We start from the raw sequence: 63,361 nt of genomic DNA, 5'->3' as shown, positions 1-63,361 counted from the left end.
TACGTAGAAATGTAATATTGTTTAATATGGGCATGCATGCAAAATATTTATAGACACGTAGGTCTTTAGTTAGATAGTTTGAAATTAGCTAATTAAATGTTTTTACATTGTGTATGTTTTACAAACCTATATATTATATAAATGATCACTTATATGTGACATAAAATATAGATAATAGATTATATAAATCATTTATATAAATGATTACAAAAATACATAATAAAAAATACATAATTCTATCAAATAATTTTTTTTTTTTTTTTAAAAAAAAACTACCTCGGCAACTAGTTACATGAATTTTATTTAGGGTCCCCATATGAAATTAAAATTACGTAACTTTATTTTTTTCAATAAAGTGAGACAAAAACATAACTTAAATTTGTTTTATTTAGGGCCTCGTAACAAATTACAATCTTTTATTGAGTTGTTTAATATAAGTTGGTTTAGGTTTTGCAACTTTATATTAGAGTACATGTTATTAAATAAACAACGAACGTATAAATTCTTTTCCAGTACGGTACCCATGACAATGGTATATAATTTTGTATTATAATGTGGTTTAGGGTTTGAAATACCGCATTACTTCAAGTCATGTAAACTTTTAGTAGAAAAAACAACAAATCAGAATGAAATAAAAGAATAACAATAAAGTAGTTAACAACAATTTACTTATTCACTGTTAGGGTTCCAATGGGCCATAGTTATGCATTTATGTTTACGTTTAGCTTAATTCTTATATATTTATGTGGTAATTCATGTGCCACTTACTATTTTTACCACTAAAATTAAATTTGATTATTATTAATGTAACAGTGTTACTTAAATTATCATCTCTTTATAAGTTTACACAGTATTTATCGGGTCGGTCATTAAACAATTTAATTTGATTACCGTTTAGATAATAATCAATTTGTAAGAAAGCTGTGTGCATGAATTAATTTGCCTAAATATTTTCACTTTTGTAGGCAATTCAATCTTTCATTCCCAAAGTGGTGAAACAACTTGCGGTGAACTTGAAACGCATTCATGGGCTGGGAGTAAAAAAAGTAGCAGTGACAGCTTTACAGCCTTTAGGATGTCTCCCTAGGAGCACGGCCATGGCCTCATTCCGACAATGCAATGGAACCATAAACTTGCTCGTGAATTACCACAACCTCTTGTTGGAAAAAGCCGTGGCTACGTTGAATAACGAAACCAACGACTCTCCTTTCCTCATTCTTGATCTCTATGCCTCCTTCATGTTCGTAATCGAGAACAAAGGTAAAAGCCCAGGTGATTATACAATTGCTTTCATTTGTAAGTCTTAAATATATTGGAGAGAGAAGAGAGAGAGAATAAGCATATAATGGACTACATTGTTAGAGAACTGATATTGATGTGATTACATAGACCTCTATTTATAGAAAGGTTATGAGTGATAGACAAATAACCTAGTAGACCTAGAATACATATAATAAAGTAAATAATCCTAGAATAATATTCTTAACAATAATAATTACTCAAAAGATTTTAGTGTATGGGCTTGATGAAAACAGTGTGTAGGCTGGGTTGGTGTTATAGGTTTGGGCCTTTGTCGTAGGTTACCCCATGATCAGTGTGGCCGTTGAGAGCCATTTTGAATTAAATTATTTTGGTTGGCTTTCAGGAATCAAAAACAAAGTGATTTCAATTTGTATCTTCATTTTGTGCAGGAAGTAGAAAGTTTGAGAACCCATTGAAGCCATGTTGCTTTGGCATAAGCAGCGATTATAACTGTGGGAATGTGGATGAGAGTGGGGCCAAAAAATATACTCTTTGTAAGGACCCCAAAGCATCATTCTTTTGGGACGGTGCGCACCCTACGCAGGAGGGATGGAATGCTGTGTATTCAGCTCTGCAACCCACTCTTGAACACCTTTACTAGGGTTACCAAAAACAAATGGAGTGGACTTAGTTGTTTGTTGACCATTTCTGCTTCATGCATGGTTTAGGGCTGTGTATTTAAAGCAATTTCTATCTGAATTAATGCTAATCATTCGGGTACGTAGGAAAATTGCTAATATATATATATATAAAATAATAATAATAAAAGTTGTTTTCCTTTTTCTTTTTTAAATACCACGACTCTTCTAGTTCTGGGTATGGTTTTTCATCTCCCATGGTTTTAGAATGCTAGCTATTAGGGCAGCTAGTGTCTACAATCTAAAATATTTTCACCAGAATAGGAATTTTCCATTGACTTAACATGTTCCTTGTCGATTTTCCTTTTCCACGGATCCACTGCTAGCCAATGATCGAGTTTTTCCTTTATCATCTCCTGATGCTCAGATTCTCCCTATAAAACTGGCTGAGATAACTCACCAATTATTTCAAAAGATAAAACTGATAAAGAAATAACTTATTAAACAATTTAATTACTATTCTGACAAAATTACAAGCAGAAACTGGATAAATATTGAATTTGTTTAATAAATTAATATAGAGACTGCCAATGAACTTGTCTCATAGTGACGGGTGATGCAAGTTGCAAATTTGAAAGGCATGAGTGTTTGGTTTGAAGGGACGTACAACAAAGATTGCACTGGTAATAATGTACGGCGGCTCTGAGAGGATCTGAGATAATGGTCTTCCAAAAATAGGAAATTAAATCAAACTCCTGGAAGAGTCTTCAGTACTCTCCACTTTCAAAGTTATTGTACATGTTTCCTTGGAACATTCTTTAGTGGTTCCATTTTTGCCAGAGATAGTGCTCCATTAAACATACTTTCCTAGTGTGACACTTGCATATATGGTGATTTAGTCATGTCACCTGGGAACGATCACAGGCTTTATTAACACATAAAAGGGGCCAAGTTGTTTTGACAAGACAATAGGATTATGGAGTCAATTATCCTAATTAAACTTTAAAGCATCAATTATACTTATCAGACGCCAGTATGAGATATTTTAAGATTCGGAGTCTTCAGAATCTTATTGTTCCCTCCTTAATTAAAGAGAAAATATAAATAATAACAAAAAATTATGAAAGTGGTCTGGAATGAGCATTCACACCTGGCTAATCAAATCCAGCTAGCTACTCGATCTAGCAATAAAATTTGGTGAATATTCCATCCCAAAAATAACATTTTTTTTAAAAAAAAAAAATTATCACTCTCACTTCTCTCAATTTTTTATTTTTTACAAAGAATAAAGAAATTCTTGAAAAATAATATTTAAATAAAAAAAAATTGATAGTTAAAATAGAGAATAAAATGCAGATGCTTTTAATTAAAAAGTACTTGTAGCTAAAAGAAGAAACAAGAATTTTTTTTCTATAACTAAAATAAAGAGAACATTTACTGGTCCGGATATAAATGCAAAGAGAAAGGATTTCCAAGAACAAGAATCTGTGTCTGATATTTCATATATATGGTTCAATGGCTACCATTAAAAGTGGCCGACATTATATATGGCTTCGCAGAATCGCAGTGGCTAGCTACACGACCACTTGTATGGAGTTTCTCCATTTGTGTTTTTTTTTTAAATACCCAAACAGTCAGCAAAACCAAACTAATTAAGCTTAATTTATACATGCATGTATTATGTATGTCAGTATGTATATGTAATCATTTGAAATTTTGTCGCAATATATATGGTGCATGAGTTACTTCTAGAAACGGAGGTAGAGAAGAAATTAAACACGGCATATGAAGATGATTTAATCATTGAAACTTTGTGTTTCTGGTATTTTTCAACGCATTCAATTATAAGCCCGCCCATCCATTAGGTTATATATCTTCATCCACAAAATTTTCTAAATGTGGATAATATTTTAAATGACGCATGCATGTGATTTTCATATATATATATATATATAATAGACTAGATTAAAAAAAAAAATGGTTTAATTCAATTTAAAAGAAGACTTTATCCATCTTCATATGAGAATGGAGATCTTATCCAATTTGAGTTACTTTTCAAGCCCCCAAGCTAGCTTTCTTGGTTGATTATGACACCATTTTTTTCAGCTGTCTCGTTTTCTTTAGTTTCAGTAATGGGTAGTTCAAAATTAATGGGGGTGACCACGTGGATTTGGATACGGTGTAATACATTTTTTTCAACACGCGCGCATTCATTTAAAATTATTTTTTTTAATAAAAAATAAATAAATCATAAGTGACTTTTAGATATTGTTGAAATTATCGAACCATCCTTTTTAAGCAATCAAATTATTATTATTATTCCTTTTTTTTTTTTCTAAAGTCACCCCCAAATTAAGTTTAAGAGTACGTAGCCTAACCACCCTTTGGGTGGCTAACGAGACGACCCAAACAAATATCTAAAAGCTACCTTACACTATTTTTTTTTCTTTTTCTTTTTTTTTGACATCGTCTATATATATAGATAGACACAAAATACCCGCCAAGTATTTTGCCGGATTCAATCCTGACCACATATCTATTAGCAGCGTTTGGCCATGTACTATCATCCCTATCCCTAACCCTATGGTTCTCATATATGAAACGATATCATAATATATAGATTTGATGCAGGCAATTGGGCCACCTTTTTGACTGTTGTGGCAACCCCCTATTCCCCACCAAGGCCAAGTTGATGATCAGCATCAATCGATGAGGGAGAACCAGGCACACATGCACGCACAGCCGTGTTGATATTTGTTTCCTGTGCTACAATATATACCTAGCTAGTCATATTACTATTATCTAAAATCCGCAGCTTTTTTCTTCTTCTTGTCTCTGTATGTGTTTGTGTGTTCTTTGTTTTTCCCACATGTTCCTCTGCATAATACCATATGGTCCGCAGTCACGTCACTTCAGTTTCGTCCATCGATCCATGCATCCCAGCTCCCCAACGCATTCAGTGTTTTTGGACTCTTTTTATTTTGGGAAAGAGCCCTTTTTTTGCAAGCTTTTTTTTTTCCCGAATTTGTCTTTTGATCAGGAGCCCTGTCTAGTGTCTATCTCATCCCAACTTGCTTTTTTCTTTTTCTTTTTTTCTCTGCCAATTGGGTCAACCAATCGAGCCACAGCCATGCAATTGTAGGATGGAGGGAACACAAAAGAACAATACACCTGGCCTGTGTTCATCAAAAGACACAAACGCACTGGGTCACGACATTCTCATTCCGCTGCCTGGTCCAATAATATTATTTTGGTTAATTAATTAGAATTTTAAAATAGAAACAAATTAAATCAATTTTTTTTTAGATAAAACTTACTGAACGGATGTGAATGTTATGCTAGGAGGAGTGAGAGTGAGAGTGAGAGTGAGAATTAATGAGAGAACTAAAGTAATGCCTACCCAACAAAAAAAAAAATGAATAATAATTATGTGGAATAAATATCAAAATTCTGACTTTAATTTATAGGAATTTAAATTATATTAACGTTCAATATTTTTAAATTGTTAAATAGACCTCTTAAGGAGTTTCTACTAGCTTGTTAACAAATAATGAAAACTCAAGCTCGGAAAAAGAAAAGAAAAGAAAAAAAAACCCTCAAGTACTGAGCTATATTTACTTGAAATTTATTTAGACACAAAATATTCATATAAGCAATATTATTTTGACTCTGCCAATGCTTTTCTTCTTGTTGTTTTGATGGGTTCAGGAAAGGTTGAGAAATCTTTCGGCCATTTTGGTGAAGGTGGGCAGTAGCTCCATTTTGGGAGAAAATGCAAGGTTTATGCCCCTTTTCGTGTTGTCTTTGCTATGCTACAAACCGTCTTAACTAGCAGCCATTTCATAGGGTTGTTTCATTCAGTTGGCACATTTATTTTATTTTCTGTATACCCGCATTAATCCGGTTTTATTGAGGCTTATTGTTGGGTTGTTCAAACATTTGTTGTCTGTATTTTATGTTCATGTAACCGTCCCCCCTTTCATGTTTTTCAGAGATATTGACATTTTTTTTATAGTTTAGAATGGACATTAATTGACACAATTGGTAATTTGCAAAGACATTAAGGGTTTGTTTGGATTTTTCAAATCACCTTATCCGTGATTTGAAAAATCAAATTTTCTATATTTTTAACTCACAATTTTTTAAAAACCCAATCCCAAACAATCCATTTTATGTGATTTAGTTCCAAATTGTATTTTCACCTATGAAATCACAATCACAAACACACAACTAATGAGATGGTAATTTAAAAGGTAAGTGTAATTTTCTCTCAAATTAAATATAAATAGTTAAAAACACTACAAACAAAAATCTCGGTAATTTTTTTTTTTTAACAGTAACTAAGCCAAATCCTTCGTCAGCTTCCATTAGGTGCATGCCCTCTGTCTTCCCGTTTCCCAAGAACAAAAAGAATGTATTATACATTACAACTTTTATTAGCTTCATAATCGAGCAACCTAAGCTGCACCCTTGCCGACAAGTAAATAGGCATCTTATGATGTTTATGCCTAGAATTGCCTGTTTTAGTTGGTTAATTACTTTACTTCAGACGTTAAAAGGTGTCCCAGTCCTTTCGTCAATCCCCCATATAAAGCAAGTAATACCTAATTAGCTCACACCTATATCAAGCGCATATATATATATATATAGGCACCTAATTGCCCCTAGGCCCCTAGGAAAAGGATTGTAAAGTAAAGCAAGATTTCCAACAAAGGACCACCAACATACACTCTATTCATTCCACAATCTTCCTAATCAATCTCATCTTATTTTTGATTAATTACTCGACTCTCGTCTTATTAAATTAATATAGCAATGTTCATCTATTTTTAAATTCTATTATCTTTTAGTAAAAGTTGTTTGACATTGCTAAATCAGCTTAATAAAATAAGAGTTGAATATGTAGTATTGCCTAAAAATTAAGTTTTGTCTCTATCGAAATTAGACTTAGCAGTTTATTAATGTTTTGACCTCTTTTAAATAAATAGTGATTTAACAAAATGCAATTGAAACATATCTCTTGCGATTAACTCTTGACCGGAGAAGAAATTAGGGGGGGCGTTTTGGAGTCATGACTTTTGGTATAATAATGTGCTTCAAGAAATTAACACATTAAATTTTATTAAAAATTAATTTTCACCTTCATATAATATTACACCAGATTACTTTTAAAAATTATATCTTTCAAGACACATTACCAAATCAAGTTTATATTTTTAAATTTGTGATTTGAAAATGAGCTCAATTAGGTGGTAGGCTGGTAGGCTGGTAGCTAGTAAAAACATCTTTTCCCATTCAGATAAAAAAAAGTTTTTGTGGTTCAATTCAGATTTCCTTTCTGGTTTTGTTTATTATATATAGTCAATATTTTAATTGTCTCCGTCACCATCCATCGGAAGAGACTGCGGGTTAATGCCAATGAAACGCTGGTTACACTTACACCAATGGACTTGTGATTCGGAGATCAAACTTTAGATCGATGGAAAATTGTAAAATTGGTCTCTAATTTGAGGTATTGACAAATAAGTTTATCAAAATAATTATCTCTGATATGCCTTTGTAGTAAATAATTTATTTTGTACAAGATTTGACCATTTTTCAGTTGAGTCATTATGAAATTATACATTCATTATAAAAATTGTTTAAAAAATAAAAAAGTCAGTGCTAGGCTTTGGGTTGGGGACCTTGGAGGTGGTTCGGACACCATTGAATCGCCTAGAGGAGATGGTTGAACCACTCTTACTCTACCTAATGCCTATTTTTATTGTTTCCTTTTTCTTTATTACAAGTCTTTTAGAATAAATATATAATTTCATGACAATTTGGAGAAAAGATGTACACAATAAATTATTTGTAATTTTTAAAACCTTAGGTACTGATTTGTGGGATCTTAAAACTCTATGGACCAACATTACAATTTTCCCTTGCAATTATATAACCGCCCAAATAAAGTGCAAAGAGGACGATTTGAGCATTTTTTATTTTGGCCTTGTTTGTTAAACAACAAGGGAATTCTAACACGCTGTTCATAATTAAAAAAGAAAATAATGATTGGTATAAGAAAGTGAAAAAATGGTATTAAAAAGTGAAAAAAAAAAAAAAAAATTATTTTGTAGTGATTTTTTTAAATAATAATAAAAAGTAAATTATATAATATAAAAGTGATAATATTTTGATGTTGATTTTTTTTTTAAAAAAAAATGAAGTGATGTTCGCCAAAGGCCTGAACAGGAACGAATTGAACCTAAAAACCCAAAAATTTTATCTTAAAATTAACTATAACATTTTACATTTTACATTACACCAATCACTTTTTATTATTATTTAAATAAAAAATTACTACAATTTTATTTTTACATACAAAATATTTCATCAATCAAATCTAGTAATAAAAAGTGAAGATGTTAATTAACAACCGCTATCTTCTTAGTTTTGTTAAATCAAGATTCACGACCTCATCATTTCTCCCAAAGACAGCTGCTTGATTAGTGCTGTCACTGCCACTTGCATGTACGTATGGCCCTCGACGTCACAAGTGCTGTCACTGCACAATAATTTGATCATCCTTTTACAGCACGTGTACGTTAAACAAAGGCTTGGAGGTTTGATTTTAAAAAAAAGTATTCAATTTGAAATTTCTGAAAGGGAAATGCTTAACTTTGGGTCAATTTTTACTTTATTTTATTTTATTTTATTTTTTAAAATTAAAGCAATAATTTTTATTTTGGTTATTTTTTTGGCGTTTTTTAAAAAATAAAAACTGTATTTTGTTTAAGAATTTTTTACCTTATTTTTTAATTTAAAAAATAACAAAATTAAGAATTAAAAAAGTTTATGAAACAATCATTTTTATTTTGATCCTTCTTTTATTTGGTATTTTTCAAAAAAATAAAAATTATACTTTTATTCATAATAATGACCAATTTTTTAAATTATTGTTTCATAAACTTTTTTAATTTTTTATTTCATTATTTTTTTAAATTAAAAAAATAAGAAAAGAGTTGGCTCAATTTGGGGTTGTATCATTCCTCTTTCTGAAAATTGGTATTTATTCAATAAAATATTTTTTAGGATTAACCCTTCACTTGAGTTGATGGGTCTTACCCAAAATTATTATTATTTAAAATTAAAAATAAAAAATCAAATACCTACCTAGCATGATAGTTCCTGAGATCTCAAGTACGGAGACAAATTTTAATATGGGCAAAGGCTGAAGATCAATAAATTGTATTGCAAAAAATATAAAAATTATCTTAAAAATTATTTTTTTACTTTCAATTATTTATTTATTTTTTTATTTTTTGGCCTTATGAGTTGAAGGGTGGCCATTGCCTCCCCTTCCTCCGTCCGAAGGTAACATTGACACTTTAAAATGCACTAAAAATTCCTTACAATTTGGCTGTTCAAATTTTATGTAATTTGGACAATCCCACCTACCCTGTGCAGCCCAAAGTCACATGTTTTCACATTTTCTATATTTGGGGTATCAAATAATGTGTTTTGTTTCTTTTATTTGGGGAGAACTGCACTTCAGACTATACATGTTATAGATATGTGTTTTTTTCCTTTGGGTGTCAAACAAATTTTTTTTTTTTTTTTCCCATATAATCAATATTTTATCCTCCACATTGAATGCTCAAATTAGTTGCGTTGATAATTCAAATCATGAGTTTTTAACATTTAGACTCGTTTGGTTTGCGAAATATACTCTTAAAATAAAATGGTTATTTAATAATTCTTTTGTTTGGTAGAGATTTATTTGTAAGAATAGTTATTCCTCCCTCACAAAGAGGAAAAGCTATTCCTAAAAAAATAGAAAAGGTTTTTCAAAAAACCTTTTTTTTTTTTTTTAATTTTTCATTATTATTATTTTCTCTCAAACTTATAAATTAAAAAAATAAAATAGAAGAAAAAGAAAAAATGGTTGAACTTGTGGGTAGCTGGCCACCTTCGATAAGAATCCAAGGGGACCACAGCTTTAGGTGTGGTCGTAGCCACCCCCAACTGAGCCACCCCTACGTGTTTGGGGATGGCCAAGCCACCCCCATACTCTTAGGGTGGTCCAACCACCACGCATAATTAAATTTTGTTGTAATTTTATTAAATTTGTTTGATTTTTATTAATGACTCTTATTAGAGCATTATTAGCAACCTCACCAAAAATTATTTTTTAGTTATTTTGGTGGAGCAATTTGGTGAAAGTAGCTAAAAACTCTCATTTTCAACCTTACAATTTTAATGAGAAAAAAATGGTGAGTAAACAGTACTCACGATTAATAGTTAGTAATGTTCACTCACCTATTGAATAAAAAAATAATTTCTCTCTCTCTCCCTTTTGGTTTTTCATTTCTTTCTCATCATTTAATAGTATTTAAATAATATAGTAAAAGTTGATTGCTAAAGTAGTGAGACTGCTGGGGTGCTCTAAAAAAGTGAGTAATTAAAATAGAAAAAATATATATATTTAAAAAATAATATTTAAATAGAATAGTAAAAGTTGATTGGTAAAATAGTGAGGCTGCTAGGGTGATATAAAAAAATGAGCAATTAAATAAATAAATAAATAAAAGAATTTTTAATTATTTTAATGAGTAAAATTTGGTGAGTTAATTAATAATACTCTTAGTTGGATTGAAAAGTTATGAGTTAAGTGAAAGTGTGTCAAATCAACCAAAAAAAGTTGAGTCAAGACTTTTTCTCAAAAATCGGTTCCAAATGATTTATTATTTTAGTAAGTAAAGACATAAGATGATGACACATCGGCTTGAAAAAAATATTTAGAAAAATTCTACGATGATGATTATTTTAAAATAAATTTAAGATTATTTAAAAAAAAAAAAAAAAAAAAAAAAGTATGTAAGAATTTTCATATGATTTTCTAAAAGTTAGAGACAATGTCAATCGAAATGTGATGAATGTACTAAAAGAGACGGGGAATGTGAAGTGTCGCATTTTTTTTTTTTTTTTTAATCAAATGCGGGAAAAGAAGTGTCGCGTTAATTAGTTGATAAAGAAGAGGGTAGTTGGTACGGATAGGAACATAAGCACGTGGGTGGAACTTCACAGGTTTACATTAGCTGACGCAGAAGATGCCTCCTGTAATTTATATTGGCTTCTTTTAGCGCACGGGTTTTACGTGCTCTTATTTTTGTTTGCTTTTTTTTTTTTTGTTTTTTTTTTAATTTTCTTTGTCAGTGGAATCAGAGAATACCACTGAACTCAATCAACACACTCTACATAGAAAATATAAAACTCGAGCATCCAATCCCTCTTTTGTCTCTCTATCTTTCATTGGTTCTCACTCTTTCTTTCCCTCTCTTCTATCTTTTTTTCCCATCATCAATGGAGCTCCAGCTCCACGCTTCCTGGTTCTTGCATTTTCTTCAAGACCCTTGTTTTTCCCTTCTTTTATTCTCTTCTTCCCTTGTCTTTTCTCTGCTCCTGCTCTACTTACTCAAACTAAACAAGCCTTGGTGCAACTGTGAAATCTGTCACGCTTATCTCACGTCCAGCTGGACCAACGAATTTGAAAATCTTTGTGATTGGTATGCTCATCTTCTGAAAAACTCTCCGGGTCGGACCATCCACATACATGTTCTTGGAAACACCATCACCGCCAACCCGGATAACGTGGAGTACATGCTCAAAACAAGATTTGAGAACTTCCCTAAAGGCAAATCCTTCTCCGTCATCTTGGGTGATTTTCTGGGTCGGGGCATATTCAACGTGGACGGGGATTTATGGAGATTCCAGAAAAAGATGGCGAGTCTAGAGCTCAACAGGTACTCCATGAGATCGTATGCTTTGGAGATTGTCAATGACGAGATTAAAACCCGGCTTCTCCCGCTTTTATCCAAAAAAAAAGATGGGGTTCTGGATTTACAAGACTTGTTTCGGAGATTTTCGTTCGATTGCATCTGCAGATTCTCGTTCGGGCTGGACCCCAGATGCTTGGAGTTGTCACTGCCCATGTCGGAATTCGCTGTTTCCTTTGACCTTGCTTCGAAATTGTCTGCCGAGAGAGCCATGACTGTCTCCCCGCTTGTTTGGAAAATCAAACGGATGCTCAATCTAGGAAGTGAGAGGAAATTACGAAAAGCTATTAGCATGATCAACATTTTGGCAGAAGAAGTCATTAGGCAGAAGCGCAAAATGGGATTTTCCACTCACAAAGATCTTTTGTCGCGGTTCATGAGCTTCGTGAATGACGAAATATATTTGAGAGACATCATCATAAGCTTCCTCTTAGCGGGCCGCGACACGGTTGCATCAGCCTTGACTAGCTTCTTCTGGCTGTTGGCAAACCACCCGGACGTCGAGTCAGCACTCCGGCAAGAAGCCGACCGGGTCGTCGGAGCAGACCGGGAGCTGACAAGCTTCGAACAACTCCGGGAGCTCCATTACTTTCAAGCTGCAGTGTATGAAAGCATGAGACTCTATCCGCCTATACAATTCGATTCCAAGTTTTGTCAAGAAGATGATGTTCTGCCAGACGGGACTTTTGTGAGGAGAGGCACTAGGGTTACTTACCATCCATACGCAATGGGTCGGGTCGAAGAAATATGGGGTTCGGATTGCTTGGAATTCAAGCCAGAAAGGTGGTTGAAGGATGGTGTATTTTTCCCGGAAAACCCTTTCAAGTACCCAGTTTTCCAAGCTGGGCTTAGGGTCTGTTTGGGGAAAGACATGGCTCTAGTGGAGCTCAAAACGGTGGCGTTTTCATTGCTTCGTCGGTTCCACATCGACTTGGCGAAACCGAGCCGCACGCCGCGGTTCTCCCCCGGTCTCACCGCCTCTTTCAGCGGCGGGATACCGGTTTTGGTACGAGAAAGATGAGAAAACTGCTGTATAATTCGTATCAGTCATAAAGTTTGATCGGATTCTTCAAACACTTGCAACTATTATGATGCATATTAGCATATCATGCCTACCTAGCCCGTACGTGCACCAATGAGATTGCCGCTTGTACTGATCTAGAGGAGTGTGACGTGCGATGTGATGCCCACAGAGGGCTTGCACATACCAGAATGTCTGCTTGGTGTCGGTAGCTTTCGTTTTTTTCTTTTTAATCTCGGTGTACAATATGATTTATGTAGCTGGTGTTTTTTGACTGTGCAGATAGACATTCCTTCGTGGAATATTAATCCTTCTGCCTGTTTTGTGTACTCCATTATAAGCTTTTCAAAATTTGACTTATATATACAAGATTGTGAGGAGCACGAGCGTGATGTATCATTAATATTAAAGCTTATATATGTACTTCTATGATTCTTGTGTTGTTTTCAGCTTTATTCTAAGTACGTGTTTATCTCTTTTACAAACCAATTATTGAATTTGTATAACGAGTTTCACAAATTCAACAATTAATCTGTAAAATAAGTTTCTCTTAGGTTATATATATTCACAATTCACCCAAAATGACTTAAAGCTCTAATAAAGTGGGTTTGAGTTTGTTTGTTTATTTGTTTTTTTTTTTTTTTTCTCCTGTTAGGGGTGGTTTTAATTTACTGCAAGTTTCTTTATAAATTGGCATGGAAGTTTCTATATTCTTAATCATTTTACTAATTATTATGAATTAGTATAACAATTTACAAAAAAGAACAAAAAATTGTAATAAAAATTATAGTACCTAGAACATTTTCTTTTATGTAAAAGGTTCAACCTCTCGATAAGATCAGAACATGTAGGTTTACAACCTAACTTAAACAGCGGTTTATCTCAAAGCACTCAATCTAGGGTATGTAATTGGCTTTGTTTAATAATACTTTCTCCTTCTCTATCTCTTGTTTTATCTTTTACATTTATATCCCATCAATATATATATAGAGAGAGAGACACACACACACACCATTTTCAAACGAAAAAAAAAAAAAAAAGAGTTGGGGTGTACTTAGAAAGTTGGTTGGAATGCCTAAATGGGAAGGTAAAGGTGGTAAAATTTTATTGTCAGGATTTCTTCACGTGTAGTACTACCATGTAACCATGGCTCACCCGTGTGTCTGTGAAATGTACTGGAACTTTGCAAGGACTACAGTTCTATGTCGCCCCAAAGATATGCAAAACTGCAAAGTGGCTGTCATGCTTTGGTATTTGCATGTGGTCTTTTGATTTTTTTTTTTTTTTCAGAAAAAAAAATCAGCAAAAACTTCAATTTAGTAGTGGGCAATGTTGATGATGCCTCCATACAATTGCATCATAGTGGCCATTAATTTAGTAGCCTTCGATTGTGGTCTACTAGACTTGATTGTATTGACACTTAGATAAAGTCTGAATATTATTTAAATGTTTAACTCAATTTCACTTAACATGGAGAGATCCTATTCCAGAGAGATATTGGGATCAATTTAAAATGATTTATGAATAATTTATAAAACAATTTGACTGCTGTATTGAAATTAGCAGAGTATTTCTACGATTAAAATGATTTTTAATTAGACTCAAGATATGCGACTGTGATATGTGTTTGGAATTAATGATTTATGTGTCATTTATAAAACGAGTTGACAAATTAATGTAATTAAATTATCAAGAGATGGAAGCATCAATTGAGCTGAGTAGTTGAGCTGCTATAATTAGTTTATAGCGACTCATGCATGCTGCCATTCAAAGCTATTAGCAATTTAGCAGCTAGTACTCATGCTAAACAATATCTATAACCCTAGCTTGCTAGCTAGCTAGCCCTTGAGTCTCCAAGATTTATCATGAAAATTAGGTTATTTTTCTAATCCTTCGATTTCGTTGGGCTTCTTCAAGTTATTTAATCTTTAAGCTTTGTGATAGTTTTGTTGTAATGCTTCTCTTAATTAGATGCTAGAAGCCTAAAATTAGGTGTCACCCACCAAATTAAAAAGTCTGCCCCATTTGATAAATGTTTGGAGTAATTATTTTTTGCCCTCATAAACTACAGTGTCTTGACACTTTTTCCTTATGAACTACCAACTATGACACCTGACCCTATCAAACTACCCTCTTATGACAAAAAACCTCATTCCGTTAGTCAAAGGGGTTAAAATTGACGGTCAACGGTCATGTGCAAGTCATGTGTCATTTAATTTTTTTTTTTTTTTTTTTTTTTTTTTCACTTTTACCCTCACTTCAAACCAAGAAAATGTCGCTTATACCCTCTAAACATATTAACTTTATTTGTTTGAAGTGAAGACAAAAGTGGAAGAAAAAAATTTAAAATGACACATGACTTGTACATGGCCGTTGACCGTCAATTTTAACCCTTTGACTGACGGAATGAGGTTTTTTGTCGTAAGATGGTAGTTTGATGATGTCAGGTATTAGTAGTTCATGGAAGAAAAATGTCAATGCGCTGTAATTCATGGAGGCAAAAGGTAATTACCCCTAAATGTTTTTCTTTCAATACTATTCATCTTACTTTTTTTATTTTTTCAACATTCTTTTACTTTTTACATCCATTATTTTTTATTACTATTCAAATAAAAAAATCACTAATATATATATATATATATATATATATATATTCATTTTTCTATACCAAACATTATTACTTTATTTATTTTTTTATTTTTTTACATCAATCAATTTTTGCTAGGACCAAAATCCTTTAACAAACACATCCTAATTTGGGTAATCGGTCAGACAATCTTTTTTGGAACCAGTTTCGAGAAATTTAACTGGAATCGTAAACACAATTTAAATCTTTTCAGACCCTAAAATTATATTTTTTATAGAAAATACGGAGAAATCATGAGTATTTTCAGTTTTTCCTCAGCAGTTATCAGACACAATATTGTTTTTCATCAAAACCAGAGGCTGGTGTTTTTTTAAGTGGTCTATATAATAGCCGTCAGCAATGTTTGGTAGGTTCAAGCTTGAGGCATGAGCTTCTGTGGGTGGATTGCGGCCGCAGCAATTCTATCCATACCCGGTGATGTTCTACCAACATTGTTTTGGCTTCATTCGTGGCGGCCGAGTAGTCTCTCTCCTCGTTTGGGTGGGGGGAGCTGCTGCGGAGTTGTCTGTTACCATAAATGGTATTCAATTGCTAGGGGACCGATGGACCATAGAATGAGAAAGAACACCTAGTGTGCCCTGTCCCATGGGGATAGAGATTTTTTTTTAGCAATATGAGAGTTTGTTTGAAGCTCACTTCTCATAATAGGTCTTAAATAACCCGTCATTCTTATTTAGGATATGTTTGGACGTGCGTTTAATGAGCCTAAAAATGCGTTTAAGACTCAAAAAGTTCGTTTGAAGAAAAAAAAAAAATTTTGTTTAGTAAAAATAATTGAAAAGGCTTTTAAGAATTCGAAAAACTTAAAAATGACTCAAACGCACTTTTGGCAGTTTTTGCCAAAATACACATTTTTTATTTAAAATCTCTATTTCTCAAACTCTAAACTCGTGGAGTTGAGTCCCAATTCATCAATTTGTTGTAGATCGACACGTTTGCTCATATCTAACACCCCCTACCCAATCTCACCTAAATAGGAATTAGGGAAAAATATAAAAAAGCCCCCTAAACTACCAGCTGTTTTCGATTTAGCCCCCTAATGTTCCAAAAGTGATAAAGTAGCCCCCTAAACTACCAAACTATTGCATTTTGGCCACTCCGTTAGTCAAAACCGTCAGTTTGGACGGAAACTGCAAAACGACGTCGTTTGTTACAGGTAAGTTACTACAATGCCCTTTTGGGAAAAATATAAAAAAGCCCCCCAAACTACCAGCCGTTTTCATTTTAGCCCCCTAATATTCAGAAAGTGATAAACTAGCCCCCAAACTACCAAACAATTGCAATTTGGCCACTCCGTTATTCATTACCGTCAAATATGATGAAAAATTTAAAACTACATCGTTTTGGCAATGGTAAGTTACCAAAATGCCATTTTTGGAAAAAAAAATATCATATTAAAACAAGCAAGCAAAACGGCGCCGTTTTGCTTGAAATTAGGGTTTCCTTACACTTACCAAAATGATGCCACTTTGGTAAGTGTTAGGAATTAAAAGAAAAAACCCTAGACCCCACGCAGGTGACCCACGAAAAAACCCCAACCCCAGTTTATCTTTCTCCCCAAAACCGCCGGCCACCACGTCGTCTATCTCCGACAGCCTGTAAATCTTACCCATAACTCAATCTTTTTATTGTATTTCATGGTATAGCTGTCGGATCGGTGTTGTTTATCTACGAACGTGATTTTTTTGTTTGATTTCTACAATGGGTAAGAATTTTTCGGTGGCGCTTCGTAGCTAGTGGATGGTGTGGCCGGCGGTGATGGATGGTGGTGGCAGGGGCAGTCGTTTTGAGAGAAAGAGAGAGAGGGGCGTTGCGTTTTTTTCACTTGAGGGAGAAGGTTGCCGGAGATAGAACGATGTGGTGGTCGGCGGTTTGGGGGAGAGAGATAAACTGGGGTTGGGGGTTTTTTCTGCGTGGTGTCTAAGGTTTTTTCTTTTTATTCCTAACACTTATCAAAACGGCGCCGTTTTGGTAAGTGTAAGGAAACCCTAATTTCAAGCAAAACGGCGCCATTTAGCGTGCTTGTTTTAATATGATTTTTTTTTTCTAAAAGGGCATTTTAGTAACTTACCATTGTCAAAACGACGTAGTTTTGAATTTTCCATCATATTTGACAGTAATGACTAACGGAGTAGCCAAATTGCAACTGTTTGGTAGTTAGGGGGCTACTTTATCACTTTCTGAACATTAGGGGGCTAAAATGAAAACGGCTGGTAGTTTGGGGGGCTTTTTTATATTTTTCTCAAAAGGGCATTGTAGTAACTTACCCATAACAAACGACGTCGTTTTGCAGTTTCCGTCCAAACTGACGGTTTTGACTAACGGAGTGGCCAAAATGCAATAATTTGGTAGTTTGGGGGGCTACTTTATCACTTTTGGAACATTAGGGGGCTAAATCGAAAACGGCTGGTAGTTTGTGGGGCTTTTTTATATTTTTCCCTAGGAATTAAGTATATATGCATCATTCATTTCATTAATTAGTCCCACTCCTTTCCAGATTCATATCCTCTGATCATTTCCTTAAAATGCTAGTTATTTCATCGAAAATATTAAATTTTACCGTAAATATGAGAATAAGATTATTTTTATTTTATTAAAGTTAATACATTTAATAGAGTAATGGTATATATATATGAAGTCGTTTTTTTAAAAAAAGGAGTTAAATAATGTAAAACCATGTGTATATATTTACCATGAAATAGATAGCATTAATATTAATAAATTATATAATTAATAATATGTTTACTGTTACAAGAAATAAAATATAATATTAACTATAAAATTATTCTATCTGGGTCGTATTCCGTCGTTTTCGAATAGTAGGGGGTCTTGATCACGCTTAAGCTTTATTGAAACGGGTTGGACAAGGGCCCGTTTGGTGTCCACCTTGCTAGAGTACTCGCGACATTCTTCTTTCAATCTTTCTACTGAAAGTAGCCGCTCGGCGCGTGAATTCTTTTTTATAAATATTGAATAGAAAAACAGATAAGCTATGATAAAAGAAAGAAAGAAAGAATAATGATTATAATAAAATAGATTGAAAAGCAAACCACGAAATAAATTAAAATAGGACTAATAATCGCTGACCTGGATCCATGTGTATTTTGAACATAAAGAGCATTTTGTTTTGTTTTTTTTGAAATATTAGGAGTTAATATATATATATATATATATTTGGCAAATTTCATTTTACAAATCAATTATTAAATTCGTAGACTTATGTGGACCCTACATAAGTCAATGATGAACCCTACAAATCTAATAGTTGATCTAATAATTTTGTAGGAGAATATGTGTCAAATATGAAAAATTTATTGATCGGTAGCATTTCTCTTTTCTTAATGTTTTTCATGAGCCACTACTCCTCCTGCACCAAAATAAATAGAGAAATGCTTGATGTTAATAATTTGCTCATATATATTATATTATTTTGTAAATTTAATAAATCAATAATTAGATTTGTAAGGTTTACTATTGATTATAAGTTCACAAATCTAATAAGATGATTTGAAAAAAAAAATATAAACAAAATATTGACACCAAACATTTCTCAAATAAATAATAAATGTATTTTTATATAAATGGAAAAAGGGAAGATTAGGTGGAGACTGACAAGCTCAGATTTCTTTCATGTTAGTACAATTTTTGTTCTCAAAAACCGATGCCAACACGCATTGCATTTCTAGCGAAGCTCAAATTTGTTTGTGAGAAATGCTAAAGGCCCAACTTTTTTGCCCAACAAAAGTCCAACTTTTACCTTTTATTTTTTTTCTAAAAAAAACAAAATGAAAAATGGAAAAAATGTCTGAAGCAACCCTATCTATTTTTGGCCTTTATTTTATTTAGTATTTTTTTAAAAATGAAAAATAGTATTTTTCTTCATAATAATGACATTTTCTTAAAAAAAAATGACATTATTATGAAAAAAAATACCATTGTTCATTTTTTAAAAAATACCAAATAAAAGAAAGACAAAAAATAGATAGGGTTGCTTTACACATTTTTTTCATATTTTATTTTATTTTATTTTTTAAAAATAAATAAGGCAAAAGTTAGACTTTTGTTGAGCAAAAAAGTTGGGTCCCTATCATTCCTCTTTGTTTGTTTACTGTGCCACATCAATTCCACGACCCTTCGGAGCCAAAAAAGTTTGAAGTATGATACAACCGCAATAATGAGCCAACAAAAACCCAACTTTTCTCTTACGTGTCACCTTTTTTTATTAAAAAAAAAAAATTGAAACAATTGAAACCTATAAACATCGTGTTTTCTGAAAATCAAAAACAAAAACTACAAGAATCCTCTCCCATCCCTCGCTCACCCTCTCTATCTCTCACTCCAGCCACCAGCGAGTGAGGGAAAGGGAGGGTAAGCGATGGAGGTCATCGGTGGTAGGATTGAGAGAGAGGGAGAGGGTTATTGTGGTTTTCGATTTCTCAGAAAACACGATGCTTCTAGGTTTCAATTGTCTTAATTTTTTTTTTTTTTAGGTGGGGGGGAGGGGGAGAGCGGGAGAGGGAGAGGGTTCTTGTGGTTTTTGATTTTTCAGAAAAGACGATGCTTCTAAGTTTCAATTGTTTCAATTTTTTTTTTTTTTTTTTTTTCAAGTAACACGTAAGAGTGAAGTTGGGTCATTATTCCGAGTTTATCATTATTCAAAAAGTTTTGGGGTTATTTTATCGGTAAATGCTAAAGGCCCAACTATTTTGTCCAAACTTTGAACCAACTTTTGCCTTGTTTTTAAATTTTAAAAATAACAAAATTAAAAATTAAAAAAGTTTATGAAGCAATAATTTTTATTTTGGTATTTTTTTTAAAATAAAAATTGTATTTTGCTTCAGAAACTTTTTCCTTATTTTTTAATTTAAAAAACAACAAAATTTAAAATTTAAAAAGTTTGTGAATCAATAATTTTTATTTTGGTCATTTTTTTATTTGATATTTTTTTAAAAAATAAATATTATATTTTTCTTCATATAATAACAAATTTTTATTTTATTATTTTTTTAAAATTAAAAAATAAGGCAAAAGCCTATGTTGGCCTGAGGCTGTATCTTACGACTTTTGTCTCTTAACGGTGCGATCGGTCTAGGGTTCGAAACCCAACTCTTCCAAAACCCAAAAAATCATGATGGAAAAACGAAACGAGGCCTTTGAGGAGCCTCCAATCGCCGAGCTACTGGGCATCAAAAAGCGCGGGAAGAAGACGAAGACGAAGAAGAATAACATCGGAGGGACAGCGAAGGAGGAGGAGGGTGAAGACGTCGCAGTGGAAAATCCAACGGGCTCTGCTGAGGATCGCAGCAATGGCCCCAGGGTCACGGTCTCGGCGTTCGATTATTCGGTGGAGAATCACTTCAGAGCCGTGGACACGTTCTCTCAACTCTGTGGAGAGGCCGATGATGGTGGTCTTGAAGAGAGCGAAGTTCAGCGATTGGCCTCCTCAGTTACTTTCTTAAGGTAACGAATGCTGAGCTTGGCATTGCTTGTCATGGTTTTTCTCTAGCTGTTATTGATGATTTCCTTGGTTTAGCACATGGTAATTAGTAAATCCACCCGGTTAATTAAACAAATTTGGGTCTTAATGAGTTTAACCAACGTTTGATTGTGCTTGTTTATCCAAACTCAGCGATTTGGTGTGTTAAAGTTATCTAGCATTTATTTGATTGAATTTAGTTAAGAAGCACTAATGTGTCAGTTCGCGCTAACGGTGTTTTTCGGAGTGTTTGATTGTTCGCCATACCACACTAGCTCGGACTGTGAGCAGTGTATCGGCTGTTGCTTGTGGAGAAAATATGAGTTAGGAATTTTTGTTGAAAAAGTAATAGGGAACTTTCTATGGTGTATATCTTATGGATCTTAAATTTCTTTCCTTTTTTTATTTTAATTTTATTTTTTTCGCCAGAGACTACGTATTCAGTTTACTTTCTCTTATATCGTATGCCGTGGCTGGTCTTTCTCGTTGTTTGTTTGATTTTTTTTTTCTTTTCTTTTTCTTTTTAGTTACTTATTATTATTCAAGGTTTAATTTGTCATGTTTATTCTTATTATGAATGCTTTGTTATGTTCACTTGTAAATTAGAATTGCATTTATGCAGAGAATGGAAGTATTTTAATTACGAACCGAAAACCGTTAGGTTTGCTTGTGAAGTGGGAAGCCTTGAAGGGAAAGATGTTGTTAGTGGAATAAAATTACCGCAATTCTCCTCTGCAGCTGTTCCTAAGGTACATGACAAGAAGTTTTTTTTTTTTTGGATTTTTTTTCCCCTTGGAGTTTGGGTTATAGGGAAGGGGTTGTTGGTGGGGGTTGGGGTAGTGATTCTGTTCTTTTTATACAAACTAGTACTTTTGAATTTAATCTGAAAAGGAATTGTAGTACAAACTCTGTGTGTGTGTACCATGAGCCTTTCTTATAATCATTTGGCTCGCATACTGTTGTAGAAGGAGGGATCATCCGGGGATGCTACATCTGTGGAATCCAGGTACTTTTATTGGACTTAGCTCTGGGGACATTATGGGATTGACACTGATTTAGTGATGAAATGTGATACTTTTAAGTTGTTTCAATGAACTTTTCTTTTTTGATGGTGATTTTTTTAATGTTTGACACTCATGAGGAAACTATCTTAACATTCCTGTGTATTTCTTAAACTTGTGTGCAATATAAAATTCTCTGCATGTTTGATTGTTGAACAGACTGAGAATGGCTGGGAAGTGTATGTGTTATACAAATCTTACGAATGATGGTTGCTTTAGAGAAGTGTCAATGAACATCTAGTTTGATAATGATGGTTATGTTGAAATTCTTTCTTTCTCCATGCATGTTGAATGGTGGTCAAGTTTTGTCCGTCTTCTTATGATGATCCTTTGAATTACTAAAGTGTCCTTCATGATTTATGTGTTCATATGTAAAAAGTTACTTACAGATTATTTAAATGGTGCGTCCAAGGTCTATTTTTTTTTAATCCATTTTTGTGCTTCTTTTTTTTGGAGAAAATTAAGGCTGTAAAATAACTGGAAAAAGGAATATATAATGTCAGCACATGCATAACATATGTCACCCTCTTGTAAATTATGTGCAGGCACAAAAAGTAACTACCCCACTGCTTATGTCAACAGATTTAGGATGACAGTTCTTTTTGGTTGTATGATGTTGAAGAATTAAAATATCTTATGGCTTTCCATTAACTTGCTGGATATAATTTTTTCTAATGATATGGTGGTTCTCATGCTTGATGCTTATTTCTTTGCTTAATCATGTATTTGTATTGCACACAGTTATGGAGCTTGATGCTATATCGTAATTGTAGATTTTCGTGCTGGTTCCTTTTCTTGTAAATAGAATTCTTTGGGTTGTGTGTTCTTGTAGGAAATTCGAAGAGTGTCTTTTGTTTTAGTACTTGTTCTTTTATCTATGGTGTTGCTTCCAATCAAATACTGTAATACAATTACATATTTTATTTCACAACATGTAACTCAAGTTAATGATGTTATTGCTGATCTTTTCACATTTAGCCATTTTTATAAATAAGCAATTGCAATGTTGCAATTGTAAATAAAAACATTGATATGTATAGTTGCAAAATGTCTCATCAGATCTTGCTACAGCAAAGACTTTGTTTTGTATGTTGGAGGGCATGTCTGGGCGTTGGATTGGTGTCCTAGAGTTCATGAAAGGCCTGAGGATCATATCAAATGTGAGGTACTTCTGTCTCTTTATTTTCCTTTTTTTGTGCATGTAAAAGTCAATTTATCGCGATTCTTTGTGTGTTGCGCCCATTAATTGATACTACTCAAAAGAGTCTTTGGGCTTCTATGTCTAGGTAGCTTATCTTTATTTGTAATGGTACGTTCTGAAAAGGTTGATATTGGCACAGATAATCATCAGGGTTGCAGCCCTGTGTTTGTGAGTGCTTTCTCTCAGTTTTGTTTACATGAAAGGAGAAGTAGATATATTTCTTTATATATGTGGTCTAGTGTAATTTTCTTATGTAGAAAATTCGTGACAATTTATTTAAATTATTCATGATAAACCATTTTTATGTGTCTGCCTTCTTTCATATCTTGCTTTCCAGTTTATCGCTGTTGCTGCTCATCCTCCTGGATCTTCATATCACAAGATAGGTGCCTCACTTACTGGTAGAGGTGTCATTCAGATATGGTGTCTTCTAAACATCAGTGTGAATGAGGAAGAGGTGCCACCTCTAACAAAAAAGCATAAACGGGAACCTAAAAACAGTGGGGACATGAAAGAAAAATCAACTGTTGTGAAGGGGCCTAGAGGAAGACCTAGAAAGAAGCCAAAAGAAGACGACAACACAATAACAACTCAATCGAAGAGGCCTAAAGGAAGACCTAGAAAGATCCAGATAGAAAAATATGTTGATGATTTGGACTGCAATGACCCGTATGCTCGAGTTCTTGCTGTTCAACTCCCAGATGATTCATCAGAATTGCCTGCTGTAGATTGGGTTTCTCGGAATGCCCAAGAACATGCTGTACAAGAAGAGAATGGTAAAAAGCAAGCAGCATCTGCATGTAATCCAGCAGTTGAGACTCCTATGCAGGGCAGAAGATTGAAAAATAGGAAAAGGGCAAGGAGTTACAGTGATAATATAAGTCCAGAATTATTGACACAAAACGAAGACATGGGATCTTCTGTTACAAATCATGAAATACAACCTAACTCTGAACAGGAACCTACAGCAAGTGATAATTTCTCACACAATGGTTCCCTGGGAATTAGCTCACCCAGTTGCTTGGTTTCAAATGATGTTGCTCTGCCCAGAGTCGTATTATGCCTAGCTCACAATGGGAAGGTTGCATGGGATGTAAAATGGCGGCCTTCTAATGCATGTGATTCCAAATGTAAGCATCGAATGGGCTATCTTGCTGTCTTGCTGGGGAACGGATCTCTGGAAGTGTAAGCCATCTGCTTCCGTTGTCTAGTTTCTATGTTCTCATAAATATTTTGTATCCGCTTCTCTTGTCTATATCTGTCAATTCTCTTTATAGATGGTTTTGCAATTTCTTCTTTTCAGTTCTATTAAGGGAACATTCATGATTACCTTTTAATTAATGATCTATGTTATTATGCTGGAATAATACATTATGGATGAAGGATGCAAATATTAACATTGTGTGTCATATTGAGGTTTAAAAAAATTGTGATCTAACACTAGATATACCTGGATATCTGCTCATCATAGTCTGCTTGTTTCTAGTTTTGCAGATTTTTTGAGTTTTTGTTCTTCTTTTTCGTTAGATTAGGGCTTACACTCCCTATGTAATAGGGTTGTGCCCCCTTGCTCTTTATTAATGATAATGAAATTACTTATAAAAAAAAAAATACACACAAAGCACAAATATTGTGTACTTGGTACGGAAATAGTTTCAATAAATGTAAAATGCTAAAAGAGACAAAGAGTTTGCAATATTTTAAATGAAATGCATGGATAGTACAAGGTAGGCATTTAAAAATGTTATCCTAGTTTTAATTTTAAACTACTAATTGACACAGTAAAACTGGCGTGTTGCTACAAATCAATCTTATAAATTGTGTGTTGACCAGTATCCTTTTGTGATTATTGTCCACATATTACATCTTTCTTTCTGCACCAATTACTTGCTTGTGTAGTTCTATGTTATTTATTGCAAACTGTTATTTGTATCTTGTTATGCCAACATCATACTTATCAACGCAGTTGGGAGGTTCCTCTTCCTCGTACAATGAAAGTTATCTATTCTTCTGCTCCTCAGGAGGGCACTGATCCTCGTTTTGCAAAACTGGTACCTGTATTTAGATGCTCAATGTTGAAATGTGGTGGCATACAGAGGTAATTCCTTTTATACCTTTTTGATAAGTAATTTGGAAGTTTACTGGAGTAAAACAAAAAGTTGTCTTTTGTCATATGGACCAGGCTTTACAAAAGTCCCTAGCTTGTTGCACTCATTGGTTAGGATTTTTCCAGATCAACAGAATATAAAAACATACTTGCTCCTGTAGGCTCCACTGCAAATCATGTTCTTTAAGTGAAAGATTGGAAAACTTGTTTATCCATTCTAGCCTGGGTGAATTGGGAGGTAGCCATTCCTTCTATAGATATATGAGTTGGTAAGATAATTTAAGTAATAGATTGCGTAGAATCTATTGTCTATGAACTGTTTAAATATATGAGCACGTGGTTACTTGAAGTTCACTTTGTTGAACGGTAGGAAAATCTGTTTGGAGTATCTCTGCCTCTGTATATATGAACGCACAACTTTAAAGTGCTCTGTTTGGCATGGTATGGCACAAGTATTGGTGCAAGATATGTGCCAGCATCGTAGCTAGAGGGAATGTTCCTACTGCAGCACCAGAAGGAAGAATGAAAGGAGTTGAACATGCAAATCCTTGTCCCATTATTTTATATCTCTGGAAATATGACATGTCCAACATGTACAGAAACACCTGCCCCCTAGATTACATAGGGGATCTTGTCTGTATGTTATGCAATGGTTATGTATCTGCTAATTGTTTAGTCTATAGATTTCAGATTTTCCATATGGCGTTAAATGTTCTGCTTTTTCTGTACTTACCAAAAAAAAATCTTCCATATGGTGTGGAATGCATGCTGAGATGCTTGACTTTCAAATCTTTCCTTAGAGATTTGTTGGGGATCATGGTCTCCACCTCCATCATTATGGAGGGCTTAGGATTTAGCTGGACATATCTAACTAATGTAGAATGTAATGAGTTCCAATTATCACTATAGGCAGCTGTCTTTGTTGACATTGTTATGTGATTTTCTTTATCTTAATTAAAAGCTAATCTACACTCCATCATCTGTTATGTAGCATCCCTTTAACAGTGGAATGGTCGGCTTCACCCCCTCACGATTACCTGCTTGCTGGATGCCATGATGGAACAGTAATATTTTCATTATTTTATTCTTTTTATTATATATTTACTTTGCCTTTTCTTCTTTTCTTCAAATTGTCTCCTAGTCAATACGGTTGATGGTTATCAGTTATCGTGCTTTTGCATGATTGGGGTTAAGGAAATGATAATTTGCTTTAAACATTTTTTTTTTTTTTTTTTTTGACATGTCCACACAAGAGGAGGGAGGGTGGGATTCAAACTAGTGACCTCCGCTTCATAAGGCGTAGTCTCCAGCCGATTGAGCTACCCCTTGGGAACTCTTTAGACATTCTTAGTTTAGTTTGGTTGCAATTAACAACTGCTGATTAAATCGATGCTTAGTTTTTTCTGCTTCATTTCATTCATTGTTGACTTTGGAAGATCCTGCTACCTTGTGACTTTGAATTCACTTGTGGTATCAGAACTAAAGAAGTTTGCCTTACATTCAGGTTGCTTTATGGAAGTTTTCTGCTGGCAGTTACTCGAAAGGTAGTGGGGAATATCTAAATATGGTTAATTCTAACGATTGGAATTGTGACACAATATAAGTCACTTAAATGAATTTCATTTTTCCACTTGTTGCTCAGCAGATACGAGGCCATTGCTTTGCTTCAGTGCAGATACAGTTCCTATTAGAGCAGTTGCCTGGGCTCCACATGAAAGGTAAGTGATGCCAAGATCGATGTTCATTAAATTATCTTGTTAGTCATTTTGTTTTTGTTTACGTATTCTTGATTTATCCACTAGGTCAGTTTCGTTGGTTTGGAGGAATATGTGCTTCTAAAAGATCTTTTATACTATGCCCAATACCGAAGTTAGTTCTATATATATGACTGGCAATGAGAAAAATAAATGCAATAGCTAAATGATGATGAGCAATATTAGTCAGCCCTAAACTTTGCGTTTGCGGATGAAATCCCACGAGAAGGGTTAGAATGGCAGTTCCTGCGCCTTGGGAGGTACCAAATAAATTACTACCCGAATCGGTGTTAGAATGTTCAGCACCGATTCACTAGAATCCCATTCCTGCTGATAAGATTATATACAATTAAAATCCTCCTCTTAATGGGGATAGGTTGCATTGTGTAGAAGGGGCTCAATTATGATGTAACCAAAGTTATTGTTATTACTGTTATTTTGCTTGATGGAAAAATGTTTCTTCTTGTTGTTTATGATTATCAGTGATCCAGAGAGTGCAAATGTTATACTTACTGCTGGCCATGGAGGCCTAAAGTTTTGGGACCTACGGTAAGTATGATGCCACCTCTCCAAAATTTTGATTGTTTTGTTGCACGTGTTTTATATCATCTGGCTAAATAATACTCGAGTCAAAATCATTTCATGATATACCTGTCTGGTGCATGTTTGGTCTGTAAAAAGTCTTATTGAAGTACATAACAGTATTACTGAGAAATGAAACTTCAATAATTGTCTTAGTGAGGTTTGGGTTCCACAAACTTTGATGCTACGGTATTGCCTTGAGGGACAAAAGTTTATGGTAACCTGAAATTCTCAGTATATGAATTACTCAAAATTCACTTTTCATATTGTGCCAGCTTACTTCTGACGATATTTTTTAGTGTGCATTATGTCCCAAAGAGAGTAATATATATGACCACAATCTGAAGCAAACTGCAACCTATTTTGTTTACACTGTTTTCAATGAGTTGGAAAAACTTTTAATGCAAATACTTTAAATATAAAACTTTGCAAGTACTTGGAGTCAAAAAGTAAAAATAATAAAATTGTAAAATAAAACTTTTAGGGATAACTTCACTTACCCTCCGATGTTTCATCTCTTTTGCAATCATACTCTCAAAGTTTAAAAACTTTCAATGTTGGTTATTGAAGTTTAAAGACTTTGCAATGTCACCTCTACCATTAGGGTTTAGGGATAAATCAAACAGTAAAGGGGTGAAATGTATTTTATACCCCTGTAAAATTTTTAAAATTACAAAATTACCATAATGATTTTTTTTTTTAGAAAAAAAAAACAAAAATTGACCCACACCGTGGGTCAGCCATGGAGCATATGGTCAATTTATTTATTTATTTTAAAAAAAGAAAACAAAGGTATTTTGGGAATTTCCATGTCCTCCGCTAGAATTTTTTGACTTTTAAAACTTGGATACCGGATAGCGAGAGTTTTTAAACTTTGAGGGTGTGATTGTAAAAGCGAGGAAACATTAGGGGAGGTAAGTGAAGTTTCCCCAAACTTTTAACTTAAAACATTGCATTCTAGGAAACTTGATCTCAGCTCTTGAAGAAAATTCTGGTTGTGTACTTGTGTTAAGCTCCTTATGTGGTTTTTTTTTTTTTTTTTTTTTTTTTGCATATGTTGTCTGTGTCATGATTTTAAGGAGATGAAGTGTTGTGGTTGAAGGTGGGGTATCTCACATGCATGTGGCTTCAGGGTAAATAATTGGGATTAATATTTTTTAATTTTTGATATGTTTGATTCATGGGTAGTGGTATAATTGCATGCCATACTTGAGCTCTAAACTTAAATTGTTTGCAGTGATCCATTCCGTCCTCTGTGGGACCTCCATCCTGTGCCAAGGATCATATATAGTTTGGATTGGCTGCCAGATCCAAGGTAGTGTATGATTGATGCAACACAAATTAAGCTCCTTATGTCAAAATTGATTTGTCCCCTTACTTTGGAAGCGTTCATTCTTCATGTTTTTAGATGTGTTATTCTATCCTTTGATGATGGAACAATGAGAATCCTCAGCTTGGTTAAGGCTGCCTATGATACTCCTGTCACTGGAAAACCCTTTGGTGGGACAAAACAACAAGGGCTGCATAGTTATTACTGTTCATCTTTTGCTATTTGGAGCGTACAAGTGTCACGACTAACAGGTATCTCTTTTATTTATTTTTTTTTATAAGTAATTGAAATATCATTAAAAAGCACAAAATGCGCACTCAAGTACGTAAGAAGTATACAAGAGAAACACTTAACGAGAAAAAGAAAGACGATAAAAAAAATTGTGAAAATAAAACACAGAAAAAAAAGTCTAAAGTAGCTACTCAGTGGAAAAGAGTATTGAAAAACGACTTTAAATCCACCACCGTCTTCTAGCGGTTTTCAAAACTTCTATCATTTATTTCCCTCCAAAATACACCACAAAAGAGAGGATGAAATCATCTTCTACGCTGCTGCACTCTAGGAATTGCCACTCAACCCTCTTCAACAAGTGAACAATCACTCTCCTAGGCATTACCAAAGTAAGACCAACACGACTAAAGATAGCACTCCATAAAGCACTTGCAATCTCACAATGTAAAAAGAGATAATCCACAGACTCTTCACATCTCTTACACACAAATCAATTCACCACAATGACATGCCATTTCCTAAGATTATCTATGGTAAGGATTTTTCCTAAGATAGCTGACCAAGCAAAAACCGCCACTCTCAAAGGGACCTTATTATGCCAGATGCACTTTTAAGGGAAAGGAGTACCATTATGGAGGACAAGGATGTTATAGAACAATCTAATGTCGAACAATCCTCTCTTGGAAAGGACCCAACAAAGCTTCTCTTCACCTCCCCATCCTGGTTAGAGGAATACAACAAATTGAATAATGAAGCAAAGAAATTCACCTCCCAATCATGAACCATTCTAATAAAGCTTATGTTCCACTTGTGGGAGCCACTAAAAACCTCCAAATGATCCGCCACAAAGGCATCCTTGACGCGAACTATACAATACAAAATTAGAAAAGCTTCTTTGAGGGCCTAATCTCTACCTCACGTGTCATTCCAGAATCTATTTTTAGAGCCATCTTTTACCTCAAATCTAACATGACTAGCGAACTCTCCCAGCCCCTCCCGATATTTTTTCATAGCCCCACCCCAAACTAACAGGTATCTTTCATATGCCTTTATATGACTTTTGTAATAAGTGATAGAATTTCAGCTTATTGGAAAAGTGCATTTGGTTTTCCTGTATCATGGTCAAAAATTAGATACGGTAATACATTGGGAAGCCTAATTTTCACACTCAAAGCAAAACTCCATCAGCCTTTCTAATATTACAAATTTCTTTTTATCAATTATCCACCAATTTTGAATTTTTTATTTTAAATCTTAGGCATGGTTGCATATTGCAGTGCGGATGGTACAATTCTCCGTTTCCAGGTGAGATACAGTTCCCTTCCAGGTCTCACTTACAAAGATCTTTCTTCTCATCTTTGTTGTATTGTATGCTTAATTATTTTCCATTTCTGGAGAGAACTCTGCTCTTTTCAGTACCGTCCTTGACTTCTATGAGTTTTGGTCTTTGTTTCTCTTGGCACCTTTTTGCACGTTCATGGATTAGACATTGTAGGTCGGTATGTGCAACAAATTTTTTTTTCCTTCCTAAATTACCAACACGTTAAAATATTACATTTATGTATGTCTTGAACCAACTGAATTTCTCTTAGTTATACTTGGTAGCGGAGGGTGGAGAAATTCTTGGAATGTATCAGTAAATCTTGTGAAGTTGGAATGTCCAACATTTTCTGATCATGATGCTAATTCAAATAACAATTTTTTTTTGAGTGAGGCTTATGCACTGGGGGGGTCTTGCAGTACTATAAACTGTCCACAATTCTGTTTATTATGCTCAAGAGCGCATGCTTTGGCCTGGTGGTTGCCACTTGCCACAAAGGGACCAATTTCAAGTTAATATCCTCTATCATAAAGAGTTTTAGAAGGAATGATGGAATATATAATAGTTGTTTGCAGTTCCAAGCTGCTGCTATGCTTTTTCTTAGATATGATTGTGTTGTGTCTATAATCAGCTTACAAGAAAAGCAGTAGAGAAAGATCATTCGCGAAATCGGACCCCGCATTTTCTTTGTGGGTCACTAACCGAAGAGGAATCAACTATCGCAATCAATACTCCAGTACCAAATACCCCTTTCCCATTAAAGAAGTCACTTAACAAAAGTGTGGACACCTCTGTATCCTTGCGGGAGTTCTCATTGGGGCCACGACAGGTTAAAAAAGCAAGTGATAAGATGGCAAAAAATCCTAGTACAGATGCTCAAACTTTAGGTATGTTTTGGCAATTACATTAACGCATGCATTTTGTAAGCCAAACTTTTTCTTTATCCACTAAGCTTCAGCACTTCGTCAAATCTTTTTGAAGCCCTCTGTTACGGCGATGATCTGGGTGCAGAATCGGGACCGGAGGAAGCAGATCCCAAGAGCGAAAAGAAACTAAAGAAAAGTCGCGGTAAGAAAAATTCAGGAGATGACCTAGCCTTGGTATACGGAGATGAAGAGCCAGTAAAAAAAACACTCGGAAAAGAAGATAGAAAAGTTGAAGATCGGACTATTGAAGTTTTTCCTCCAAAAGCTGTAGCGATGCATAGGGTGAGGTGGAACATGAACAAGGGTAGTGAGAGATGGTTGTGCTATGGTGGAGCCGCTGGACTTGTACGTTGTCAGGAGATTGCTTTGTCTGATTTCGATAAGAAATTGGCCATGAAGAGATGAGACGGGTACCTAATGTATGTGTATATATACATGATCATGTTCTTAAGTGGCTATCTAATGTTATTGCCCAAATTTATTCTGGATCGGTGTATGCATGCATGGGCTTCATTTGTTACTTACATGCTCTGTGGCACCGGCAGCGACCTGCCATGGAAGTGTGAAGAGGGTTCTTGTAAGAACCGTATGTATCCAGCTTAAGAAGCATCTAAACAGCGGAATAATATGGAATAAAGGAAAGAGAGAAAGACACAGAAATTAAGGTGGTTCGGCATATAGCCTATATCTACACACTAAAGCCTTATAGGTTACATATTTTATTGATGTATGATTTGAGTACACAGCTCTATTTATAGAGTTTTAACATAATTTTAAATACAAAACAAATCCCTTAAATTAAGGGTAATTAATAACAAATCAAATCAACAATAATCACAAATCAAATCCTTTTTAATCATAAGGATTTATATCCTTAACAATTAATATCAAGCCATGGGCATCATCATCTATTTGCTGGAATTATTTGAAGCTCTACCAGCTTAGTTGATCATGACCTTCACCAGTGAATTGATGAGGTTTTTGTTCTTCAATTCCTTCTCTAATCATAATGATCTCAAAAATCATCAGATCACTTTGTATAAAATTTTAGAGAAGGAAATCAATGAAGAAAATATTATCACAAGCGTAGTAGACAAAGGTGTGTTTCCACTTTTATTGACTTTGGATTTCCAATGTTTGATGTTGTCGTTGGTGTTCGTCTGATTGACACAATGGGAGGCTGGGAGCTATGGAGGCATTGGACGATAAACAAGATTCATCAGCTAGACCTCTCCCTGCACCAATTTATTATAAATCAATTGTGATAGGAGATGGCAAGATCGGACAAAAGTAATGTAAAATACTTGGGATTAGAACTTTTACTACAATACTTATCTAAACTCACGTACGTGTCAGTACTTTACATTATATGAAAATTCAGTAATTTGTAACGAGGTTTTAATTGTGAGAAGTTGTGGTTTTGTGGAGAGATTAACGGATTCGGTTAATTAATTTTTCGAATGTCAATGACTAATTTATTATTATTATTTTTTGCTTATTTTAGTAAGTGATTAATCGCTCCTTAAAACTCAGGGAATTATTTGTCAAAATCCCAAACCACTAGTATCAAAAATACAATTTTCCTAAAAAAAGAAAAATGATAAATTTAATTATTTAATTAATATTTAATCTTTTCCGCTTACAAAGAATAATTGGGTTGTGCTATGCTCATGAGGTGAGAATCTAGCTAGAAACCACAAGTAAATGCAATTAATGGAACTTCTAATGACCAAACTAATTAAATTACCTAACTATAATATATGTTTGTAATACTTGGGCATGTTTTGCATGCAACCGAGTATAAATAGACCAAACATTTATTTCTAGTTCAAAGTTCAAACCCTGTGATGAAACTGTTTAACGCTGTGAGAGTAGCAGATCTGGATGAGTGGCACTAGTTTAGGACCAGAGTAGGCATTGATGAACAAGTCTCTCTTGCTTGATTTATAACTTCATTAATTTCTCACATTTCCCTTCACGCATGGAATGAATCTAGCTGGTCATCACCGGACTGAAGATCCAAAATCTAAGCCACCATATCCTCGAATCTTTAACAAACTATCTCCTCTGCCCCTTTGCTCATCAGTCAATGAATCTCATTCCTCACCGTATTTTCCGCACTGAGAGAGAGAGGGAGAGAGGTAAAGACGTAGGTAGCATCATCATAGAAGCAGTGATAAATACCTATATATAAGCTCTTTTCTCCTTACCAATATCAAACCACCAACTAGTTAATTTCACTTTCACTTTTGAGAGAGAGAGAGAGAGAGAGAGATTAATACAACGAAGATGTTTCAAACTGTACTACAACTGCTTCTGCTGATTCTCCTTCTCGAAACAACGATGATGCATGGATCAAATGCCCATGAAAGAAAGGTATGTACGTGTATCTATTAAGGCATGCATGCATGCATGATGCATAAGTGATTGATGAACTAACATGGGTCTATGCTCACTCGTGATGAACAAAAAGGCATACATTGTCTACATGGGAGAGCTGCCGGCGGCGGAAACTTCTGTCATGGACGTCCACCACAACCTGCTTTTGACGGCAATTGGAGAGTACTAGTCAAAACCCAACTATATATAATCGTTATCAATATTTCAATATTTTGTTAATTTTATTTTTTCAGTGACGAATAATCATCATCATGTACTGGTACGTACGTACCATTAATGTTTAATGTTTGCAGTGAGAAAGTAGCTAGAGAATCCATAATACATAGCTACAGAAAGAGCTTCAATGGGTTCGCAGCCAGGCTATTGCCCCACGAAGTAAAGAGAATATCAGGTTAGAAATTAATTAGTAACGAGATTTTCACTCTCAAGAAGATTGACGGTGTTGTCATTTCCTCTCATATTATACGCCTGCATTGACTCACAGATGAAGAGGGAGTGGTATCGGTGTTTCCAAACACATTGCTCAAACTTCATACGACGAGATCATGGGATTTCTTAGGAATGCCAAATACATTTAAAGGAAGAAACTTTGCAGTAGAGAGCAATATCATTGTTGGCCTCTTGGATACAGGTTGATACACATTGCTCAGACATATACAAGAATTTCTTTCTCAAATGAATATGAATCCACTTTATTATTTATCTGTTATATGTGTAGGAATTTGGGTAGGTGCTCCCAGTTTCAGCGACAAAGACTCTGGGCCTGTCCCAGCTAAATGGAAAGGAAAATGTGTTACTGGTGGCAATTTCACCGGCTGCAACAGGTAAACTTTAGCTAAAAACAAGTGAAATATTTAATTGAAATGATATAATTTTTCTCTAAATTGGGTAAAGGAAAGTTCTTGTAACTTTGGTTATAAAATTATCATGTATCATTTGAGCATGTGGTTGCATTAAAAAAATTGGAAGAAATTCTATTAAAATACATTGGGTTGGAGGAATGATATAATTTTTCTGATTCTATTTATGTAACATGGGCAGAAAGGTAATAGGTGCAAGGTACTTCAATCTGGAGGGCCAAGATCCTGGTACGAAGAATCCTAGTCCGTCTGATGACGATGGCCATGGCACTCACACTTCCTCCACTTTAGCCGGAATACATGTCGAGGGCGCCAGTCTCTACGACATAGCCAAAGGCACAGCACGCGGCGGCGTACCATCGGTGCGCATTGCCATGTACAAAGTATGCTGGACAATGGGTTGCAGCGACATGGATCTCTTGGCAGGGTTTGATAACGCCATTGCTGACGGGGTCGACTTGATATCCGTCTCTATTGGTGGTCAACCCAGGAACTTTTTTGAGGACTCGATTGCAATTGGAGCTTTTCACGCCATGAAGAAGGGGATTCTCACTTCGTGCTCTGCCGGGAACGATGGGCCTTACACTTCAACGGTGCAGAATATTGCTCCGTGGATCTTGACCGTCGCTGCCAGTGGCATTGATAGGCAGTTCATGACAGTGGCTACTCTCGGCACCGGCAAGAAATTTTCTGTAAGTCTATCTCATATGGATTAATTAAGGGGAAACTTGAGTTTGGACCCTGAATTACCACATGTTTTGACATGCTCCCAAATTTCAAAATCTCTCATTTTGGACTCATGAACTTTCAATTGTTGAAGTTGCTGTCAATCCACTTCGTCAGATTTTGAACATTGAAAGTTAGACAATGACGTTTATACCCCTTATTTTTTTAAAAAAATTTCAAATTTACCCTTAATTTTAATTTTAATTTTTTTTTTAGAAAAAAAAAAATCACAAGGTGACCAATGGTTGGGCCACCTTGTGACCTTTTTTTTTTTCAATTTTTTTTCATTATTTTCAATTTTTTATTTTTTAATAAAAGAAAATTGAAGAGTAATTTTGTATTTTTAAGGGTTTTAACTGCAAAAATTGATGGAAGGGTTTAAATTGACTGCAATTGAAAGTTCAAGAGTCCAAATTGAGGGGTTTTGAAGTCTGAGGAGGGCATGTCAAAACGAATGGTAATTCAGGGGTCCAAAGTGAAATTTTCCAATTAATTAACATTGTTTCCAATAAGTGTCGCGACATTAATTTGTATTGTTTTTTATCCATTGGTTGATAGGGAATTGCGATTAATACATTTTCACCGAAGAGAAAAATGTACCCTTTAACCAGTGGAGCCCTTGCAGCTAACACTAGTGCAGAAACCTATGGGAATGCCAGGTATCTATGAGATTTAATAAAACTTGATTTTTGGTACTGAAGTTTAAGAGTTAATCTACTTTTCTTGAATTCTAATTAACATGAGTTGGGGGTAATTATAGTGCTTGTGACTATGGGACTCTGAGCAAGGATAAGGTGAATGGAAAGATCGTTTTCTGCATGGGAAACTACGGCCAGGATTACACCATCCAAGACTTGGGCGGTGCCGGGGCTATCATGGCACTTGATGAACGGACAGATATAGCTTTCACCACTCTTGTCCCCGGGACCTGTGTCATCCCCGGTGATGGCAAAAGGATTGAACACTATATTAATTCTACCAGGTATGCTTTGGAAAGAATCATCTCTCCAGTTCATTTGAATTGAAAAATATCTAGTTAATTATAGTAGAGAAATATTTTTATCTCCTCAAAAAGTAAAAAGACAAATATTCTTCTACTATAACTAACTGGATATTCTCCAATTAAAATGAAATAGAGAATATCATAATTCGTATGTTTTGATTATAGATGTCAGAGAGCGTTTCCTCTGTATTTACTGCTGAACTCTGTTTTGGGATGAATTAATTGCAGGAACCCTCTGGCTGCAATAGAAAAGACAAAAACTTATAACATCAGTGCTCCCTTTGTGGCTTCTTTCTCATCAAGAGGTCCTCCATCAATCCCCCTCAACATCCTTAAGGTAAAATCTCTCCTTCTTTAATAAGGATTCTAGCAATTGAGCTGCTCGATTTGCACGCAATTCAAGCTCTAAGAGTACTAACAAGAGATGCCTTATATGTTATTCTTTTCCTTATGTTTAGGAAAAAAAAAAAAAAAAAATCATAAAAACCTACTCACATTAAATTCCCTACATTTAACCAATCCTCAAGGGTTTTTACAATGTTTTCCAATATGTAGGGAACCAAAAGTGGTTTCCTATACATTATTTTAATATAAACATTTTTCTTTCTTCTCTTCTCTCTCATCTTTTTGTCTTTAATTGAGGATTGTGTTGGGATTTTGTGAAAAAAGTGAGGGTAAGTAGAGAACTTATGTTTTGTAAAGAAATAATATTTTAATGGTATAAAGAAAGTTAAAAGAAGTTATTGTAAAATATATTTTCCTAGGAAAGCAAAAAGTAGTTTTGTGTTCTAAACTTAAGAAAAATTAAAGAGAAACTGCTACTAGTACTCTAAGACAGCTCAGAATGTAGTAGCCGCTTTATGTGTGAGACTGCTCGTACAATTCAAACAGTCAATTATAGGAGATTCCAGCGGCCTCCTATCTATCTCATGTACTAATTGTCAATGAACAGCCTGATATTGCGGCACCAGGGCTAGACATATTAGCTGCGTTTTCAAAACTAGCAACAATAACAGGGGATCCAGGTGATAAGCGGCACGCTTTATTCAACATAATATCAGGAACATCTATGGCTTGCCCTCATGCTGCAGCAGCTGCCGCCTATGTCAAGTCCTTTCACCCTGACTGGTCACCTGCTGCAATCAAGTCTGCACTTATGACTACTGGTGAGGCCTCCTTAACAACATGAAAGAACTTGGATTTTTCATGGCAACAAAGTCGACTCTAAAATGAAAAGAGTTCACTTTAAATCCATTGTCAAAGAAAGTGAATTTGTTGAGTCGATTTTGTTGCCTTCACATCTCTGCAATCTCTACTGCAAAATCCATTCAAAAATATTGACAAAATTCTTGATTTAGCTACACCTATGAAAATCAAAGATGTGGATGCCGAGCTGGGCTCTGGATCAGGACAGATAAACCCAATAAAGGCAGCGCACCCTGGACTCGTTTATGACATTTCCATAAGCTCCTATATCGGATTCCTATGCAAACAAGGCTACAACAGCACGGCCATTGGCATAATTGCAGGGGGCCACAAGAAATACGATTGCTCCAAGTTTCAAAGTGCAACAGGCACTGATGGCCTTAATTACCCTACTCTGCATATCCAACTCAAGACTAACACTTCCAGAATTCTAGCCACCTTCCACCGGACTGTGACCAATGTAGGGTACGGTAAGTCGGTGTACAAGGCGAAGGTGACATCACCAAGAAGTCTTTCTGTTAGGGTTTTCCCAGAAACTTTGAAGTTCAACAGCTTGCACCAGAAGCTGTCTTTCAAGGTTGTGGTGAAGGGCAGTTTAGAGCGGAATGAGACTGAATTAATATCGGCTTTACTAGAGTGGAAAGACATCAAGCATAGTGTAAAGAGCCATATCCTTGTTTATAGGCCATTAGAGTAGGTCTGCTTTGGTTCTAGTCATGCTTCTTGTAGCCAATTTCTTCACCTTCTATTATCAGTTGCAAGGTAGTTTTCCAAGTGGTTCAATCTTTGTTGTGGGGTTCAGAATCGAGTAGAAAGATGCTTCGGGCAGTTAGGGCAATGTCAACTTCATTCACCTATCCATTGAAAATATCAAATAAAGAAAAAAGAACCGCTTATTTTGACTCAACATTTCTTTCCCATTCAACTCTTAAGATATTATTTTCCTGTCCGGATGCAACTATTTCATTCCTAATAACATTCAAAAAGTATATTGCAAATCACCACTTATCTTGTTAATAAAAAAATGCTCAAATTTTAATCATTTAATTTATATTCTAACATTCTCTTTCAAGTGTGAGCTCGACAAGGTTCAAACTCATGATCTTTGCCAGATATACAATTTGTTCAAAAGTTTAAGCGGATAGAAAATAGTAAATTTAGCAATTTAATTAATATTTTAATAAAATTAGAATCCAAACTAGATATCTTGAAGGGTTGTCAGCAAAGTTTCTCAAAGCTTCATATAGACGGATTGAGGCTTATGTTTTTATCCGAGCAGTGTAATGGACAAAACTTGATCCACATACCTGTTGGTGCAACAAATACAACCCAGGAAAAACAGTCTGTAACGTGAAAGGGTAGATTCAAAGAGAATGCCTTGTTGTTAAGCAATGCAATTCAGAAGCAGATATGACAGTAACCCTGAAAGCAGTATGGCTCAATAAAGTAAGCTCAACCTTATTGATAAACTAATCTCGCTGCAAAAAGGACTACAAGTCATTACGTGTGGTTACAAGAGGTCAGCACTCTGTGCTTTTCTTTTGCTGCCCTTCTCCAACTAAAAGCCCATCAAATGGCAGCTTTGTATGATTAAGAACATGCTCATTCCCTCACAAAATTTCCTAGAATAAAGCACTCAGAAAATAACACTCTTGAAGAATCCCTCTTATCTCTTTCTTGAAGAAACCTAGAAGATCAAGTCTTGAAACTTGGTCACGCTCAAAGATGGACACCGGATTACAAGCTGGCCTCTGCTCCTTCAAAGGCCTTTAATGGTTACCATCAATTGTACTACTCCTGGCAAATTCTCAACGATTTGTTTAGAACTAAGCACTAAGCCCATGCAAAAACTAGGGACAAATGGTTCTTTTGAATTCTTCATCCAACTACTGGCTATACAACTCAACAGCGCATCCGGCATTGACGGCCATGCAGATTCTTTAGCTTTGTCAATTCCTTTCTCCTCTTTCTTGCTTCGGCTGCAGAGACCACATCAACTAGCTTCTTACTTGGGTAACTAACTGATTCTTGCTTCTTTTCTGGCAAAGCTTTGACAATATGACAAGCTGTTGAAGGTGATGCAATATTGGGAGGTTCATCTGATAGCGGCCTGTTCTCATGCTTGACAGCTGATGCAGGTTGGGCACAATTTAGTGGTGGTGTAAAGAGTATCTCCTTAGAGTGAGCTCCTGTACGCTGACCACCTCCATCCGGAGGGAATCCAACTGGGATCTCATTTAGGTCATTAGGAGGTCCGACTTCTGTTGAGCCAGAAGCTTCAGTCTTGACTTTAATGGGGAAAAAGCAATAGGGTTTCTCTTCATCTGAAACAATTTTTGAAGATGAACTAGCATCATATTGATTACTATCAGAAGTTTCATCTTCTTTGTTTTTCACGCCAATGGGGCTGAGGTTGGACTCCATTCCCAAGATCAGGAAGAGGGACGAACCAAGGATATGGGAGTACATAAAATGGGGTTCTTGGCCCATTGACATCCATGCGGTTTTCTTGTTCTTGAGAAGTACCAGGCCTACAAGTAGCGCTTTGTTTCCCATGCAGTGATTGAACATGATTTGAAGATTGAATGATAGAAGGCCAGAAATCAGGGGTAAATGGAGGACGGTTATACCAGAGCAATGGGAAATTTGTAGATGAAGAGAAAGCTGCAACATCAGCTGACTTGTGCTCCCATGGAGTTTCCTCAACCTCATCCTTTATTACCTTCGCCATCTGCTAAATTGTAGAACATGTCAAAACAAGTGGAAATTCTTTTAACATCAAACATCTCCAAAATGTGAACTTCAACTTACCTGTTCCTTTAGGTGTTTATTTGTGGTTTCCAAGGACTGATACTCTTTCAAAGCCAGCTCCCTTTCCTTCTCATTAGATATGTCACGATATGGGAACAAATTAATGAGATGATGTTTAAATGATTTTAAGGGGTGGAAAGAGAGAATAAGCTTTATAAGAAGATACTGATAATAGGGGAACTATTCCCTACCCTCTTCAAACTTTCGTTCTCCCATGCCAGATCGGCAGCTTTTCTGGTTAAATCTTCACATAGAGCCTGGACACCAGAAGAAAAAGGAAGTAGAAGATCTAATTTAAGTAAAATAACACTCTTTAAAAATGTCGTGAATGCATCTATATCTGTTGTCTGTAAATTGTAATGCATTGTATTCAAGACTAGTAATTCATTTAACTTGTCACTGCAGACAATGCTACTTACATGGAAAATAAAGAATATGGATACATTAAAGTGTTTTGACATATATATACTACAAAAATTGTGTTAAGGAAAGGAACAGTTCTTTAAATTCATTTATACTGGTTAATTAATTATTTTGATAAGAAATCACTTGATAGTTTTTGATAAATCAACGATAACATACATGTTATACTTTTACATTATGGCTACAATACTTTTTTGGTAAGTGTGGCTACAATACTTTGACTTGACTGAAAAAAAAAAAAACAATTTACAGTTCACCAATTTTAGGCACTCACAAACACATCAGAATAACATACTTATCTCTGTGGCTGTTAAACGCGCAGAGCACATTGATTTGTACGACGACATCAATTTTTTATAAACCAATTTTCATTGAGATAAAGAAGTAATTACATTTCTGCAGTTACCCCAAAATGAAACACTGAAACATATGTTGCTAAAGTGCAGAACTTAGGAAGCCCATTTTACATCGACTTGGGTGATGGTATTGGGTGCAGGATGCAGGTGCTTATCTTGGTATCATATTTGTGTAATCTCTAGATTTTAATTTTAGGACGCAAAGACACAGCTAAATCATTAAAAATTAAGTTATCTTGATAGAGTTCTATTGAATTCAGATCTTTACTAAACCAAGGGACAGAATAACTGTTCTTGGCCTATACTAAGTATGAGGCTGGCAGCCAGAAAGATGATCCTTCTTTAAGGTTAGTAGCTTACCTGCCTGCGGCGAATTGTCTGCCTAGCTGACTCTCTGTTTGCTAATACCCTGCGTATTCTCCGTTCTTCCTTTTCAGTCTAAACAGGAGAGTTGCAATTAGAAAAGCAGTAATAGAACGGCATTCCAGAGAAAAAACAATTGAGAGCTTCAGTACCTCTGTTAAATTTCGTCTTGATTTACGGAAACCAAATGATGCGTAACTTGTGGTGCAGTTACGAGTTGATTTAGGCCATTCAGAATCCTCCTCAACCTTCAATTCTGTTTTGTTGGGGTTCTGCTCAATCTTTTTGGGTTCTAACAATACAGTTGTGCATCTCTTTTCACATTGCTGCTGACTTTCTACTGCTTGATCCTGCTATAAACAAAAATATTTCTCAAGTCCTGCACAAAATAGTGCGACTTGGTGACCCAAAAATAGTCTAACCAAATAGAGACATGTATAAATCTAGGAACCTAAACAAAATAACAAAAGGGAGAAGCGAAGGAGTAATTCAAAGTTGTGTTTTGAGTGATGCACTCAACTCATGGGACTCCTTCCACATTATATATTTGTGGCGTCAGCACAATATATCTGAAAATATTCAGAAGAAATTTCAACAAAGCCAATAACTTTGTATGTTTTATCAGCTCAATTTCAATATTCCATCTCTTATATCTACTGGCTTTCGTCTAATAGCCTTAATCCTTCTATAAAAAAATTCCATACAGAATCACCACATTCTCATTTCCACTTCCTTTTTAGCTTTTTTGTCACACTGAACGTGTATTATATAAAGGGTTCTCAATGATTAAATTCACCCGATAAGCTTAATTAAGTTTTTGGGATAAATAATATTTTAACATGGTATTCAGACAGAAGTCCAGTTTTCAAACCTGACTCTACATTTTACAAATGACTGTTTTCAATTCTTAAAACAATCAGACTCCCATATGACAAACACAAATATAGTATACCCAATAAGCTACCTTTGTCTTCGAGCTGTTTTTCTTATTCCTCTATTTTTAGTAAAGTGATTACATTTTCTACTTTTGGACAAGCAGGATCTTTTAATACAAAAACCCAAGACTTAGTACAAACATAAAAACATGGGAAAGTGACAGTTCCTAGTAATCTAAACGAACTAACCTCTGTTTTTTTTAGATGAATGAACTAACCTCAGCGAGATCCCACGAGCTAGGCACCGAGTCCACCGCCGGTTTCAGCTGCAGCGCCAAGTCACCCGCCGGAGACTCGCTCTTGACTCGCTTCCTGGCGCGTTTCCCTTTGCTCCCCCATTCCCTTCGGCCACTCTCTCGCACCGCCAAATGAGCCAAGTCCGCCAGAGCCTCCGCCGCCTCCAGCTCTATCCTCACCATCCGATCCGCCGCCGACACCAAAGACGACGTCGTGGAAGCAGACGAACCAGACAACGTGCTCCACACATAACATCTCTCCGAACCCATAGTTCAGAACACGGAGAGAGAGAGAGAGAGAGAGAGCTACTAGTGTTCCTTCAGAGAACAGCAAGGTATTGTACAGAGGGAAAGAGAGAGAGAGAGAGAGAGAGAGAAGAGTCCGTCTGTTTTTTGTGGGTGCTGAAACTAGTTAGCTAAAGGCTAAAGCCCACAGAATGTATCTGGTCGCCACGTGTCACGCCAGCTCATGGCTAGGCATCTTTGCTACTCGGGCCGAGGTATCTAAAATCGCCACGTCTAAGTCGTGCACATGTAGGCGGCTTTGCACGTGCTAATCCTAGCACGTAAAGAACCAACTTGTAGTTGTGATGGGGGGACAAGGCAGGGAGAGAGTCGGTTTGAGTTGAAGGACACGTGGGCTGTTTATTTAACATCCAAGTGTGTTTTACTGATTGTGTGCGTTTCAGTTCCATCGCCGAAGGGTTGTACCGGGTGTTTGAGTTGCGCGTGGGTTCGTGGATGTGGGAGGACAAAATATTTTATTTTATTAGATGTCTTTTTGTGTTTTTTTAGTCTTAGGTAAATATTATTTTTTTAAAGACAAAAAAAAATTAGCCCTATTGGTTTCCTTATTTCTCTCGTCCCATTTTTAAAAAATAATATTCATATAAGATTAAGAAAACACTACTAAAACACTTAGCATTCTCTTTTATTTTATACTGATAGATAAAAGGTATTTTAAGAGCATGTTTGAAATTGCGTTTGAGAAATAGAGCTTTTAAGTAAAAAAAAACTTTTTAGCAAAAACTTAAATAAAGCTTTTGTAAAAAGTGTGTTTTGACAATTTTTAAGCTTTTTACCCTTAAAAACGCTTTTTATGTTTTTTTTACCAAACAAGTTTTTTTTTTCAAATGAACTTTTTGAGTGTTAAATGCACTTTTAAGCCACTCCAACGCAATCCCAAACCAGCCCTTAGTTTTTTTATTTTTTTAAAATGATTAATGTTGTTCTTGGTCCGTGTCTATTGCACGAAGAAGGATCATCTCAATTTCAAATGAAATAAAGAGAATCCATTTAATTGTTTTAAGAAGATATTTTTGTCCATTAAGCTTCTCTCCTGAGAGAAGCTTTCTCCAAAACCCTTAGTGGTTTTCTTCCGCACCCTCAGTGGTGTTTAGCCACCTCCTTGTGACTGCTTTTTGGGGAGGAGGTATGGCTTCCATCCTCCATCCTCCATCCTCCTCCCCTCTCTTTCCTTCTTTTTTTGTGTCCATTTTCGGTCATTTTTCTCCTCTCCTTGTCGTCCACAACATCGCCAACTCGTAGCCTCCTCGCCTTCCGCCACCCACCCTCACCACCTCTTCAAATCTGTTGCACCCCGTCATCCCAATCTTTCAACTTCCGCCACTCACAGGTTTTGCTTGGTTTTAAAACTAGTTCCAAAACTAGATCTACTTTCCTTAGTCATCCCCACCGACCAACGCACCCGCCCACCACCTTCCTTGGCTCCCCAGCATCGCAACGCCGCCACTCGCACTCAGATTTGACACCCACGCGACGGTTTTCTGTTTCTTGTGGGTTATTGTTTCCATGATCTGAAGTGATTTGATCATGTGGCCGAAACTTTTCTTGTCGGCGTTCATCCTTCAATGACTCCTATCCGGTTTTCTACAATACATTTCCTGCAACTATCTCTTAACAGAAGTAGTTGTCTTCACCGATTATGTACTGTATTTTTTTATTTGAGTTTGTTGTAGGGGGTGTCCACCCCCTTTGTTGTTCGATCTCATGTAACCCACTTTCTCTTCTTTGAATTAAAAAAAAAAAAAAAAAAAACAAAATTACCCCCTTTAAAACAACTAATTAGTTCCTCAAATAAAATGGAGAGGATGAAGTCCCCACTGCACGGGGTCTTCATCCATTTATGTTTTGCTGTCTTGTCTGTTTCTACAACGAGAAAATGCTGGAGATTTTCTTATGTCGTACTGGAACACACTTCAAAAAGTGCACCCGTGGTTTAAAGGTTACAGCTTGTGCCCACTTACACCGAACTGGCTCGCTATTGGGCCATCTTTTTCAGGGTGATCAATCAATTTTTTACCAATTTACCATTGAATATTGGTACGGGACTTGAACCTTGGGCTGGGCCATGCATAAGCTGAATCCTATTGTTCAAGGATTTAACAGGTTTGCAAGCCTTGGGCTGTGACACTTGAGGATTCAAATTTGGGCTTACTTTTCCTATTGGGCCTCCTGTGTAAGCCCATTCTATGAAGAGAACCTAAACCCACAAGGCCCAGCATTTTACCATGCATAATTTATTTAAGTTTTCGAGGTTGGGCCACGTACTCCAGTTAGGGTTGCTACTATACTAATACAATATACATATGGTTACAATTTACAAAATCAACCAAATTTCCTTGGGAGGAGGCTGCGGAAAAATAAAAGAAGAGCTAGAGTGAGAGTTACTAAAAGTCTAAAATCTATTCCAATCCTCTCTTTTCCCTTTAGGTGGCAGGAACAATAAGCTTGATTCAGTCTTATCAAGACATCAATAGTTTTCAAAGCCATTAATATTAATTGTGTTTATGTGAGTAATTTTCTATAAATCCATACCCTAATACGTGTTAACTTTATGAAAATTTTGTTAAAATTATTGTATATATATATATATAGACTAAAAAATAGGGAGTACTGTGACGTAAAATACGTCACCGAGTAGCACAAAACTTGATACTGGTCCACTGGAGTCTGAAACAACGCCATGGCCACCAAATCTTTGCAGGGATTCAAAAAATGAATATCTTAAGAAGTAGTTGACTTTTTCTCGACTTTCCAAATGTGACATGCAACTATAAAGTGAGAAAATATATAAAATAAATTCCCTGCCCGTCGCATTCCCTCACCGATCAGCCCTCACTCTAATTCTCAGATTGCTCTTCAAACTCAACATGGACTTACATGGGCTTCAAACACAGCACGACAACTTGATCCAATCCATGTTTTACGAGGTAATTGCATATTCTTCTTCCTCGTGTTCTTCATTAGTTTCCTCGTTTCAATTGCATAAATACATGCATATCTTATTTGGGTTTTTCATTTTTTTGACAATTGTGTTTATGTTATATGTTATCTTTTTTTTTTTTTTTTTTTTTTTTTTTTTTTCACCTTCACATCAATTTTTTTCGTTTTAGTAGATTCTTAATTTTCATGTACTGACGAGCAAGTATTGGATTGACCAAATATTGTCAACTTAGTAGATTATCAGGCCAATCTTCACCTTTTCCTTTTCAATTAACTCCCCCAATTTTATACAAAATTAAAAGAAAAACATCAAAAAGACCTTTTGGCGTAGTATTTTGGGGACGATTGAGGAGGAGTTGATGAACATGTTTTTCCGAGCTTTGTTATTGAATTATATTAGAGTATCTGTCTCAAATATATGATTTGCAGGGTATGTTGGACAGCCAGTTTGCTCAAATTCAAGTTCTGCAAGATGCAAGCAATCCCAATTTTGTCATGGAAGTGATCACGATATTTTGTAATGACGCAGAAAGGATCATGTTGGAATTGAACAATTATCTGTAATCTTTGAGATGCTTAATTTGCCATTTTATATCTAATAATTGATCCATGCTTTTTGGGTAAGTTTTGTATTTTGATTATGATATACTCGCAGGGGTCAGCAAGATGTGGATTTTAACAAGCTAAATGGTTTGGTGCATCAACTAAAAGGAAGTAGCTCTAGGTAATATCCTGGTTCAATTGTTGTATGATTCTCATTCGGCTAGCCAAAATGTTATTTTGGATAGCAGAGATGCTGAAATAGAAGCAAAAAGAGTTGCATCTAACTCAGCAATTTAGATAAACATTTGGTGAGTTGCTACGGTGTTCACGAAATTTACTCACCAAATGTAAAAACAAAGCATTTTTTAATTTCTAACATTCTCCTTCCTCTTAATAAAAAATAAAGAAAGTGGATAACTAAAATAAAAAATCGGATGTAGATACTTTGAAAAGTGAGTAGTTAAAATAGGAAGAAAAAAAAGAAGGTGATTTTTATTATTTTTTTTTTAGCTAAAATTGATAGTAAATTTGCTTAGCTAGATGTGAATGCTAGCTCTAACAAATAAACAGCCTCTTAGGGATTTGCTTACATAATTGCTACTTGCAACCTTGTTCATGAGGTCCACCCCAAGGATGTTAGATTAGATGTCCTTTAATTTTTTTCAAATTTAATGTAGATTTGTATATGTTAATGTATTCTGCAAATGAGTAGGAGAAAATTCATGGGAAGGAGTTTGCAAGAAGATCAGAATCACCAAGTTCTCTTCTTTTAGATTGATATACTGTCCAAAAGGAAATGATTATATTATAAGAATATGTTGCTGAGTTATAATATTTTATCTATTAATCTATAAAGTATGAATGAACTTTCCTCAGTATTATGATGAAGTGATTACCTAAAGAATCTTACTCACCAAGTTCTCTTCTTTTAGATTGATATACTGTCCAAAAGGAAATGATTATATTATAAGGATATGCTGCTGAGTTATAATATTTTATCTATTAATCTATAAAGTTTGAATGAACTTTCCTCAGTATTATGATGAAGTGATTACCTAATGAATCTTACTCATTTTGCTGCACTTTGTCTACCAGCATTGGTGCGCAGCACTTGAAACTTGCTTGTATTGATCTACAGCAAGCTTCTGAGGACAAAAACAAAGAAAGGTAAGAAGGATCAAAAACAAAAACAAAACTTTGTGAGATTTAACATAATACTTTCACAATATATGACATCACAAATGCTCTTTGGTACTTCATTACAAAGTATATACATTTGGCTATACTTTCAATAATTTTTATCGTTACAGGTGTCAGCAAGCCTTAAATATAATTGCACACAAATATTGTCTTCTCCGAAGCAAATTCCGAACCCTAATACAGGTAATCCATAAGATGTGAATTCCTTAACCTTCTCAATTATAAGATTCTGATTTAGTGGGATAAAAACTCTTTGTAGCTTTGTTTCATGCCAAGTAGGTTGAATAATAAATGTAACATGTGGAATTTTGTAACTGGGTAGATTACACTAATCCTTTATCGATGTTATTATCATTATTTGCGATTATTTTGAATACAAATTTACCTTGAAAAGGGATTTTTTTTTTTTTTTTTCTACTAGCATGTGTGTGGTCGTAAGGTGTATATGTTATCTATGGATCACAAACTTCAAGGAACATAGCACCGTTTCTAAACGTAGAAGGTAAGTCTTTTGACATTTTGCCAAATCTTGAGAGAGGTGGGTACAATTTATTCTTTGTAATCATTGGTGATCGAATGTTAGAAAATTCTCAGTTTATTCTATTTCCTCTATCCTTGGAAAACAAATGAGAATCTTTGTTTAGATGGTTGGAAAGCCAAACAGATTTGATGAGAGTAGTGCGGCTAGCTTAGGAAAGCAACTCAGCTTTCCAACCATCTATTATCTGGTTCAGAAGGAACTCCATCTTGGTTCATGGGCTCTTCCACACAATGAAGAGAAAAAAGAGAAATTGTGGTTTAATGGCAATCAAGCTTGAAATGGAGAAGGTCTAGGGTAACCTTAGGGACATCAAAATCTCAAGGCACTCTCCATTGATTTCCCATCTTCTCGTTGCAGGTAACTTGATTGTGTTTTGTAGAGCTAATTCTGTTGAAACTTCTGCTATCAAAAGCTGTTTGGATCTCTATTGTCTTTGGTCTGTTCAAAAGGTGAATTCTTCCAAATCCTCAATTTTATTCAACAAAAACAACAAACCTCAGGCTATCCATTCGGTTGAGGAAATATTTAACCTCAAGAGGCTCCAGCTTCTCATCCTTCTCAATAGGTTTAAGAAAAATCCTTTGAAGACCTTATCTCCATTGTGAATTAAAGAATAAATGGTTGGAAAGCTAAGTTGTTTTCCCAAGCTGGCCGCACCACAATCATCAAATCGATCTGTTGCAGTTGCTCTCCCATCTTACACCATTATTACAGCTTCCACCATGAGTTCCATCCCCCTCAGGTTCTCGCTGTTGACAAGTTTATCTGGACACCTAGTAAAAATGGGGATTTATTAGCTTGCTCAGTCTATAAATCTCTCCATCCTCCTCCCTCAGACAATCATCTCTCTGTTTAGGATTGGAAGAATTTATAGAAACTTAACATCCACAATAGACTAAAACTATTATTGTGGAAGTTGATTGGAATAGCATCCCCTCCCATAGCAATCTGTCTAGATTTTTTCCTCTGCATGATGATCAAGAAATCCTCTGCCCCCCGTTTGCAATTCAGCCACAGAACTATTTTGCCACTTCTCTAGAGTCATCTGGAGACTCTACCTTTGGCCCATGAACGCTTTGAAATTCGGAGGTCAATCCATTGTTACTTGGATAAAAAACATCATCCGACTTTCGACTCTCCTTTGGTTTTCGCCAAAGTGAATTTTGATGTTGCAATCAAGACATTTTTTGCCTTAGCCACGGTGGGCTCCGACCCCGAGGGATCCATCCTCTTTGGTTGCCTTGTTCAGCCTTGGAACTTACGCTAGATAACATAATACCGGAGGGTGACTCCTTGGCAGTGGTTCTTGCTATTCAGTTCAGCCACCTCACCAAGGATTGGAGGATTTCCCCCTTGATCTCTGACATCCTTGGCTCATTAGCTAAGCTTCACAATTGTGTTTTGGTTTTGGCACAATTTGCTTGTATTTGTATCTCTTTCTAAAAAAAAAAACACTCAGAGCTTTATACATGCCCCATTTTGCTGATTGTTTATCATGAAGAACATTGGTGCCACAGATTTCTTCCTTTTACTCTTGCTTAAGGCACAAACCAATTCCCGCAACTCCATGTTCCAGCCTTATTTTCCTCTTTACTTTTAGTTTCAGATTTTTATTATTTTTTTTTTTTGGCATTTCAATGTCAAGTTCTCGCAAAGGTACACATTATTTGTCTAACCAGCTTTTAAATTTGTTTCATTTTTGGCCTTTGGTGGGCAGCTGGAGAAAGCGATCTCTGCCTTTGCGACCAACCAGCAATTACTGGATAGCAAGTATATTGATGGGTCAGCATGAAGTTTCTGAGCAATGGCTATCATCATCTTTTATATTCAGTACTTCATTTGTTGATTTTCCTTCTTCTTTTTGTGAAGAAGTGTATGGTTCTTACATTCTGGACTTCTTTTCATAGCAAGTGCCAAGGAACTAGGAAGTAGATTAACCCTCCTCTCCATTTTCTTTATAGTATCTTAGTCTCTTTGAACGTCACAAGTACAAAACTAGAGAATATTTGTGAATAAAACATGTTCAATGCAGAAGTCACATGACGACATTAGAAATGATCTTCAGAGGCAATTTTGCTAATCATGCAGATGCTGTCAGATTATACTTTCACTGGCAAACGGTCAAATTTTCTATTCACCCCAAACAAGGTACAAGCGGTTCCTCATAACATAACAAACAACATGGAACATAGTAAAAGCAAGATAATTATTGAAGATAAATATCTGGTGAGTCTTCAAAGTGGTTTGAGCCTAACAACGTTATATGGACAATCTCCCCCTCATCTGTGAACTTCTACAACAACCAGCCGTTTCCCCCCTCGAACAACGCAGACAATATTGTCAAGTAATTACAGGCTCAACCCCTTCTATCTGAAAAGAAGCAATGCAAACAATCATGGTGTGATGACATTTAAACTACCAAGACCACAAACAAGTAATGCGAACAAAAAACATTCTGGTCTACACCTGGTCAAGCTTTTCAGGACCATACAATTACAAATTTCCAAGACAAAGTGATGAGAGGGAACAGTTACCTGAACTCCATGAAGATTTCCTCCATTTTCTACTAGAAAGGATAAAAAGCGGTCAAGGGTATCTTCTCCAGGCCGGTAATGTCCACTATTAGCAGAGATGGACTGAAACGTTAAAGCAATATTCAAGGATTAGATGCCATAGATTTAATTTTGCTACTCAGATGGTTAGTAATTCCTGTTTAGGCAAATGGATCTTATAAGAAGCCTCTCACATTTATTGTTGGAATCGCAAGCAATTCAGACAACAAATTGCTAAGAATTCAGATCCAGGCAACTTATTGCCACTGCCAACTTCTTTCTCATGCATGAATCCCTAAGAACTGTACCTTGAGAACTCCATGCTCTGCCACTAGGCTTCCTGCAACTGTCGTAACACCACCAGCCAAGAAGCTAGAATGATGGAACCTTCCTTTCTCTTTCTGTAAGGTATTAAGAATGGGATTCGGCTCGGATCCAATTTTAATTGAAATTAGACCTGTTGAGATTGTGACAAGTGTTCCTTGTGTCATGTCATAAGACACATGTCTCAATCTCAACAGATCTAATTTCAACTGAAACTGAACCTATGCTAAACCCGAATTAAGAATGTGTTAGTTGGCGGCAAAAATAGGAATATGAGAAACTTGTCAACCCATTTTCCCGCTTTTTCAGTCTCTCACCTTACCCACATAGAGTCTCCCCCTGGTGCACATAACGAATATCCACTTCTCTCCTAGTGTATGAAGGTGATCTCCACTTTGACTCTGAATAATTCTCCCCTCAGCAACGATGTATTCATATTGGATCCTCTCTAGCTAATTCCATTACACAAACAATCAACACTAAAACAATTGGGCCCCTAAAAATTCATTTATCATGCAACAAAATGCACTTCAAAGATACTCAATTGCATCAAATAAATGCATTAAATTTGATACACGGAAGCGCATACAGGTCTAAGGTACTTGACGCATTGTTCTCGGAGCTTTGATCTTGGGCATTCAGTTATGTCCATCTTCTTCCCAGCTCCTTGATCCAACCTGTGGAGTAATCAAGCAACAAAATGCCTCAATCCTTACTAGATTCTAGCGCAAGTGTTAGCGATGATGGCTCACGTTCTAAACGAGGAAGTAACGTTGGTCTCTAGTATAAAGGCCACATCGACGGAGAAATATTCCAAATTACTTGTGATATATGACATGAAGGTACACGTAGTGAGCAGTTAATTTTTCGATAAAAATGAGTAAATTTACTGAAATGAATGGTGAATTGTGAGGTCAAAGTTTAAACTCATGACCTCTGATTCTGATACTCACTAACAAAATTTGATAGTTTAAGGACGTGTAACAAAACGACCCTATGTTACATCATTTTGCTAAAAATGACGACTCTTAAAGATGCGTTGTTGAAACAGTATCATTCTAGGGTCAAAATGATGTCTCCTGCATGGGCGACGTCGGGTTAGTACTGTTCAAAGGACGTCGCCCACTTGACCCTGACACGCACGTCACCCTAACCTTGACCCTGAGGTACAATACTGTACTTCCACTACAAAAAAATAGGTATTTTCTGACGTGGCAAACAGTGCATATTTTTTGCCACGTCAGAAAATATTTTCTGACGCGCTAAAAAATAGCACGTCAGAATTTTCTGACGTGCTATTTTGGCACGTCAGAAAATTCTGACGTGCCAATTTGGCGCATCAGAAAATTCTGACGCGCCAATTTGGCGCGTCAGAAAATTCTGACGCGCCAGTTTAGCGCGTCAGAAAAAGAAAAAGAAAAAAAAAAAAAAAAAAAAGACCGAAATTTTGAAATTTTTTCCTCTTCTTATTTTCCCTCCGCTTTTTTCATCTTTTTATTCTTCCCCCTCATTTATTTTTCCAACACTGTCTCTCTCCTATCCCTTCGCTTAGTATAGAAATTAAAATCTAATTATCTCTATGTCTTTTTTTTTTTCACTGAAAAACACTATTTAATTGGAGATAAAACAAACAAACATGAAATGAACTTGTCGTTGCATCCAAATAGCTAGGTTTTCTTCTTAATTATATTCATGAATTCTTTCATCTTTTTATTCTTCTCCTTCATGCAGAGAGAGAAGGAAAAAAAAAAATTGCAGGGTACTGTACTTGCACTCTACGGTGTGTTGGAACTTGGGGGAGGAAAAAGAAAAGGAAAAAAAAAATTAGAAGAACTGAAGCCTACGTGCAGAGAGAAAAAAAAAAAAAAAAAAGAGGGAGTGAAGAAGAATGAATTAATTAAGAAAGGGAGAGAAGAAAAATAATGAAGACAAAAAAAAAATTAAATAAATAAAAGAATTCCTGACGCGCCATATTTGGCACGTCAGAAATTCCTGACGTGCCAAATATAGCACGTCAGGAATTACTGACGTGCCATATATGGCACGTCAGGAATTATTTTATATATATATATATATTATATGTTTCAGAAATAAATAAATAAATAAATAATTTTTATATTATGTTTATTTATATTATATATTCACCTTTTCTGACGTGCTAGAATTAACACGTCAGAAATTTCTGACGTGTTAATTTTAGCACGTCAGAAACCTGATATCAAAAAACAAGCGGGATTTTCAACTTTTTCCCTCTTTTTCCCTATCTTCTTTCCCTCTTCTTTTCCTTTATAATTCTATTATATATTCATATTCTTTAATCCTTTTTCTTTTATTTCCAAACACAGTTCTCTCTCTCCTCTCTCAATCTCCCTAGCCTCTTCTCTCTGTACATCCGGCCACCAGCTTCTAAAGGGAAGAAGAAAAGGAGAAAAATAAGATTGAGGAAGAAGAAGAAAAAGAAAAAAATGGGAGAAGATCAGAAGATCCAGAGAAGCAGCAGAAAAGAAAAGAAAAAAAAAAAAAAAAAAGAAGGAGAAGAGATCGAAGCAGCAGAAGAAGAAAAGAAAAAAAAAGGAGAAGAGAAGAGGATCAAAGAAGAGAGATTTTTGATTTGAAGAAGCTCTGATTTGGTTTATTTTGATTTGATTTGAGAGATTTTTGATTTTTGATTTTTGATTTGAAGAGAAGAAGATCGAAAGGTTTATTTTTTGATTTGGGTTTTTGATTTTTTATTGATTTTATGGTTTGGGTTTTTGAAAAAGAAGGAAAGAAGAGAGAAAAGAGAGTGAAAAGGGAGGAAAGAAGAGAGAGAGAGAGAGTGAAAATGGAAGAAAGAAGAGAGAGAGAGAGAGAGTGAAAATGGAGGAAGCAGAGAGATCAGGGAGAACTGGGACCGGAGAAGACTACTGTTCCACAAATAAAAAAAATATTTTTAATTAAAAAAATCCAGAAAAAATTAAAAAAAGAAAAATTAATTTTTTTTAATAATTTTAAATTTCCTGACGTGTCACTATTTGACACGTCAGGAAATTTAAAATTATTAAAAAAAAAATTTTCTTTTTTTTTTTAATTTTTTTCTGGATTTTTTTATTAAAATTATTTACTGACGTGTCAAAATTTGACACGTCAGAAATTTTCTGACGGGTTAAATTTCAACACGTCAGTAAAATTTCTGACGTGTCACAAGTTAACACGTCAAAAATTTTTCTGACGTGTCACTCTTTAACACGTCAGAAAATAATTTCTGACGTGTTAATTATAACACGTCAGAAATTTCTGACGGGTTAAAACTTAACACGTCAGAAATTTTCCATTTCTGACACCTATAATCTTCACGCGGGAAACACGTCAGGAAGGCCCCGTCAGGAACGTTTTCTGACGTGTCAGACTACCTGACACGTCAGAAAACGTCCGTCAGAAAAAATTTAATTTTTTGTAGTGATAATATACCTCTGAATTTTTCCAAATTTGTGTGAGATTGCTATATCGCAAGTCAATCGCAACTAGGTTTCTTGAGTAAAAGTTGTTTGGAAAAATCTTTAGAGAGAATCCATTCCAACGAAGCCACCTTAAATTTTTAGAAAGATGTGCATAATCTCCGGTAAGGTGTACATGATGAAGGTCGAGTAATCTCAGTCTCTCCATCTTTATTAATCTTCTTGTACTGAAAGTCACCTTACTTAATCTTTGCAATTTTAAACTAAGTCCTTCAACTGCTTCTAGTATTTGCTATGAAAATGATTTGTGTGATGCAATTTTAAAGTAGATATATTAAAGCAGAGAGTTTTTTTTTAATGTACTTGTAAAGAAAGAAAGGGAAAAACCATACAAATTTCCTTAAACTAACACTCTATTTTCAAATACCTTCCAAACTTTAAAATGTAGGGAGTGTCAAAAAATATCGAGAAACCAGAACCGGCACCAGGAAATTGGTCAACCGGGAAACCCGAGAGACGGTTCCGATTCCGGTTGCAAAAAAAATAAAAAACCGGGGACCCCGGTTTTGGTCTCAATTTTTGGCACCCGGTAAAAACCGGGAAACCGGAACCGGGTGATATATATATAAATTAATATATTTAAATATTTAAATATTTAAATATTATAATAATATATTTTAATAACATATTTTACATCTCTCCATTATCTCTCTTTTTTTTCTTTTTCTTTATTTTTTTTCTGCATACTCTCACTCTTTCCTATGAGTTCTAGCTGTGGCACACTTCACAATCATCCACACACTCACACATAAGTCTAGGTCTAGGGTTCACACTTGAAGTGAAAAAACGCAAATCTCTCTTCTTCTTCCAAAGCCTCCGCTCTCTCTCTTCTTCCACAAATACAAATCTCTCTCCTTCTAGCATCTTCTTCTACTTTGTTGGCTCTCTCACTTTTGCCTCTCTCATTCTATTTGAGTATTTTTCACATTTTCTAAGGAAGAAGCGGTTGATTGAAGGGAAGAAATCACAGGCAGAGAAGAATTGCAAATCATAATTTTGTGTTCTTCCAAAGAAGTATGTTAGCAACTGCAAAATCAACCCAACTTATAATATGAAGCAGATCTCTTTAGTGTTTATATTTGTTTGCTTGATGAGAAAGTGTAGGAAAAAAACAATTTTCTTAAAAAAAACCGGTTACCCGGTCCGTATAACCGTGTACAAACCGGAATCGGCCAGTAACCGGGACCCCGGTTAACCAGGACCCGATTCCCAGTTTTGGTTTCCCAAAACCAACAATAGGGGTACCTCGGTTCTGATCCCCAGTTTTGGCCAAAAACCGGGAAACCGGACTGGGTTGACACCCTTATTAAAATGTGACAACCCCCTCAAGCTTCACAACACTTTTTTGTTACCCTTTCTTTTAATATTGTTTTGTTAAATTGGATGACAAAATTCTTTGCATGGCCTACTACAAATTTTAAAAATTTAAGATAATATTAAACTTAAATTTTTAGTTAATATTTTAATAATAAAAACATATTTAATATTTCACTCTCCTCGAACATCTAATTTCATGCAATATCTCCCTTCATTAGGGTTTGACGTTAAAATGTTAAATATATATTATCTTAAAATGTTAAATTGTTAATTAATTATAGGGATAAATGCATAATTAATCCCTATGGTTAGCCTAAATTGCAAAACGATCTGTGTGGTATCAAAATGAAATCAGAGGTCCTTGAGGTATGCTAAAAAAACAATTTAGTCCCTGTAGTCAAATTTCGTTAAAAATTTGACAGATTCCATTAGTTGCCACATCAGCACTAATGAAATGATGGCATGTATTGCTCTTAATAAATAAATATAAATATATTAAATATATAAAAGTAAAAAAAAACTAAAAAATAATTTTTGTTTTAAAAAAAAAAACAAAAAAACTGCACAGTGTTCTCTCTTCCCCCATTTCATTGTTCTCTCCTCCCCTTTTCATCTCTATTTCTTCCCCCATTTCATCTCTTCCCTCTCCCCTCACTGACGGTTGGCAAGAAAGATCACGACACCAAGCACCGCTGATGATCACGAGCCAGCCACATCTCCGATGACGAGCTGCAACTGCTGACAACTGAAGCTCATCAATTCTCATATATTGCTACGAACTAAACCCACTTTTTTTTGGATGAATTAACCCACTTCTTTTCTTCTTCAGCAAAGGTGAGAGGATAGGAAGAGCTAAGGCAATTGAATCGACTTTTTTTCATCTTCAACAAACCCACAATTCATTCAAATATGATAGGGAGCTTCCTTTCCACAAAGAAAATACCAACAACCCATTTGAAACAGAGAATAACCCATTAAAAATTTGAGAACCCATGAAAAAATTGAGAGCGAAAAAAATGTAATAGACAAGAAGACTGGGTCGGTGAGGGTCTCTGGCATGGTAGAACCGGTCTTCACACGGTGGGGAAGGCCGACGGTGGTGGTGGGCGTCGCACAGGGTGAAATTTTGGGGGGGCGGGAAATATGTGTTTAGGAAGAAAATTTGGGGAAATGAGAAAATGGATCTAGGGCAAAGGATTGACTCAGGATTTTTTTTTATTTTTTATAAGTCAGACGTGGCCTTGGGCGGACCCTGGGACTACTAGGGTTTGCCAAATATCTTTACTCTTAGCAATATCTTTACTCTTGGCAAAATAATAAATTTCCCGCAAAAATTTGAAATTCAAAATTCAAACTTCCCGCCTCGGAGGCCTCGGATTTTCACTTAAAAAGAGTCTAACCTCGGAAGGCCGATCCATTTATGAACACAAAATTTACATAGTCTTTCAGACCAAAAAATTGTGGGGTGACTGTTGGGTCATGGATTAGCTCTTAAGGCCCAACGAGTCCCAAACCCGATCTCAGCAAGTCAGCACACCCAACAAGGCCTCGGACAGCTTAGCCCGAGGAGGTTTCGGACACCGAGGAGGTCTCGAACACCGTGTCTAAGACAACTCCTCGGTAGGTATCGGGCGCCAATTCCGAGACTCAACTCCTCGGGAGCAAAATAGTCAAGCGCCGAGGGTAGACCAGTCATTTCACAATAGAGGATATCTACATATTCAATTTAAAACAGGTAATCATTATCCCACATTTGAAAAAGCTCTCTACAACATAGACAATTGTCAACATACAAAATATCCCCATACAAATGAGATAGGTAACCATTCAAATTCAAAAGGTTATCTAAATCAAACAAAACCCTTATCGCTTATCCCGAATCTTAGGTTACTAAGATCACAAAGTGGTTAAGAAACCCTACCCATCTCAAATAACTGTGAAACATATATTGAGGGATAGGAAATCCAAGATGTACAGGAAACAAACTCTACTCCATGCCTATAAATACAAGTCTCAACTTATATCAAAGGTAAGCCCAATCCTGGCTATAAAACTTTGATTGCTTATACACCCATTTCTCAAATTCTAACTTAGGCATCGGAGCTTCCCCGCCGGGACACCACCGAGGACTCTAATCCTATTGTTCTTTCTGTGTGTAGCCTAACATATCCTCGAAGTTCTCAACACCTCCCACAAGGCGTGCCATGTCACCATCTCAGAAAACTGTGCTTCAACACGTTGTAGTTGATGGATGAAAAATGTAACTACCCTAAAATAAATTGATGGTCGCAGATGCAACACCAATGATAATATATTATTTTCTATCAAATTATTACAGGTTCTTCACGACAATATCAAATTACATGTTCCTCACCACAATATTATAGTGTTCCCTCCTAGAGTTCTAGAAGTAGTAAAGATTACATTATTATATTTCTTAATGACCTTTACTGCTTCTTGAACTCTAAGCCGCAAATAACAACCTTCAATCATAATAATGTGTAAATTGCGATTTTTTTTTTCTTAATAATGATTTATTTCTAAGACATGTTACACAACTATTTTTAAACCATTTTTCAATCGTCTTTTTACACAATTTGAATAGATCAATCATTAGATTTATGGACTTATGTAGACCATACACAAATTCAATATTAAATTCTTCCATGTATTCACTATAGAGATAATTAAAAGATAGTTGAAAAATAAATGAATTTTATCTTTTCTCTTTATTTTTCATAGATATAAAAATTGAAGGATTGTTTTAAAAATTACGAAGATGGAAGAAGAATAAAGAGAAAGTGAATCATTTCTAAAAAAGAAATGTTCCTCTGTCTATAAAGGATATAACAATCACTTTTGAGACATCGAGCAGGCAGAAGATTGTCTGGTCAGCTCCACTACTCTCTAGAGCTACATGTCTCTACCGCTTTAGATGAAAAGACAAAAACACCTTTAAATAATTCTTCCAACTTTTTACAATTTAGAAGGGGCAAAAAAGGTAATTAACATACTTAAAAGCAAAAAAACCCAAACAATATCTAAACTCTTAATTACGTTGAAATATCTGAGCAAAATATGGTCAAAGAAGTCTACAAGGCTGCAGTAACGCAGGTAAGAATATTTCGAGTTCAATCTCCATAGACTATTTTTAACTAAGGCTCCATTTGTTTCGCTGTAAAATAATTTTTAAAAAATATTTTTCGCATCTTTTGGTGTTTGGTGCGACGTAAAATTATAGTCAACAGAAAATATTTTTCCATTGAACGAAAATTCTTCTTTAATTTTTGGAAAATGGTTTCCATTTTTGAAAACCGTAAACCATTTTCTGAGTTTGAGCATCTCATTCTCAAATCGACGAGCCCTGCCAAAACCCGCCTAGGACCCTACTGAGACTTGACCGTGACACGCCCGAGCCCCAATCGAACCTGCCCAAAACGCCGTTGGGACTTGCCTGGGGCCCGACCAGACCTACTCGAAACCACGCTCGGAGTTGACCGAGACCCGCTCAGGACCCGACCGGACCTACCTCGAACTCGCCCCGGACTTGACCAGGACCCCGCTGAGATTAGACTGGACCTGCCCGGGACCTCGCCAGGACTTGCCCACGACCCCGCTGAGACTTGACCGGAACTGGACTGGACCTGCTCGGGACCTCACCAGGACTCGACTAGGACCCCACCAGGCACATCGTTGGGACTTGACCGGGGCCCGCCTAGAACCTAACCGAACCTGCCCAGGACCCCGCCAAGACCCGACGTCGGAAAATATTTTCGGCGAAAAACATTTTCTGGTATTTGACATGTACGGAAAATTAGTCAGAGCCCCAGTCGGGTCCCCGACGTTGAAAAATGTTTTTAGCGAAAAATATTTTCCTAGAAAACATTTTCCGATAGTTGCTATCTACAGAAAATCATTTTAAACTCTAAATTACAAAAATGTCCTTGTCGGGTCCTGGGCAGTTCTCGGTGGGGTCCTAGACTAATTCCAATGGGGTACCTGTAGTGACCCAAATAATTAACTAAGCTTACATAGCTTGCTTAGAGGGTTAATTTGGGTTTTGGGTCACTAGGAACAGCTAGAAGGGCATTTTGGAGATTCAGACTTTCGGATTGGACGTACGCTAGGGTTACTAGACATATGCTCTTATATGTAGTAGAGGACATACACATGGGGACCACCTGACGTACGCTGACAATAGTACGCCGTACTCTGCCAATAGTATGCCGTACTCTACCAATAGTACACGGACGTACACTACTTTTGAAATACCCCTTGGATAATACCTGGACGTACGCTAAAGCCTTTGGACTGCTGGGTAAACAGTACCGGACAAACACCGCAATAGTACTGGACGTCCACTACTTTTCAGAGAAGTTGGTAGCGCCCTCTACAATAAATACCCCTACCCCCTTACTCTAACAAGCTCATTTACGCCCCTAGGCTCCCAGAACTCTGTGAAAGTGTTTTATGAGATTTTGTGTGTTTTGTGGAGAAAAGAGGAGGTTCTTGAAGTTTCGCTTCAAGGAGGTAATATCCTTAAGCCTAGCTCATTTCTTAACAGTTATGCTGTCTAATTGCTAGCTCAGTTATTGGTTTTTGGGTTTATAGCTAGGTTATGCTTTAATCTTGGCAATTTAGTAGTTTATCTTGACTTAGCGTGTTTTGTATTGCATGGAGGACGGTTTATATCCTTTTGGTAGCTTTAGAACCAGTTTAGGAAGATAGCAAGACGGTTGAACCAAATGAGGTTCTACCTCAAACTCTCTGAGCGGACGTACAGCCACGAGACCAGACGTATGAGCCTTCTGGGCAGACATACAGCCACGAGCCCGGACATACGGTCAACAGTGTTCCAAGGAATGCCACTTTGGCCGGTCGTTCGATAACCTCTGTTTTCATGTTAGAGGTTCGTTTTAGTTGGATTTAGAACTAATAATAGGTCTTTTCTCAGTATTCGAGGTTATGGAGCCTCAAGGGAATTTTATGGAGGAGCCTTACGACCTGGGTGAGTACAAACTCACATGGATGCTTGTTGTTAATTTTCCTGCATTGCATGCATATTTTGCAACTCTCATGAAATACATTTTAGAACTACTATGAACTCTCTTTTGCGAAAACGTATGTTAATTAATAAAATAATGATGAGGCTTGTATAACTATGCATGTAAAATACTAATAAGATTAAGTGCATCGTATGATATGGTATACCAGTACATGCGGGATAATGGCCATGGGCTTACTATACAGGTTAACTTTATGGCCAAATGTGTGTGCGTGTGGGCTTTGGATCCAATCGTTTCGTGACCAAGGCCCAGCCATTCCCTAATGGATGGTCACTATAGGGCAGACGTCATTAGTGGTGTGGGCCACCCAAGGTCGGACGCGGTCGTGCCACTAATGTTATGTACAGTAGCATACAATATCCGGGACACCAATGTTGTATTACAAGTCCCTCGGGACAACGCTAACCTTGCTGAGAAGAGGTAATATCTCGGGTAGACCATACAGTTGAAATATTACTGTTACTCATAATTATATGCATGTATTATATCTATATCACATTCATGATAAACTGTCATCTCATAATGTTACATGTGCTTTATAAAAAACTGAGTTCATCATTTAATGATGGGTATGTCATGTGCATTTATACTCACTAAGTCGTCGGACTTACCCTTGTATTATTTTCCTTTTTTCTCCATATGTACAACTATGCAGTTATAGATAGTTTAGCAGAGGTGGATACCGCGAAGCATCCGGTTACCTTGGAGGATTCGACCTGGGAGATGCTTAAAGACTTATTGCAAGCTTAGACAGGTACTCATGGTAACTAATACTTTTGAGTTATGTTGTAGACTTAGAACTTTTATGCATGTCTGCATATAAAGGTATAGCATGAATCCCTTGTCAAGATGATGACTTGTATAATGTGATTTTAGCTACTTTGATAATCTTTGGCAGATGCTCTAGTTGTAACGATTATGTTTACAAAATCTTTTTGTTTCCGCTGTTTATTACCCTTCATTTTCGAGGAGTAGAGGTCCCTTAGTCTTGTTTGGAGTGGAACAAGGCTGAGAGACGAATCGTGAAGTTAATTACCAATTAATTAATTTCTGGGGCGTTACAGTACCGATAAGGTTTAGGCGAGGTCTGGGTAGGTCCTGGGCAAGTCGTAGTGGGGTCCCTGTGGGACTCGGTTAGGACTCCTCTAAGACTTGATCGGGACATTTTTGTAATTTAGAGTTTAATATGATTTAATGAAAATATGTATAAAATAATTGTGATTTTTCGTATGCGCCAAATATCGTAAAATGTTTTCTAATAAATCATTTTTCCGAAAAATATTTTCTACATAAAATATTTTCCGACGAAAAGCCTTTTACGTCGAAACAAACGGATCCTAAGTTTATGTTTATTTCAGCGTAAAACGATTTTTGTAATTTTTTTTTTCTTCATATTTTTCAGTATTTAATGTGACGAAAAATAATAGTTAATAGAAAATGCTTTTAGTTTACCTGAAAAAGTTTATCTAATTTCTATAAAATAGTTCCACTTTTGAAATCATAAATTATTTTTAGAATTTGAACTTCTCATTCTCAAATCACTAGGACTCCATTGGGACATTGCCACAACCCGGTCGAGACCTGGTTGTGACACCGTTGAAACTCGATCGGGCCACCACTGGGACTTGCCAGAACCCAATTTGAACTCAGTTCGGAATCACCGAGGCTTGGTTAGAAACTCGCTAGGACCCGATCGAGACACCGCAGTGACATCATCGGGCCCCTACCAGGACAAGTGTTTGTGTGTTCATGGCGAGTCCCAACGCAGTCCCATCAATGTTGCGGTGCACCACCACATGAACTTCATTGGAACTCAAATAACATAATTTTAAAAAAATATTTTTATGTTGTAAATAAAAACTAATTTTTATAGGTTAATATGATTGAATAGAAACATTAAAAATAATCTGATTTTCCTTAAGGCGTCCCAAGTATACCAGAAAACACACTGGGTAGCTAGGAGAAAAAGAACAATAAAGTCCTAATAACTAAGCACCAAGGGAGAAATAAATTCAAGTACTGTACAAAGATAAAGAATAAAATAAATAAATAAATAAAGACTCAAGCTCTTTCAATATCCTCTCTAAGTCCTAAAATTTTTTATCATTCCTTTCCCTCAAAAAGCAACACAAGAGGCAAGGAGGCATCATCCACACAACAGCACTTCAAGTGCTACCAACAAACCACCAACAAGCAAGCCATATATGCTTCCAATAAACAAAACCAACTTAACTAACCTTGCAACTGACAATACGACATGCTTCCAAATCCAAAATAATGGTTATGATGATTCAAAAGTAACAACATTCCTTGGTTCATGTTCTACTACAAAGTTACAAAGTGGATAAACAAATACATCACCCGCTAAATATTATTATTATTATTAGGGAAAAATATAAAATGG

General features: G+C 35.7%; 6 protein-coding genes across 9 annotated transcripts in view; 5 read left to right on the top strand and 1 right to left on the bottom strand.

The window, feature by feature from the left end:
- The window catches only part of LOC132162088 (GDSL esterase/lipase At5g03610-like), an 8,352-nt gene extending 6,369 nt beyond the window's left edge, over positions 1–1,983 (top strand). The window contains exons 4-5 of the mRNA XM_059572337.1: positions 966–1,272; positions 1,692–1,983. Of these exons, the coding sequence (XP_059428320.1) occupies positions 966–1,272; positions 1,692–1,903 (519 nt within the window). The 3' untranslated portion in view covers positions 1,904–1,983. The remainder of the gene's footprint in view (positions 1–965; positions 1,273–1,691) is intronic.
- A 9,204-nt stretch (positions 1,984–11,187) lies between these two features.
- On the top strand, positions 11,188–13,027 carry LOC132162001 (cytochrome P450 94C1-like). The gene has a single exon (XM_059572241.1). The coding sequence runs from the start codon at positions 11,223–11,225 to the stop codon at positions 12,714–12,716; it is 1,494 nt and encodes a 497-aa protein (XP_059428224.1). The 5' UTR covers positions 11,188–11,222; the 3' UTR covers positions 12,717–13,027.
- A 7,415-nt stretch (positions 13,028–20,442) lies between these two features.
- Positions 20,443–31,836, top strand: LOC132191818 (uncharacterized). Of its 4 annotated transcripts, none has more exons than XM_059606927.1 (15): positions 20,443–20,823; positions 21,501–21,588; positions 21,805–21,845; positions 22,960–23,065; positions 23,439–24,286; positions 25,068–25,199; positions 26,200–26,272; positions 26,713–26,752; positions 26,851–26,926; positions 27,446–27,511; positions 28,782–28,859; positions 28,953–29,125; positions 30,364–30,410; positions 31,058–31,313; positions 31,408–31,836. In XM_059606927.1, exons 1-15 carry the CDS (start codon positions 20,492–20,494, stop codon positions 31,755–31,757), a joined length of 2,706 nt encoding a protein of 901 aa, XP_059462910.1. In that variant the 5' UTR covers positions 20,443–20,491; the 3' UTR covers positions 31,758–31,836. The 4 variants fall into 4 exon arrangements, with proteins under 4 accessions (XP_059462910.1, XP_059462909.1, XP_059462908.1 ...); XM_059606926.1 differs by having other exon boundaries at positions 21,462–21,588; positions 26,854–26,926; XM_059606925.1 differs by having other exon boundaries at positions 21,462–21,588.
- A 1,805-nt stretch (positions 31,837–33,641) lies between these two features.
- LOC132161855 (subtilisin-like protease SBT4.15) lies at positions 33,642–38,411 on the top strand. The gene is made up of 11 exons (XM_059572059.1): positions 33,642–33,728; positions 33,826–33,914; positions 34,046–34,143; positions 34,237–34,383; positions 34,471–34,576; positions 34,794–35,304; positions 35,897–35,997; positions 36,099–36,320; positions 36,570–36,678; positions 37,294–37,507; positions 37,700–38,411. The coding sequence occupies exons 1-11, from the start codon at positions 33,642–33,644 to the stop codon at positions 38,242–38,244; spliced, it is 2,229 nt and encodes a 742-aa protein (XP_059428042.1). The 3' UTR covers positions 38,245–38,411.
- Positions 38,412–38,970: 559 nt separating this feature from the next.
- Positions 38,971–43,046, bottom strand: LOC132161955 (uncharacterized). Its single transcript, XM_059572183.1, is given in 7 exon segments — positions 38,971–39,951; positions 39,953–40,278; positions 40,359–40,424; positions 40,550–40,615; positions 41,498–41,575; positions 41,653–41,850; positions 42,654–43,046. Coding segments are annotated over 7 exon segments (1,524 nt in total). The 5' UTR covers positions 42,942–43,046; the 3' UTR covers positions 38,971–39,449.
- Positions 43,047–45,787: 2,741 nt separating this feature from the next.
- LOC132162658 (histidine-containing phosphotransfer protein 2-like) lies at positions 45,788–50,164 on the top strand. The gene is made up of 6 exons (XM_059572941.1): positions 45,788–45,904; positions 46,347–46,477; positions 46,573–46,641; positions 47,556–47,627; positions 47,771–47,843; positions 49,919–50,164. The coding sequence occupies exons 1-6, from the start codon at positions 45,845–45,847 to the stop codon at positions 49,991–49,993; spliced, it is 480 nt and encodes a 159-aa protein (XP_059428924.1). The 5' UTR covers positions 45,788–45,844; the 3' UTR covers positions 49,994–50,164.
- Positions 50,165–63,361: the final 13,197 nt, after the last annotated feature.

Source organism: Corylus avellana, chromosome ca9, assembly GCF_901000735.1.
Source record: "Corylus avellana chromosome ca9, CavTom2PMs-1.0".
In the NCBI taxonomy this organism is placed as follows: domain Eukaryota; kingdom Viridiplantae; phylum Streptophyta; class Magnoliopsida; order Fagales; family Betulaceae; genus Corylus; species Corylus avellana.
Note: the sequence above shows the minus strand (reverse complement) of the source record. Positions and strands in the feature narration are given on the sequence as shown.

What these genes read in the sequence shown, in the direction of transcription:
- LOC132162658 (XM_059572941.1), top strand. Translation starts at nt 45,845, where the DNA reads ATGGACTTACATGGGCTTCAAACACAGCACGACAACTTGATCCAATCC. An exon ending in TCCAATCCATGTTTTACGAG is followed by an intron (nt 45,905 to 46,346) that starts GTAATTGCATAT and finishes TATGATTTGCAG; the next exon opens with GGTATGTTGGACAGCCAGTT. An exon ending in AATTCCGAACCCTAATACAG is followed by an intron (nt 47,844 to 49,918) that starts GTAATCCATAAG and finishes TTTGGTGGGCAG; the next exon opens with CTGGAGAAAGCGATCTCTGC.
- LOC132191818 (XM_059606925.1), top strand. Translation starts at nt 20,492, where the DNA reads ATGATGGAAAAACGAAACGAGGCCTTTGAGGAGCCTCCAATCGCCGAG. An exon ending in CCTCTGCAGCTGTTCCTAAG is followed by an intron (nt 21,589 to 21,804) that starts GTACATGACAAG and finishes ATACTGTTGTAG; the next exon opens with AAGGAGGGATCATCCGGGGA. An exon ending in TGCTGGCAGTTACTCGAAAG is followed by an intron (nt 26,753 to 26,850) that starts GTAGTGGGGAAT and finishes CTTGTTGCTCAG; the next exon opens with CAGATACGAGGCCATTGCTT.
- LOC132162001 (XM_059572241.1), top strand. Translation starts at nt 11,223, where the DNA reads ATGGAGCTCCAGCTCCACGCTTCCTGGTTCTTGCATTTTCTTCAAGAC.
- LOC132161855 (XM_059572059.1), top strand. Translation starts at nt 33,642, where the DNA reads ATGTTTCAAACTGTACTACAACTGCTTCTGCTGATTCTCCTTCTCGAA. An exon ending in TGTTGGCCTCTTGGATACAG is followed by an intron (nt 34,384 to 34,470) that starts GTTGATACACAT and finishes TTATATGTGTAG; the next exon opens with GAATTTGGGTAGGTGCTCCC. An exon ending in GAAACCTATGGGAATGCCAG is followed by an intron (nt 35,998 to 36,098) that starts GTATCTATGAGA and finishes GGGTAATTATAG; the next exon opens with TGCTTGTGACTATGGGACTC.